Source organism: Lygodium microphyllum, chromosome 8 (genome assembly GCF_053477565.2).
Source record: "Lygodium microphyllum isolate KBCC chromosome 8, Lygodium_microphyllum_v1.1.10, whole genome shotgun sequence".
In the NCBI taxonomy this organism is placed as follows: Eukaryota; Viridiplantae; Streptophyta; class Polypodiopsida; order Schizaeales; family Lygodiaceae; genus Lygodium; species Lygodium microphyllum.
In genome coordinates this window covers 5,945,020-6,017,108 of record NC_141142.1, presented here as the reverse complement: position 1 = coordinate 6,017,108, position 72,089 = coordinate 5,945,020, and the positions used below count along the sequence as shown (strand labels likewise).

The window sequence follows — 72,089 nt, the reverse complement described above, 5'->3', positions numbered from 1 at the left end:
GGAAAAAGAAGAATTGCAGAAAGAAAAGAAGGCGTCAAAACAAGAAGCAGAAGAGAAGAAAATGAAGGAAAAAGAAGAAAAAGGGAAAAAGAAGGAAGAGCAAAGAAAAGCAGAGGAGAAAAGAAAAAGAAAGGCAGATGAGGAAGAGGAAGAGCTGCGAAGGAAGGAGGAAGAGGACCTGGCAGAAGCCACCCGCTAGTCCATCGAGCAACAGAGCCGAGCAGATGAACTAGGAAACCTGAGCCCGCATATAGAAGAAGGGCCAGGGTCTAGCACACAGGTGCCGAATTTTGTGCCACCTCCAATCCCTGAGGGCAAGGGCAAGGCCCCAATTCATCCAATTCCTACCCTCCTGGTGCCTTCCGCTGAACCCACCACCATCACCCCTAGCATCCCGACCAGTGCCGATGTGTCAAACTTCGTGGCATGGATGTAGTACTTCATCAACAAAGAGATGGGCTAGGGACAAAGCACAGAAACCACGGCCATAGGACAAAAGAGGCCAGCTACGGATGCAGAATCTAGGCAAGAGCCCAAAAGGTAGAAGGTAGAAGCCTCAACCTCGCCCATCCACACAACGATGACCCCATCGGCTAATTACGACGAATACGTCGCCAAGCTGCTCTCCCAATTGGAGAAAGCTAAGGAGGAATGCAAGATAGCCGTAGCTGAGTTGGCAGCCAAGAAGGAATCAGTGGCCGCCTTCCAACTGGATAAAACAAGAATGATAGCTATGCAGCAGAGGGAGATCGCAGATCTCAAACAAGAAATGAAGGCTAAGGATGAGAGGGAGGAGCACTGGAGACAATAGCTCGAAAATGAGACACAGGAACTAGACAAAATGCAAAGAGAGCACAAGCTCCTGATAGTGCAATATCAGGAGCTCGGTACGAAATCTGCTCAGGTGGATGCGCTTGTGGTTGAGCTAAATGCCAGGGATGAGGAGAGAAAACAAGACATAAAGGAGCAGCAAGAGGAGAACGAGCACCTGACAGATCAACTAACCTCTGGAAAAGAAGAGCAAGAGAGGCTCATTAGGGAGTTGGAAGACTATGAGCAGAAACTCATGATGCTAACCCTAAAGCAAGGAGAGAGCTTGGAAGTGATGAACAAAAGAGCAAAGGAGTGGGCTGTGCACAATGAAAAGAGGGTGAAGACGAGGGTGAAGACATTGGCGCGGCGCCTTGCTCTGGCAGAAAAGGAGAAAATCATCGCAGAGAGCAAGGCAAAAGCGGCCCAAGTGGCCTTCAACACTCAACAGAAGGCCTTCCTCGACACCATCCTGGATGCCACCCACACAGCGCAAGGAGAGTCATTGGAGGTGACGCAGAGAAAGCTCGACATGGCACGGAGAGCCTTACACGTTGGATTGCAGATGCTACCCTTACCTGCGGAGGTTAGGCTGAGCTTGGATGAGCAACAAAAATATCTATTGTTGGCCGGCCTACCCCCCCAGGAAATCGAAGCCCTCGGATTCGAGGAGGAAGCAGCACAGGGAAAACGGCAAGGGGAGGAAGCAGAACTAGAAATTGACATGAACCGATTCAGGGAGGATGTAGTCCCACAACCCCCCTCGCCGCAGTCTCAAGAGCCACCACAAGAGGACCCATCTGCCCGAAGAAAAGCCGCCTCTAGGGAAAGACGCAGGAAGCTAGTAAAGGAATCCAGGAAACAGTTGAGAGCCAAACCAACCGTGCTACCGTCCGCACCTCTCCCACCGTGCCCTGATGATCTCCTCGCGGGATTCCACGCAGAACTGGTGTTGTGGGAGATACAGGAACAAGGAAATGATCCATTCACCTTTAGTTTCCTCCTACCCAACAGTCTGCGGAGGGTCCTGCCGCTCAAGGTGATGGATGAGGTAATCATGGTCGATGGCCAGTTGGGGCAAAGATGGCTAGAAGAGCGAGAGAAGACCTCGACCTCTTGGGGCACAGAAGCGGCTGATTACTGGCAGAATAAAGTTTTTGAAGTCCCACACACTGTACAGGGCTACAAAAGCCAACCCCTGTGGAGGAGGCGAGTATGCGATATCAGCATGCTTGCCTGGATGGCGTTTTGTAACACCCTTCCATTCGAGCGGAACAACCCTACCTACATGGTATATCCTCGAAGGGTAGGGGTGGATTTTGATGCCACCCTCCACGGGCGGTATGACTTCCCTATTATTTATAACTCCACTATAGTATCCTTTGAGCATGCCCTTCTCTTTACCGCCGAAAGCCTAGATGAGTCTATGACGCTCTTTCTTGCGGATTTCTCCTCATGTCCTGACCCCACTTTTGTAACAACCTGTAATTATCTTAGGTTACTTATGCTACTCCTTAAGCAAGACCCGACTCCACAAGAGCGTGGCCTACCTCCCCTATTCTTTGACCCTAACGCTATAGACAACTGTGCCATGGCTTGTCTTATGATGAGGGCTAGTCTCCTTCCCTCTTTTTGCCTAGCCCTCCTAGAATATATGAATGACAGCCAATTCACTAGGTGCAATCACCCTTTCCTCTCCACCACTTCTCTTCATGTCTGCATGAATCTGAAAGATTACATGCAAAGTCGCTAGTTTTTTAGCAAATCTATCCGATCCCCTTCCCCTCCTCATTCCGATGAAGACAATTAGGCCTAGTTATCATTTCCAAAAAAAAAAAAAAGAGACAAGTGCACCACAGTCACTGCACCTAGGGCTTTTCCTATCCCCCTCCCCACTTCACACTTAGGGCACATCAAGGGCAGGACTTTCAGACCTGTCACCCTAAGACTTGCACCGCACCTCCAATGATGCACGAACTGGGTCCTCAAGTGTGGGACATTACCAAGGGCTTGCCCAAGGTTAGCCCAAGGTTAGACCCATCTCCCAGTTCCATTGCCACAGGCACCACACACTACACAGAGAGGCAGACACACCCCTTAGGGAGTGCACAACTTTTCTTGCAGGTTATGTTCGAGTTTCAAGAAATGGCTACTCCGTTGAAGAGGATCACCCATGGCATCCTTTAATGACCAAAACTTTTTCCTTGTGCCGGTGTCCAGCCATCTGCCTGCTGATGGCTACGATGATTGAACCAAGTCAAGATAGATCTGCCATTGGCATAGATCTTGGAACCTCATCTTCCAAAGATGCATGCCCAACACCTCAAGATCTACGGATCGCTTATTGATTCCACAAACCTGAAGAATTTCAATGCAGAGTTGAAGATCTTCAACGCAGTACTGAAGACCTTCAACTCAAAGACAAGGATCTTCAAATCAAAGACACATAGTTCCAATGTGAAGACAAAACATATCTTTGTCAAGACAGAGTTCGGGGGGGCTTCTCCAGAATAAATCCCTCCAATACCATCCTCCTAAGGGATTGCTTATTGCTTCAAGCGTTTCTGATGCTCAAGGGACGACCGGCTACATAACGGATCCCACAACTGTGTGAAAGATGCCGAGCATCTTCATGGAGCCTAAAGCATGCCGGAATCTCTCCTGGTCATCGTCACTAAACTCCATCAACTCTCATTCACACAACCACCTTGGAAGCGGTGTCATCCACCCACCAATTCTGCCTAGCAGCAGACCTAACTAGCCACTACTTCCCATCGCAGTGCCATGGGACTTGCACTTGGCTAGGAGGGGGGTAATGTTACCGTGTTTCCCGTAGCATAGAGGAGCGAAAAACGGAAAAAAGGAAATAGCAAAAAAGGCGCAGGATAAAAGCAGAAAAAGGCGCCTTGACCGGTAACTAGACCCTGAAATATTTAAATGTTCGAGCACGACTCTCAGAAAGTCTCAGGGTCACCCCGAGGCAACAAAAGAGTAAAAGGCGCACCATTAAATATGGAAGTGCTCCCAAATCCTTATAAAAGAGCACCAAGCTCGCTCCTATGCGAATTGTACGCATTATTTGGGAATAGGATGAAATTAGAGTGGTGAAAAATGAGAAAAAGGGCCTAGGCTATGGCCGACCATGTAAAAAAGGGAAAAAGGGGATGACCGTCCAAAAGGGATTTAGAGTTTTGTATATAAAGTTGAAAAGTGAATGAGAAGCTCATTCTTTTTGGTGTGTGGCAAAAAGAGTCTTCTTCTTCCTCTCTTCTTCTCTCCTTCTTGCTTGTGTGTGCTCTTGAGAGAGGGAGTGTGAGAGTGTGAGGGAGTGAGTATGTGTGGGAGCGAGGGATCAAGAGGGTGAAGCTCTTCACCATCTCCTCTTCTCTTCTTCTCTTCTCTTCTCTTGCGCGCGCCGCTATGGAGGATGGAGCTTGGAGATGGAGGAGGCTTGAGGATGCTTGAGCTAGCATCAAGAATCGTGGAGCTACCGGAGTACAAGAGAGAGGAGGGTACTTGATCAAGCATCAAGGTAAGCTCACTACACTTGTAGGATCAACGGCGCGTCGGCTAGGTGAGAGATAGCCATTAGAGCTCGCTTGGAATGCTTGAAACAATAAGCGGTCCATGGGTCTTGGCGGTTGAGTGAAAGCTCCCACATCATCATTCAGCGTGCAAGTACAACTCTAGACTTGGAAATCCAATGCTCATAACCATTCATAAACCATCAACTAAATATGTGGCATCATCTAAGCATTGATGTCCAATAACTAAAGCTTTGTTGAATGAGCTCCAAGCATTACATACAAGTTGCCTCAACTTTATGACAACACTTAGTCTGTTACATAAGGCTTCAGATCACTTTAGGAGTGCTCCACCACATGACAAGCATACTTAGTGACAATGTTCAGGGAGATCTTTCAATTTTTTGTGTTATGCTAGCTCCCAAATGAGATGCATATTGCTTCATCTAATGCTCAGATAGCATGTGTAATTTTTTGCAACCCATGCTAATCTGTCCACATGTTCTCTACTTTTTAGTTGTCAACTTGTTCTCTGCTACTTAGTTTAGTGCTACCATTTCTAGCATTGCATAATGCCCAAGAAGCAACACAAACTAAGCACTATCTCTCTTCATCAGCAATCAAGTATGAAAGCACTTATCAAAGCTCAAATATTGCCCATGCTATCATCCAAAAATTGGTGCAATTTCAGCACTATCCACGCTGGTTAGAAACACATGTGTTTGTTGTTGGTTGAAGTTCCAATATTTAACACTCAACACTACTCCATATGTAGCAGAGAAGAGCTAATGGACTCCCTCGAATGCCTCAAGCAGGCCCTAATCAGAAGACGTATCAACTACATGCCTCTACTTGAGATTGCCATTAATTGCAGTCCACATTCAGCTTCCAATTATGCTTAGGCTCAGCAAGACTATGCTCTGATACTATGTAAAGAGAATAGGAGAGAGAGATGAGGCCACATAGAGCTGACTGGTCTCATTTTCTTAATCACTATTCAAGTGCACACACTCAAACTAAGTAACCTAGCACAAGTAGGTCTAAGTGACCAAAACCATAATGATCTACTAACTACAGTTAAGTCATGGTCTGACTGACTTATTTTGAATGACACACACATGCTAGGGATAGCTAGACACATAGCTATCATGTCAGGTCAATAGCTTGAGCTTGAAGTCTCAACATGGAATAATGTTGAAAATGATTAGCAAGGAGTTACTCATGATATACCATAGCTCAACAGGAAAACATGTAGTTAGGACAGCTGGAATTGGCAGGATATCATATTGAAATTTCTAGACAACAAGCTATAAATGCAGATTTGCAAGCCCAATAGCCTGCATACCCTAAACCTTTGATTTGTAGGTCAACCTGAACTTCAAGATAGTTGGATAGGTTTATTCTTGGTGCTCAATATGCTATTGATTATGTCATGGTGATAGACTGTGGTGAACTGTCATGCTTCAAGGAAGCAATGGATAGACATAATAGCAAGAAATGGTACAAGTAGGAACATGGGATTGATTTTGATGAAATCTTCTCTCTTATAGTTACAATGACTACTTTGTGGACCATCTTGGGCTTGGTTGCATCTGAGGATATGGAACTCATACAAATGGATGTAAAGATTGCTTTCTTACATGTTGCAAAGGGGAAAGAAAAGATGGTATGTAAACTCAATAGGAGTTTGTCTGGACTTAAATAGGCACCATGAGAATGGTATCATAAGTTTGATACATTCATGCAGTCTCAAGGGTTCAACATGAGTCAAGTGGATCACTACTTATACACCAAGAAGGCAACAAATGGCAATGTTATTCTCTTGGTTTTGTATGTGGATGACATGCTAATTGTAGGTAGTGATGTTCATGCTTTGGACACCTTGAAACGAAGCCTATATAGCAATTTTGACATGAAAGAACTTGACGAGGCAAATCATATTCTTGGGATGTGTATACTTAGGGAAGATTGAAGGATCTTCTCTATTTGGTCACAGTAGGAGTATGTCTCTAAGATTTTGCACCGCTTCAATATGGAGGGGGGAAAGCAGTTGGTGTACCATTGCCTCCATATATGAAACTTAGTGTGCATAGAAAAACCCTACATCTGATAATAAAAAGGCTGAAATGGCCAAGATTTCGTATGGTTCAGTTGTTGGTAGCTTGACGTATGCTATGGTTGCTACACATCTTGACGTAACATTTGCTGTGTTAGTGGTTAGCAAGTATATGACACATCCTAGAAAAAAGCATTGGGAAGTAGTAAAGGGTATCATGAGATACCTTAAGGGCACAAAGGATTTATGCATCTGCTTTGGAAAGCAGAAACTATTTGTCATTGGCTTTAGAGATGCAGACTATGCTGGTCATTCTGACTACATGAAGTCTACTTTAGGGTATGTATTCACCTTCATAGGGGGATCAATCTCTTGGATATCTAGGCTATAAAGGTGTGCTGCATTGTCTACTACTATAGAGGAAAAGTATGTGGCTACCAACACTGAGGCATGTAAGGAGGCTTTATGGATTTCATGTCTGGTGGGAGAGCTTGGCATTACAAATATTTATATCCTCCATTGTGAAAGTGAGAGTACTATCATGCTAGCACAAAATCCTATCTTTCATGCAAAGACAAAGCACATACAAATGAAGTATCATTTTATCAAGGATGTACTTTTTGACAACAAGAGCATTGAGTTTGTCAAGGTAGTTATAGATGATAACTCTATAGACCTTCTCAAGAAGGGTCTTCCCAACAAAGCAATTTGTTCATTGTCATTAGATGTGTTAGGGGTAAAGGCGCATGTGCCTAGACACTCATGTATTAGCTACATTGATAGTACCCACATACTTGCACACTTGTACATTGTGGGTGGTGGGCGCCCATCATTGTCCCTTCATTCTTTGTTCTTTCAATGATATTTGAATAAAGGGAAGGCTGGCCACACATTGTGACTGTTGAAGTTTCCACATCTTGTGTGTATGTGTCTCTCTTTCTCTCTCTCTTGCTCTTGCTCCTTCCACCATAGCTCTTTCTTCCACTTCATGGCTCACTTTCTTCAACTGGTATTAGAGCCATTGCACTAACATTAGGAGCTCAACTTGACATTGCTTTAGCTTGTGGAGAAAAGCTTCAATTCACTATTTTAATGGCAGCCAGGGCTCAGCTTGGAGAGGTATAATTTGGTGCTCTTCTTCTTCTCGGTGATAAGAGACTTGTTGAGGCTTGCTCCAAGCCTTTCCCTGGCCCAAGCAATCATTGCCTTGGGATCCATTGGGGGCAACAATAATTATAGCAAGAGGGGCTATGAGCAACATGTTTGTGCATGTTGTCCTTACCCCTCTTCCTACCTCATCTGGTACTTCTGCCTCTCGTTTGGTCCATACTCCTTTTCAAACTCTTGGGAATTCACCCTTTGGCACCCTTACATTGGTCTTTGCTACTTGAGCACTCCACTGGAGTATTATCCTTTAGTTATTGACTGTGCATTACACTTTACAGGCTATAATAACAGGGCAATCCCCTGTCTTTAATGTCCCATAATCAATGGCATGCTCGTTTGATGCCCGAATGGCTATGTATGATGCTACCATGTTTAGGGATGATAGGCCTATGCTTTAAGCTCACTTTGGAACTAATTCAAGCACTGTTCTTGCTCAGTTTGACAGTGATCTAGTTGCTGTAATAACCAAGGTTGAAGTATATTTTCTCAATGAAAGCATATGCCTACTGCTCCCGAGTGCTTATCGATTATTGCGGGTGATATACCAATGCATATGCTTTATGTTACATGCTTGGTTATGCTTCCAAATTGCATTTGAGCTTAGATTGGAGCTTTGAATCTTGATGTTGGTTGTCATTCATTGTTATGTATGGTTATTCGATACTCTAGTAAGCACTTTGCAAGTTACTTGGATCAGATACTCTTGGATATATACTACTTAGATCTTGGATGTATGGATGCCTTCCACATGATGTTTTGAGCTTTGTTTTCTCATTTGGCATTTGACTTTTGTTCTATTATAAACTGCTACTTAATATTTGGAGATAACATTGAGCATTTGGTTACGCAGTTGAGCTTGAGGGTCTTACAGTGAGACTTGGTGACATGTACACGCTCTTATCATGATTTATCTTTGTAGTTATGCTTAGTGGGTTGATTTGACATTACTTTTGGGTCAACATCTATCTCTGTCACACAATGTTTTCAGTGATGTATATATCTTGGTTCATTATGTACTGAGCTTCCATTACATTGCTCAATCCATTGTGCATCTAGTTGGTCTCTTCTATTACTCGTGAGACCCACTCTATGTATGATGGTTATGCCTATGAGATATATCTCAACATGAGACACTAATTCTTTGACAATTATCAATGCCAGTGGCTGGTTGGAGCTATTCCTTGGCAATTGTAGTTTGTCTTATATTAGTGATTGCCCCTCTTTGGCATTGATTTCTTACTGATGTAATTCATTTTCAACATGTTGTAATTGCAGTTTACTGCACTATTTATGCAAGAAATAACCTTCATTTGACAATTCTTTGCATTGAGTTAGTGGATAGTTCATTACTTAGTCAATATCCCTTATTTTTAGCTTAATTTGGTAGTGGTTTCAGGGTTGTTTTGGGGTAATTACAATAGCATGTTTTGACCGTTTGTGCACTTGTTTAGCCTCATTATGGTTGGTGTCTCAACTAATAATGCTATCTTTAATATTAGCAAGTTGGATGGCACTAACCATAGCTACTGGAAGACCCAAATCTAGCAAGTTTCAGTGTAGAAAATGTAGGTTAGGCCCTTGAAACATAAGGGTGTCAAGCCTGAACTTATTGATGCAGACGATTTGGTTGAATTAAATGAGCTATGTAAGTCCACCATTATATTATTCCTCTCTAAGTAAGTATTCTATAATGTTGTCTCTGATGGGTAGTCTGCATGGGAATTATGAGAAAAGATTCGCAAGTGTTTATAACAAGCAAAGCCCCTCTTCTCAAATGTATTGGTTGAAGCAACTTCTATGTTAGCCTACCTAAATGATTTTCGTTCCATTATTAGTAATTTGACTTTGTTGTAGGGGATTGAATCGAAGGGCACTCTCCTTCTCTTGTTCCTCTTATTACATTGCCTAAATCGTGGGATACATTTCATACTGCTATTTGTGCCAACATCTTTGCTTCTGTTGACAGGCTATAGTTGCAGGATGTAGAGGGCGCACTCTTGACTAAAGAGGTTAACAAGAAGAATGTTGATGCTTCCTACACTTCTCATGCTTTGATAGTTAGAGGCAATAATGGTAGGGGCAATAATGATTGCCGTGGCATAGACTCTCAACAGTCTCACACTTCAATTGCGTAGACAGTCTCACAGTAAGTCCCGTGGCCATAAGTCCTCATTGACTTGTCATTACTGTGGGAAAGTAGGGCATATTTGGCCGTAGTGCCATAACATGTGCGAGGACAAGCATAAAGAAAATGACAAGGGTAAAGCACAAGACAAAAATGATGATTGTTGTATTATACCTAGTAATTCTAGTGTTAAGATTGAAGTGATTAATATTGTGTGCAAACTGATTCTGATGATGATTTCATACTTGCAACTTCTTCTCTTGATGCTTCAAAGTTGATTGATGCTTTGTCAAGGTATACTAAGCGTTGGTTGATAGATTCAGGGGCTTCTTTTCATGCGACTCTTCATAGAGAGTGGTTTCACTCCTATTGTAGTTTGACTCGATCTATCCGTTTGGGTAATGACCTAGCATTGGAGAAAGTTGGTATTGGTGATGTCTAGTTGCAGTTTGGTTCAGGTTGCATGTCTACTCTTCATGATGTACATCATGTACCAGCTCTCACAAAGTGCATTGTCTTTAGTGGCACTTTGGATGATGCAATTTATCTAGTTTCTTTTGGTGATTCCTCATGGAAGATTACCCGTGGGAATCTTGTCACTGCATGTGGTGCTAAGTCCAATATTCTCTATCCCTTTCTTGTATCTGGGTCAGTTGACCATGTTTTGGTAGTGGATACAGCTCCACATGTATCTCTCTAGCATTGTCACCTTGGGCACATATCCTTGAAATAAATAAAAATGCTTACTCACTTGCAATATCTTTAGTCTCTTGACTATAAGTGCTTTGACTCTTGTGATCATTGTTTATATGGTATGCAAACATGTACTCCGCATAAGAAGTGTGGTATGACATGCATGGGCAAACCATTGGCTCTCGTTCATTTGGATGTATGTGGTCCCATGCCTTACAAGTTCTTAGGTGGTGCAATGTATTTCGTTACTTTCATTGATGACTATATGCATAAGGTCTAGGCATACCCTATTAAGTAAAAATTAGAAGTCTTGACTACATTTCAACATTGGCTTTCTTTGGTTGAGAACTTGTTTGGCTATAGGCTGAAATGCCTAAGGTCAGATAATGGGGGTGAGTATGTTTCTAAAGCCTTTGAGCAATTTTGTGATGAGAGAGATATTAAGCGTTAGTTGATCACCTCGTACATCCCACCCTAGAATGGTATGGCAACTAAACACATGAATAGGACAATTTAGGAGCGAGTTCGTAGTATGCTTAGCCAATCAGTCTTACCATAGCATTTTTTTGGTGAGGTAGTCACTAATACCATACACTTAGTAAATCGATCTCCATGGCATTGCTCTTAACTATTAGGTTGTAGAAAAGGTATGGTCTAGAAAACCTACCTCATATGCTCATTTGCATCTTTAGTTGTGAGTCTTTCTATCATGTACCTAAGGATGAGCACAATAAGTTGGATCCTAAGTCTAGGAAATGCATCTTTCTTGGTTATGGGGATGCAGGTGAGATGGGCTATCACCTATGGGATCTACAGTAGAAGGTTATCAGCAGCCCTGATGTTGTTTTCCATGAGGAAAAAATGCATAAGCAGCCTGAGCATGTTGTTGAGGTACACAGGGTGATCTTTTAGGAGGAGGAACCTCTCATTACTATGTAGCCCACTAGATAGCCTGCAATAGCAACAAATTGGTGCCCTAGTGGCCCAAGTCCCTAATGCTCCATAGAATGTATAGGCCCCATAGCCAACTTTGTGGTGGTCTACTAAAGTTAGATGACAACTTGCGTGGTTTGAGTCCTCTATGGATTATGTTATGGTGATAGATGCAAGTGAGCCTCTTGCTTATGATGAGGCCGTGTGCAAAGGTGATAGTCACTCTTGGGAGAGGGCCATGTAGTCAAAGTATGACTCATTGCAAAAAAAGCATACATGAGATTTGGTTCCTTTGCCCCATGGCAAATGTGCTTTGCCATGCAAGTGGGTGTATAAGTTGAAAAGTATCCCTAGATGCCCCAAGCCCAAATACAAGGCTAGATTGGTTGCTAAGGGCTTCAACCAGGAACACATTGTGGTCTTTAATGAAATCTTTTCTTTTATTGTGAAGATGAATACCCTACACTTAGTACTGCCTTTGGTTGTTGAGCTTGACTTGGATCTCTATCAAATGGATGTCAAGATGGCTTTTCTTCATGGGGATTTGCATGATGAGATTTATGTGGAGCAGTCTAAGGGCTTTGCAGAACATGGTAGGAAATATCTAGTGTGCAAATTGAGGAAGAGCATTTATGACCTTAAGTAGGCACCTAGGGAATGGTACCACAAAGCTTTTATTCATTCATAGGAATATTCCCGCAGTGATATGGATCTTTTTTTATATAGAAGAAGGCTCATGATGGCATCCTTATGATTTTGATCCTCTATGTGGATGACGTGTTGATTGATGGTAGTGATGAGCTAGATACCTTGAAAGATCGGCTCAAGAAGAGCTTTGAGACGAAGGGCATAGGACATGCCTCACATATTCTTGGGATGCACATTATGCGCGATCGCTCTAAGGGGCTCCTCTACTTGCCAGAAGAAGTACATCTAGAATGTCCTTGAGCAATTTCATATGTAGGATGTTAAGCCTATTAGATATACATTACCTTCTCATGTGAAGGTTAGTTAGGATGATTGTCCATAGTTTGATGAGCAGAAGGCCGAGATGGCCAAGATTCCTTGTGCATCCATAGTGGGCAGTTTGATATATGCCACGATAACCACTCGGCTTGACATAGCATTTGTAGTAGGAGTTGTGGCATCCTATATGGCTACACCTAGCCAATGAAATTGGGATGATGTCAAAGGTATCATAAGGTACCTTGAGGGCACAATAGCTTTGTGTATCTGTTATGGTGGCCAGGATACAAGAGTCGTGGGATACATTGACTCTCATTATGCAAGACATGCAGATAGTAGGATTTCCACCTCTGACTATGTCTTCACCTTTACTGGAGGTGTTGTTTCTTGGATGTCTAGGGTGTAGAAATGCATGGCCCTATCTACTACACAGAGGCAGAATATGTTGTAGCCACTAAGGATTGTAAGGGCTCTGGTTAGGCCTTGGCATTACTAATGTGGTCCCTACATTGCATTTGGATTCTATGAGTACTATTCAATTGGCCAAGAATCTAGTCTTCAATGTGAAGATGAAGCACATTGAGATACATTACCACTTTATATGAGAGGTCATTGAGAATAAGTCCATTGAGCTTGTCATGCAGTTCTGCTCACCAAAAGTCTCTTAGCAAAGCATTTTTCCTTCCTTAGGAAGTTAATGAGTGTTGGGTGAAATTACATCTTTCCTCATCCTATTGTACTTATGTACATTTGTACTTTGTTACTTTTTTCTTAATCTCTCCTCATTAGGGACACATTTTCCTTTAAGTGGGAGATTGTTAGGAATAAAGGCAATTATGTCGAGCTGCCCGTGTATAGTCACACACCTATACACTACAGGTGGTGAGCGCCCCTCATTGTCACTTCATATTTTATTCTTTCAGTGACATTTGAATAAAGGAAAGGCCAATCACACATTGTGACTATTGGAGTTCCCACATCTTGTGTCTCTCTCTCTCTTGCTCTTACTCCTTCCACCTAGCTCTTGCTTCAGCTATGTGCTTCCACTTCAGGGCTCACTCCCTTCAAGATGATGGGAGTTGGATAGATATAGGTGTTTTCATCTTGTACATACTTAGACTTAGCTGATTCTTTCTTCTACCTTCAGGCATGTTGCCTTTAGGTGGGAGGTTATTGGGAATAAAGGACCACCGTGCATGTGCCCTACATAATTGTGAACATACCCTTTGTAGGAATTTTACTTTGTTTGATATATCTATCTAAAAAATCTAAAGAGGTGCATGTCATTGTACCCACACGTGTTGTGTTTTCTCTCTTCTCTCTCAACCTACAGCATCTCCATTGAAGCATAGAGGAAGCTCCATCTTGAATCCTTCACTTCATAGTCACCCACACTGGACACATCACTGTAGACACTATTAATTAAGCTTTTGATAGAGTGTCCATTTAATTAACATCATGCCATGTGGAACACGTAACTTATCACAATTTTTGGTAATGCCTACTCCATCCCCTATTCTTTGAATCCAACCAATGAACCCATTGTCCACCACATTACCAGATGTTGACACTTGCATAATCCTCGATACCCTTAACACCCTCACACACTGCCACAAATAAGAGTGACATAGTGCAACATTAAGAATATCCTCACATGTACCCTTTACCACATGACTGGCAATATTTGTTTGAAATCCCCTCCAAATAAAACAACATTTCCACCAAATGGCTTATGACAGCTCGTAAAGTCTCTTAAAGATCTGTCAACTGCTTCAAAGGCATATCAATGGGTCATAGGAGCCTCATCCCACAAAATAAGGTTTGATTGTCTCAACAACAAAGCAAGGTCACTTTGAGCATAACTATTCTAGGTGGATTGATTATTTAATTCTACTTGGATCTTAAATCGTGAGTAAGCTATACGACCACCCAATAGAAGCAAGGCAACAATGCCATATCGTGTTATTGCGAATGTTATATGGCCACCACGGTGCAACTTCCAACCAAACACCTATATAGAGAAGTCTTCCTAGACCCATCTAGACTATCCAAAAAGAATACATCCGCAGAATGTGTATACATATCATCCATAACTATACTAAAGGCAATTCTTTGTCCCTCGTTCAACATTGCCTCCATAGATTCAAAAACCCTACGTTGTTCGGATGTGTTGTATGCATATTCATCTTGCAAAAGGGGATTAGCATGCAATTGTAAGTTTGGTTGATACAATTTTGGCAACCCATCAAAATTAGAGAGTCTTCATTCTATATAGCACAAAATGTCTAGAAGATGTAACAAAACCATGTTAGATGCCTCTTGCTATAGAATGCCAAGGGAGACATGCATGTACTATAGTTGCAATCTGTATAGGATATCCTTCGTCATTTGTATCCAAAACCTCTCCCACAACTAGCTAGGCCAAGTAGGCTCACAAAAGACCAAAACTGCAACAAACAAAGCGTGAAGTTGAGCACCAATTTCACATGGAGGTAGCTTCTTCCAAGCACATAGCATACTCATCATCACTCTCCAACATGCCTCTTGCAATGCAAGAATCCTTAAAAGTATCATAGATCACATCCTTAATAGTACATAAATCCTCAAAATAAGTACATCCCTGGCACTCCGTTAAAAGCAATCACAAGTAGTAAAGCTCACCACATGTAGGTGCTACAAAATATATCCAATCGCATGTATTCCTATGCTTCCTCTTTGTCCACATCTTTTGTCGTGCATTCCACACCCAGTACATTAGAAAGTCTTGATATCAAAGAGTTCTAGCCTCTGGATGAATGTGATTACATACAAACCATTCAGTAAGAGTAGTTTTTTAGAGATCTTCATTTTGCACAACATTAGATATATTATATCATTATTTGCCATCTCAATGATGCTTCTACAAAGCTACTTTAACATTTGATTTTTTGTTATTCATTTCTATCATTCATTTAACTTTTCCATCTTCAAGTTTTGAGGACAAAACTTTTAGGTAGGGATGGATTGTAATAAAGCAAATGTTGTACCCTTTAGTTTAGGGAAATTAGCTAAATTGGGGTTGGAGTTTAAAATGTAAGAGTGTGCTATCGTAAGGATCTTTTAGCATATTTGTAAACTTCTCCATTTTCGTGGAGCTTGAGAGTTTTTACCTTCTCTACCAACATTGAGAGTGAACACTCAATGCCCACCATAGCAAGAGGTGGATCTCTTGCAATAGTCTCTCATTTATGATTCTCATTATACCTTTAATTCAACCTATCTATGGCTTCATTGTGCTATAGTCTTAATTCATTTTCAGCTATGGCCAGTTATTTCAATTGTTGTTTTTTTATTTTCTTGTAATTTTTAATTCAATCAATTTTGTACCCTTTAGTTTAGGAAAATTAGCTTAATTGGGGTTGGAATATAACGGGTAAGAGTGTGCCATTAATGATCTTTTAGCACATTTGTAAACTTCTCCATTTTCTTGGAGCTTGAGGGTTTTTGCCTTCCCCACCAAGATTGAGGGTGAATACTCAATGCCCACCATAGCAAAAGGTGGATTTCTTGTAGCAGTGTCTTATCTATGATTCTCATTGTACATTTGATTAAACCTAGGTATGGCTTCATTGTATTATAGTCTTAATTCATTTTTCGACTATGGCATGGCTATGGCCAATAGTTGTTTCTTAATTGTCTTGCAATTTTCAATTCAATCTAGGCATAGTTCATTTCAAAACACAATCAACATACATCATAGTCAAATCTACATCAACATATTGTTCAATTGGCTCATTATCCACATGAAGAGGCACATTCTCATAAATCAAACTATTATGATTTCCACCATTTTGGTAGTTAAATACCAAAGCATTATTAATATGTGATTCATTAATCAGATGGTTTTCCACATTCTTGGTTTTTCGGTCATTGCAATCATTGCTAATGGTAAAGTATTAGTCAAACTATCATTGAGTTGGTTCATTATTGCCTCTTGCAATCTCAACATGAAAAGACATATTCTGAACATCATTCATTCCCTAGTGACCTCTCTTAATGGATCTATAATGACCTAAAAACCCTCTCTGGGAGTTAAATGTCAAAATACTATTAACATGAGGCTCATTAATCACATGATTTTCTACATCCATGTGATCTTGGACATTTGGAATCTCCCTATGACCATTTGGAATCTCTTGATGAAAATGCATGTTCTTAACATCCCTATGAATCAATCTATCATAACCTAACATCCCTCTTTGAGCCTTGAGCCTCACAATCTATCTTTGTTCACACCTTGTGGAGCTAAGCACATCCCTATAAACATGCAACACATAGTCTCTACTAGTTGTTTGATGTGCAAACACCCCATATTGATTATATATCCACAAAAACCATTATTAATATATTTTATCAAAGGTACGGTGGTTTAATTTTTAATATTTAGATGCATGTATATTAAATGTATTATGGATATTAAAATATTAAATATTACACAATACACTAAGCATCATCATGATTGGATTGTGCCACCTTCAATGCAAAGGCTTTAATCCAAACAGGACCAAAGTATGTGAATGTACTTGTTTGATAACCCTAAAAAACCTAACCACAACTCTTGAATTGTCCTTTTCTTGGTGTAGCTATTTCCTCCTCCCTCCACTACTTATGTAGAGCAACCAAAATCAATTTAGTAAAAGTCCAAAAAAGTAAGGCAACTCTAAATATATCCCCATGGGTGACAATAACATTAACTTTTCAAACATAATATCAATTTTTAGAAGTATTTGGCATGTGCTTTAGACATTAAACTAAGATCTTGATCATGCATTATGCGTACAACACATTTGAAGCTTGGTGGATCAAAAATAATTATTAATGTATAGTAAAAGCTTCCCTTTTGTCATTTATCATAGTCTTTCTAGTGCTTTTCTCATTGATCATAGTCTATGAAGCACCTTTTCACCCCTACACAACAATGATGGTTGGATATCACTTAAGTTATTGCCAAGTTTGACCAAAGTGCTAAGTTCCCTTTTGTGGTTCAACAGTTTGGGTTTATGTATTTGTAATCTATTAATAATCAACATGAATGCTTATTCATGTTGATTATATCATATCTATACTTCATATTTTTGTTCCCTTGGTTGGCTGTGAGAGAGAGAGAGAGAGAGAGAGAGAGAGAGAGAGAGAGAGAGAGAGAGAGAGAGAGAGAGAGAGAGAGAGAGAGAGAGAGACCCTTTTGGTGAGATAGAAAATTTAATTATATATACATGCATGATTGATCTATTCTAACTAACTAACAACGAAGTAAATATGGCACCACAAAACCTATTATCAACACATTTTTATCAAAGGCTTCATTTAGTTTTCAAAATTTAGGTACATACACATTAAATGTATTGTGTAGATTTAAATATTAAATATTAAATTATTTTATACTAAGCATTAGTGGATTATCATAATATGTTCTATAGAGAAAGTTACTCTCTCTTATATATCACATAGTAGAAATTAGTAAAGTTCTCTCTCAAGATTGTAAGAGATAATAATTCTTTCTATAGATCAAAACATCAAGAATGAGACATCACATTGTATGTACCCAATACATTTTACTCAATTTAGCTTTGTTACATTAAAAGTATTGCAATTTTAGAACAATTTATGCAAAAAAGCATATATTAGCACAAAAAAGCACTAGCTCAAGCACTTAAAAATATGTGAGACAATAGGAGCTTCTGAGTCTCATCCTAAGCAAGTCTTCCTTTTTAGTTGTGACCATTCATATTAGATGATTCAATTGTTATAGTAAGACATTAAAGCTACTAACATTCATTTGTAATTGTAAGAATAGCAATCGACAACCCCTTTGGCAAATCATAGGATCATGATCACATCCAAGCCTCCAAAATGATACCCATATATCATTCACCAGTACATTTATTGACCTACTTATCTCATTAACAATTGTAGAAAGTACTCTTATTTCACCACTTAAATCAAGTGAGACATGTTGAAGAACATGTTGGGTGTGCTTTGTCTCACACACAACACCATACAAACCTTTCGCATGTTTATGTAACTCCACTGAGTACATTGCAAGTGCATGATCAACACATGTGCATAAATCCATATGCAATTCCATCAACTCATTTATCATAGTCTCAAGATATTTAAAGTTTGAATACCTTAAAGTAGTCCTTCTATTTTTTGGAAACCTTGCACTTCTTGTACATCTAGCAACATGAATTCCTTGTCCCTGTGCTACTTCTTTCATTTTCCACACATTCATTCTATTAGAGCCCACATTTTGGCTACATCAAAATATACAAATGATTATCTCCAAAAAAGTATATGCAAGCATAATTAAAACAACTATCTTATGGCTCCAAGCAAGCAAGCATCAAAGAGACGGCCTCATGGCTATTTTGTTTAATTCTACCAAATCCATTGCATTCAATGGAGTTGAAAGCACTATATCTAGAACATCTCCCATGGCTTCACTTCATTCCATGATTACATGAAACTTTCAATAGAATATAAGAGTTCCAACAAACAAATGTCAAGTGATATTCTAAGCTAATCTCTAAAGCACCTTACTTAGCTCATGTAATGAATGTTTTTGACATTGTACTAACACCAAATGATATGTTTTTGATCACTTGAAATATTTCATGATCATTAAATGATATGTTTTCATCACTCGAAACATTGTATGATTGATGTGAATATCCAACCTTGATTGTATTTTCACCATTTTGGCTTAAAGGTAAAAAATTCTAGCATAACCATCTACGCCTGAGTTGAAAGAAGGTTATTAAGCACTCGATAAAACTCATTTAGATGTATTGGAAAAAAGGAAAACCTTATTTTGAGCTTTGCTTCGTTCCATGCCATTTATTCTCTTGGTCATTTTGCTTAGTTCTAATGAATCCACTACATTCAATGGAGTTGAAAGCACTATGTCTAGAACATCTCCCATGGCTTTGCTTTGTTCCATGGCTACACGAAACTTTCAAGAGAATATAGAAGTTCCAATTAAAAAATCTCAAAGCTATTCAAGATATAAGTGATAAACGTATTTGCAATTGCAAACCCTAAATCGAAGGTGTTCTTGACTCAAAGACAAAAGAATAGCCACACATTAGCACATGTGTACATGGCCATGCATAAGCACATGCATATATGATGCTCCCCAAAGGCTAACCAAAAGGGAAAAGAATAGCCACACATGAGCACATGTGTATATGATGCTTGCTCCTAAATTTGGAGCTATCCTAAAGCATCCACTCGAAAGTAAAAGCTTAATCTAAATACTATCATCATGAGATAACTCAAGGTGAGAGGTTCCACCATCATCATCTTGTTACACTTGACGTGTTAGCTAATCTCAGTAGCAAACAGGATGCTAGCTAATCATGAAGTAACTTAAGATGAGACCTTGCATCATTCATTTTTTATGTCATTGGATTACGGTAAAATACATTATCAAGTTGTTTTTTTATCTCAATCCCTTTAAAGTTCAACTATTTTATGTATCTAATCTAAGTTATGAAAGCACTTTAGTCAAATTATATCCATCATGATTGATTTAGTGAAACACTTTATTGTTATAAGCTTCAAAGTGGGAATGTTACAAATTCATGAGTGTATCACTACCTATTTCTAAAACACCTAAAGACTTGTATTCAAACTCTTTAACCTTTGTAACATTTTATGATCCTTGCAGAAGAAATGAGCATGGGTGATACAACGATACATTATTTGAAAATGAAGTGGTAGTGTTTAAGAATATGACTTTCTTAATGATGTGTTGCAAGTCACAACAAATTCAATTGTAAACTTTGACTTCACTTTCAAGAAAGAGAGAAAAAGAGAGCATTAAAATGGTTTAAAAACAGTTTCTTAGTTTGTAAGAGATAGACAATGTATTTCAAAATGGATATTTCTATTAAGTAACTCATTTAAGAAGTCTTATAAAGATCATATGTATTAACTATGGATTAGAGGATTGTAGTGAAAGTGATGGTGAGAGAAGGAGAGAGACAATGAGACAATGAGATGGAGAATGACTCAACACTTGTATTTCATACTTGCTTACACTCTTGCATTGGAATAGGTGTGAGTACACATATATATATATACAAAGAAGGTGTGGATATGGTAGGTTCTCTTAGTGAAGTATCATCCACATGTTCTAGATCCATCTTATCTAGTTCCCTTAAATATCTAGATATTGTCTTCCTAGATATTCTCTAAGTACATGTACATATGAGTACATCCTAATATTCTAACATTCCCCCTCTCTAGAAAATGTTAACAATATCTTCTAACATTCTTTCTCCCTTCTCAAAAGAAATAGGATTTTCTTTTGTAGTACAAATCTTTCTACCAATCATTTTGTCTACAAGAGAAGTAAGATTACAATGATGACTATAGCATGAGACCTTGTCCTTGTTGTTATAGAAGATATACATCAATCTTTGCTTGCAATGATTTGAGGGATGTAAGTTGATGATGAAGATCTTTACGCTTTGGTTGATGGATACCTTGATGAAGAGCCAACCCAAGGGGTTCACTATAGATGTTGTATGGTATCACGTGAGTGTAAGAGAGGGGGGGTTTTGGAAGGGGGCACTTAAGCATATACATTAGAGGTAGACCCCTCTTAATTTCCTATATTGAACTTAAATTTAAGGAGGGGATAAAGGGAAAAAAGAAGGGGGAGGATGCATTTGATCACCTCTCTCCATAGATTGGTTTCTCCATGGCATACAAGAGACCTTGACAAGTAAGATTAAAACCCTAAACCCTCACATAGCAGGGTTATTGAACCTAAGGTTTCTAACAAAAAAAAACATTAGCAAACTGTGAGTAAGCATTGACTGTTATTTCTCCTCCCGCCGCAGCTTTGGATCATCGTCCTTTGCAGCTCCAGGTTCTTTTCCTTCGTTTTCCATCTTGAGCATGAGCACTTTAGACTTGCAAAAAGAGAATACCTCACTTCTTGTGTCACAGATCAGCAATTATTTTCACTAGTAATAAGTAGAATTCTTATGCTAGGTAATGGTCGTTCTAAGCCAAAGCGAATATTGCCTTTGTAGAGATGCGAACACAGAATTTGCGTATTAACCAAGGGAAACAAAGGAAACCTTACTTGCGACAGAATTTCAGTGTCATCAATGGAGTGCACGTCCAAAATTCCTACCCCAATCTCTCCACATAGCTCAAGGGGTGACAGCCCACCTACTATAGCATTTTGTCGTCGAGCTCCATTGTGAGGAGGTGTGAAGGGTTCGGCAACAAATTCTACTCCACTACTGATTTGCAATTTTGTGTAGTAGCAACAAAGGTACCACATTGTTCATCAACTTTATGGGCATGTAGTTACCTGCATCAACAAATTGAGGAGGAGACGAGGATCCAAAGCAAGGGCAGTTGTATTTCATCACAGTTGCCCACCATGGATAGTGTTTCCATAGATTTCTCATTTTGCAACTCTGTTGTTCCTTTCTCTCTACAAGTCTTGGTTTTGTACAACATGATCAACCTTCTCTCTTTTGGTGGATGGGTTGTAGTTTGCAAAGGTTTTTATTGGGCGGATATATGCTATGTGAGCTTCCACAAAAACAATGGCACTATTCCATTCTCCACAAACACCCTTGTCTTCATGAACAAGTATACAACTTCCCTTGACCACTCCATTCTTGTTGCGGGCTTGATTCTCCTCTCTAAATAGCATTGCTAACTATCTTCTCTTTTGCTCAAAGCTCGTGCAAGGATCCTTGCACTGGCTTTTTTTTTTTACCTACTTGTGTTGCGATTGATCTTGTTCGTAACGGTCCCAAAGATTTTTTCTTCTCTTTAGTTGGCTTCAAGCAGCCCACTATTCATTTTGAATCATCGATCAACACCATCTCCTCTCCTTGAGACATCTGCTCTTTCTCGATATCTTTGCTTTTTCCTTCTTCCTACATTTATAAAATAGTACGTAATTTGAGGCATTGTTCCATGAGCTCACAATGATAGAATCCTCTCTCTATTATCAAAGTTACCACATTTGCACTAAATATACAAAGTCGCGCCTACCTTCAGTGACTCCTTTGGAGCAACCATTCCTTTTTCAGTTCTTGATAAGAATAGCAAAAACAATATCTTTGTAGCAACACATTCTTGGCTTCATATTTGTAGTAGTGTTTCCTTTATTATTGATGCTCCTTTCCTTGAACCAGCATCCTTTAGAGCACCATCTGTTCTTTTGCAGCAACAAAATTTAGACTTTAATTCATCTTGCCTCTTTCTTGGGCATCAACCTTTGTTCATGGCAACTTCCTGTCTTTTGTAAAGATAGGCCTCATATATAGAGAGCCTCTTCATCCACTTTACACATCATGAACTTATGTGGCTAAGAGCAACTCCTGGTGAGGGATGCACCAAGTGCATGGGTAAGTGAGGGGAATTTTCATTTTCTACATGTTGATGTCCTATCAGCATCCAATATTCGATATATCCTTACACTTGACCATTGGAGTTTTAGCTATGGGATTGATCATCAAGGCTCTATGTCTCAAAATGACAATAAGAGAATGGTTTGTGAGTGTTTAGTCAACACTTGCATCACACTTCAGCCTGCCAATTTTTGCTTTCTACATTGAGATCTGCTCAACATTTGTGTGCCTTTCCCTGGTCTACGTTTTTGCAGCCTCCAGTATGACAGGTGAAGCCTCATTGTAGCATGTTCCCTCATTGTAGTTGGCACCCTTAGAGATACCCCATGGAAAAATGAGGTCATTAACTGATTAAGTCATTCTTCCTTCAAACAACTACAATTCTCAACTCATGGGTCATTAACTGATTAAGTCATTCTTCCTTCAAACAACTACAATTCTCAACTCATGGGCTGCTTGAGCTTGTATGTCAACTTTGTATGCCCCTCCATGTCTATGCAAGTGGTGGACTGCTCCATGAGGCTCATATGTACTCCTCCATCACTGGAAAAACACATGCAAGCTACTCTGCAAGTGGGTGCAATGAGGAAGGTGATGCTGGCTATTGAATAACTTACTTGAAGCTACAAGTGTGTAGGCTGATGGCTGCTAATTGAGATCTCCCAGACTGATACTAAAATTCAGAGAAGGAACCCGAGAAGCAACTGGGTGACTGATATAACATGAGAATTATTGCTGCCTAGCAGGACGATGATTGATGCAAACTGATGTGCTGTAGGCAACAACCTTTTGGTTGTATAATGCTAAGGGAATTAATCCTACTCTGCTGGAGGAAGGAGTGCTCAAGATGGGCAACTGACATCAGGCTACTACTACTATGTGATCACTACTAGAAATCCAGATCTGAAGTAGATGATGCAGAGGAGAAGAGGCTTACTACTACAACAATTTATGATGTCCAGAATCCGCGGTAGGTAGCACTTATATAGACTAAGAAGGGGTTTGAAAGTAGGTGTCTAGCTTTGGTAGCTGCCCAAGTAAACAACAACCACTTTTGGTAGGTAGGTGTCAGCTAGCTTGGCCCCTTGCTAATATAATAAAGTGGACAGCTAATTACATGTGGGTCTCTTGCACCCATTACCCATTCTAGAAGGCAAATAAATGCACACAACCATGGACTTCATCACGTGATTTCCTTTTATAGAGAGGGGATGGGACATTAATTATGTTGGGTTGGATAGAATAGCAAAGCCCACGAAGACCCAATACTTAGCATCATAGGTTGCTTGACAATTCATTGAGCATGTCTTTAAGCATCATGGTTTCCTCAGGAAGTTATATGTGGTCACTTTTGGAAAGAATTATTTACAGTAGTGGGTATTTTACTCACACTTACACTGCATACCAAACTGAGACTAATGGACAGATAGAAATTGTGAACAAATGGGTGGAGGAATATTTGAGGCACTTTTGATGTGATACTTAGAAAGAATGGTTGGCACTTGCTGAATTTTGCTACAATAGTACCAAGCATCTCTCTATTGGCATGAGCCCATGTGAGACAATGCATGGATGCAAGGTTGGAAAGCTCTCTTCACTTGGAGACATGGTTTTGAAATATCAGCAAGCATGGAATGACTTGGAGAGGATGGATGCCCTTTTGTAGTTGGTTAAAAAGAATATGAAGGATGCCCAAGTCAAGAATAAGAAATATGTGGATGAACGCAGGGGAGATGTCTTTCAAAGAGGAGATTATGTGCATTTGCCGCATAAAGGTAATACCGCCACAAAGCTTGCTCATAGGTATTAGGGTCCTTACAAGATCATTTACAAGGTTAGAGAGGTAGCGTATCAATTGGAGCTACACAATACCTTCAAGGTCCATGATGTTTTTCATGTGTCTTTGCTGAAACCACATATGGGATAGCATGTACTTGTTCTTCTTGAGTCATCGTGCATGGATGAGGAGGGTGATTGCTAAGCAACTACAATCCCCACTTTAGGGGAAAACATACCAGCTATCAGCAATCCGTATTTTAGGGGCATTAAGGCCAGCCAAAGGCACAAACATGCACCTAGAACTGGCCAAACAAGTGGCCAAAAAGGCCTAAAATGACCAATTATCGGCCAAAATCTGGCCTACAAAATGTCAGCCAAAATCTAGCTGACAAATTTTCGGCCAGAATCAAGCCGATTAGCTAGTTTGGTCGACAGCCGGCCGACCAATTGGCCGACCTCCTGGGTCAGGCCTATAAAGGCAGTGGCCCCCTGGCTACTCAATATATTGTCATCTGACAAGACCTGCAACTGCTCCTCGCCTCCTCTATCCTTCGCTGCAACCCCTCCTGCTCCAGATCTGGCTATTATGCCTGCTCCATCCTCTGCCCCTCTATTCCTCTCCTCCATATCTAGCCCTAGACCTCCAGCTGCTCCCTCAGATCTGCTCTTGAGTGGTTGTCGACGAGCTTCCACTTCTCCTGTTCATATGTTGCCATGCTCTCCTACCTCCAAGCTGCTTGCCAACAAGCTTCCACATCTCCTCATCCTTTGTTGCGCATACACCTCCAAATCTGTTGCCATACTCTCCTACCTCCAAGCTGCTTGCCAACAAGCTTCCACATCTCCTCATCCTCTGTTGCGCATACACCTCCAAATCTACAGCCAAATGAGATCCTTTTCTTCGTCATGTTGCTATTCCAAATAGCTTGAAGGTTCCTTCCTCAAAGCATGATGTTTCCCGCCATTTCGAGGGCAGCTCCAACCCTTCATTATCTTCATCATCATCAAGCTACATGGAGGATTGCGTTTTGCTCCCTCTGCTCTGCTATCTTTTCTACCATTTCTCTATGGCATCATCATCTTCGTCATCATCGAGCTACACAAAGGACTATGTTTCACTCCCTCTGCTGCTATCTTTTCTATCGTTTCTCTACATGGCATCATCTTTCTGATTCACCTCAGCCACGGTCCTTGAGACACAATGGCTTTAGGTTCTTGTATTCAGTTTTTCATATTACCGACGGGCACTATGTTTTCTGAGTTCCGTTCTTCAATTATGTTTGAGTGTCATCTATTTTGATCACTCCATTGCAAACCCTAGCGCTTCTCTACAGTGATATCCTCTATGTTCGTGAGCACATCAAGGGTTTGAGAGATTGAGTACTCCGCAATAGGGTATACATAGAGTATCTCATCAAATGGAAGAGACTTTTTGAAGATGAAAAGTCATGGTAGAGCCGGAGAGCATTATTCAGAACTATCCCTATCTTCTTCTAGACTGATCACCATTTCCAATCTTAGCACTCTTGTGCAACAACCAATATGTAATTTTGAGGGTAGAATTTTATGGGAAGGGATGGATGTAATGAAGGGGGGAAATAGGCAGGAAATGGATGGGAAAAGAAAGGAATATCGGTGGGAAATTAGTGGGATTGAGGGGGACTATATAAGTCAGTCCCTATCCTTTGATGTACTAGATTTGATTTGGCATCTATCTTGTTGCCCTCCTGTTTCCTGCATTCTTGCTCCCTACGTGCCTATCCGCACTATCCCTTTCTCTCCTCTACCCTCCTACTCTCTATTTCTCTTCCCTTGTCTCGTCCCCCTTTTTCCCATGGCCTCTCTCCTCTCTCATCTCCTTCCTTTCGCTGTTTTCATGCCTCTCATGGTCAGCCTCGGCCATTTTGGCACTGCTTACATTCTACAAACAATCTTCATTCCAAGTGGCCTGCAATATTCACAATACTAGCCCTTGACAATTTTAATGTGTGCCATTGAAGTTTCTATTTCAAAGCAAGTAAATAATGCTGGGTCAAAGGAGTTTGTTCTTTTAGATTCAAAAATCTTCACTTCCAGCTGGAAAATGTTTGAAAAGGGAAGCTTTCAGAAAGTGTGCAGCATACGATACACTATAGTAAAAAATAATGGCAAGCTTGTGATTGTGCACACGCATGCTTTCAAGGTATAGGAAGGCTAAAGGATAGGGGGAAGGAGGGGAGGAGGTAGGGAGAACCATTATTTGAAAATCATCCAAAATGTTACATGAAAAGAGCTAATGCATGAGGTTTGGTCTTCAAATTTTGCAAAGCACCCCAAGATAACCTTCTTCCAAGCTAGCAAGTGCATCCATCAATCTATGATTTTTGCTATTCTATACATCCATACTATAATAGAGCTCTTTGATAACTTCCTGTTTCTCCTCTTCCCTATCAAGAAGTGCAAGGTTCTATTTCGTGTTATCCTCCACCAAACTGGTCAGTTGCCCATGTAAATATTGTAATTGTTCTTGCTTCCAAGAAATGAATGATGTATGGCCCTCTTTACAATGCAGAGTATTTAATTCATTATTTTGGTTTATGTTCTCTTTTCTCAACTTCGATAACTCCATAGTCTACTGGTCCTCATTATCTAGTTTTGCTTAACATTCTTCCCTAAGCTCCATATTTTCCTCTACATAGCAAACCTCCTTAACTCTATAGAATCTCTAGAGTGTCACTGCAATCATTTGAGGGTTAGCTACAGTACCCACCCTTTTATTCTCCTCTATAAACTTCATGGTTTTATGTTTATAATTCCTAAACACTTTTTCTAAAATAGATTCCCCAATCTTGCCATATTGACAATTAACCATGTCAATCCTCTTCAAGTTACTGGTGCTTTCTATCCCAGTAGAATCTCCTTGAACTAAATATTTTTCTAGCATATGAGGATGTGTTTCCTTCAATTGTATACATTCTATCAAAAGCTCATATGCCTTGATGGCTTTCTCCGTTTGCAAAATTGAAAGGTCTTTATTCAGCTTGTTTACTTTGTTATGTAACAAGTTGGCTTCCTCCTCTAAGTTGCATTATCATCCTGTAGCCCATTTATTTTGATTTGCATTGTCGCATTGTGTTCCCAAACTTTGAGATTATTGCTACAAGTTTATGATTGTAGTTGTGTTGTCTACCTTAGAATCTGAAGATGATGTTGCTTCCTCATCTATAGAAAAGTGATTTTCTACTTCCTCGCATATACCAGTACCAAGATCGGGAATTGTGGCTTGCATTTGCTCCTTTGATTGGCCACCCTCTTTCAGCAAGTGCCCAAATACTTGATCACTCTTTCTCAGAGGAGAATGTCTTCCAATAGAGGTAGTTTGAGGAGATTCACATGACAAGCCATATTGAACTTGCAATGCACGGGGAATATCAATACACATACCTTTGTGTGAATGTATACTCTTGTGCACGCTTGTGTGTGACATCATATATTGATACATAGGTCTACACCCACTATTGGGCGATGATGACATTAGTGGGGATGTCATAGTAGCAACAATATTGTTCATTGTCCCAAGGCAAGACCATGTAATCCTTCCATCCGTGCAAGCTCTTGAATGAGTTCTTCAAGTTGATCAATGCATATCCCAAATAATGTTGGTGACAGGGGGCATCCTTGCAGATATTTCATATAAATGTTGAAAAATGTTAAGTATTTCATGGCCTTCTTTAGGCATCTCAAATGCGGGTGAGCCCCCAAATATCATTTTCTAATTGTGCACTAAAGTAACCAGGATGATCCATTGAAATGTCAAATCAGATATGTAATGGACTATAGAGGATTGGGCATGGTGACACCCATACCCCTAGGGTGTTCCTCGATGGGAACCATGAAGCCCAAAACAAGAAGGAATACCACGAAGGAGCAAATTGACATGGTTCTGAGAACAAGCAGAGTGCTATTGAAGTGCTAGAAACACCCATGATTCCTAGATCTATAAACAAAAGGACCCCTCTGGATAGTGCTCTTGACTTTCATTGCTTTGGTATAAGTCTAAAAGTGATTCTATTATATGATCGTGCTTGATCTGATCTAATGTTGATACTGTTGTGATTTATTGCGAGTCTTTATTACGGCAATCTGATATGGTGTGTACCTACTTCATCAACTTATTTATGATCTCCTCTCATAGAAATACACATTATAGAAATTGGTGACATTTACTTGAAGAGTTTCCTCTTCTTATAATCAGCACTATCCCAAACTTTTTTTAAAAACAAATCTCTTTACAGATCTGTTCAAACAGATCTGTAATCAGATTTGTTTGAACACATCTGTAAACAAATCTGCAAATCTGTTTAAATCTGTTTGAATAGATATCTACATATCTGTTTCAACAGATCTGTTTGAACATATCAGAAAAATAGATTTGTAGATATCTGTTCAGATAGATCTATCAAAACAGATATACAGATATGTTCAAACAAATCTATAAACATATCTGATTTGTTTTAAATAGATATGTTTACATATGTGCAGATTTAAAACAGATCTACAAATCTGTTTACAAATATGATTTTTTTTAAACAGATCTACAACATATCAGATCTGTTTGAACAGATCTGTAAACATATCTATAGATCTGTTTTGAACAGATCTGTCTGCAACAACAGATCAGATCTATCTACAATATATTCAAATAGATCTATCAAAATAGATCTTTCAAAACAGATCTACAGATCTGTCTGCAACATATCAGATCTATCTACAATCTGTTCAAATAGATTTGATCTGTTGCAGACAGATATGTAGATCTATTTTGACAGATCTGTTCAAAACAAACACATCTAATTTGTTTAAAATAGATCATGAGCAAATCTATTTTAAGCAGATCCATAAACAAATATGCAGATCTATTTTGACAGATCTGTTCAAATAAATCTATGTGCAAACAGATCTGCAAACATAACCTTTCTACTTATCTAATTTAATCATGAACCTTCATGTCTTCGTAATGATTGTTGTTTTTTAATGTTCTGTTGCAATTTTTACATCATGTGTGTACCTCGAATTCAGATTCTTTATCCAACTCATCTTTATCCAACTCATCTACTATGATAGGCCGGAATTGCATTTGTCTCTCTTGTATTTAGATCCCCCATCACTATGACTACCTTGGTCCTGAAACTCAACAATGTCCAAACAAAATGCCTCAAAGGCCTGATCGACATTTATTCCATGCCTGTAGTAAAAACGAGAGTCATGGAAGGGCAGGTCATAAGGGAAGAGCAGAATGCATAAGGGAAGGGCAGGTCGCAATGCCATAAGGGAAGGTCAGAATGCATAAGGGCATGTCATAATGCATAAGGGAATGCCATAATGCATAAGGGAAGGGCAGGTTGCAATGCCATAAGGGCAGGCCAGAATGCATAAGTGCATACCATTATGTTCCAATATTTCTAATTATCTTCTAATTATGTTCCAATCATGACAGAAGATCCAGCAAGTAGTTAAGTGTTCTAATCATTGTCTAAGTGGGTTGTTTCTACAGGTTTCTTCTCTAGTGGTTGGGCAGGGAGCTTTGGGGCTGGTGGCTCCTGAGTTTCATGTCAGACATGAGCACATGGGAGATGGGAACTCCAACAAAGACCACTAAGACGTCTACCCCATAGGTATTCACTTGTCTCCACTTTAGAAATTTGTGATTTTGAGTCATTAACCCTTTTTTTGTTGGGTAGGCATTTTCAACTTATGTGCTTATGTTTTGAGCTTATTATGGGCAGGAACAACCCCCTAGCACTGTGCCAATGTTGTACCCTAAGGGGATAGCTACTTTCTTGGTTTGTCTACATTGATTTTGTAGCATTCAAAGCGGGAATCTCTTGCTCTGTAGTTTGCTGATCTTGGATAAGTATGGCAAGAAAGGAAATATTAATTCGTCTAAATGAGGGTATAGATCAAAGCCATGTTTTGGGATTTGTATTTCTCAAAAAAGGAGGAACCTATAAAGATTTACGAGAGGAGATTGTCCTTGATAGTCTCATCTCAAATGACTTTGTCTTTTTGGGAGGTTCTAGAATGTTTCTTATTGGAGCAAAGCAAGAGGAGAGATGGACATTTCATGTAGAAGAGGTCACCACTCAATTGAGAGAGGAGAGTGAGTCACCATGCAAGCATCAAAGAGTGAATTCAGAGGGGGCTAGCAATGAGCCGGAGCCATCCATGGAAGCTAGAGCTAGTGATCTTCATGTATCTAGCAATGGGATGGAGTCGACAAGGGATGATGTGAGCGTTGTCCAAGATGTTCCAAAAAATAGACTCAAAAGTCTTCTTGCCATATCATCTGAGATAAAAAGGTGGGAGAGGGATATCAAGAACGCTAAGGAAAAGCTAAAATCCATGGTTCCGACATGATAGGTTTGAGCTTATGTCCAAGGATAAGCAAGGGAAAGCTTTGTTTCAAATTTGGTGTGAGGAGTGTGAATGCTCTTATGGTCAAGGAGGGCATGATACTCTATACAATTTCACACACTCGCATATCAAGTCATTATCTCATTTACGAGCTATTGGCTTGGATAAGAAGAGGAAGCAAAGGCATGATATGCTTGGAGTCACACCATCATTGGAGGAGATAAATAGACAAAATAAACAAAAAATAGATGAAGCAATGTTTGAGATTTCTTCTTTTGGAAGTGAGAATGATCTAGAATTTCAACTTGTTCCTAAAACTATCGGAGACTACACTACCTTGTCAAAGGTTTTCATAAGGTGTCCATTGGATGATAAGTGCCTACCATTGTTCCCAAAGACATGTTCTTTGAGATTGTGCATGATAGAGCACATGAAGTCAAAGCTTGATAGAGCACATGAAGTCAAAGCTTCATGTAAAAGCTGCTACTAAAGGAGATGGTGATGAGCTTAAGAAAGTAGGCCACCCAAGTAAAGTAATGGTCTTGGACAATAATCAAAGAAATCTTATTGGTTTTTTTTAACCAATCCAATCCATAGGTACTTAATTCAAGAAAAGGGGGTTTGTTTTTTTTTTACAATTAAATTTTTACTCTAACTAATAGTTTTCACTATGTTTGATATGTAGATGCTTCCAATGCATCAGGTTCTAAGTTGCCACAAAGACCTTCAAGTATACAGCTTTAACAAGTCTTGGTATTTTTTGGCATTATGGATTTGTTTTTGTCTTTCTTTTAATAATCATTATTCTAAGAAGAGAACAATAGAATTTATGTACTATGTAGAGGAGAGTTTGCTTGCTACTCTTTGTCGGGGATTTTGGCAAGGATCATATAAGTTTAGAAACCACATGATCAATGTAAAGTGTTTCTTGGATGATAGTAGAAGAGGTGTGCATTGGACTTGTGAACCAAGCACAAAGGTAGTGATTTTATTGGGAGCAGAGCTTGTTGAGATCAATGGCACATTTAGTCACAATGATTGCAAGCAAGTAAGTTTGGAGGGAGTTCCCTTCTCCAATCTCCAATGCTCATCATGTGCATCCATTCCCAAGGAGAGAGACTTTTGCATGTGTGTGTATCGAGACATGCACTCTAGAGGGGAAAGAGGATTAAGAGACACTAGAGGTGGTAGAAGATTGGATTACTTGATTCATTCTGAGATATTGAGAATTGCTAGGACTAAAAACATAATGTTTCGACGACGCAAAAAAGAAATATGGTTCACAAGGACAAAGGTTGCTACTTTGAGTGTAAAGGCGAGGAGTCTTCAAGAAAGTGTTTCTGAAGCCTTGGTATGAGGAGATGTAAAGAAGTTTTGCACTGATATGTGAATGCACATAAGCATGGCTTATTTGAGGGGAAGAAAGCTTTGTGCGACTTTTTCATCGACATCTCTCAAAACATAAGAAGAGTGGGTCAATGAAATCGATATTCTGATACAACAAAAAATCTCTTTGAAGTTGTCAAGATTTGGGGAGGTACAAGATTGCATAACTTTCTCTCCATGAATCTTCAAGGTCCACATCTTTCAACTGCATCTAGGGCTATGAGAAAAGCTCTTTGTTATAGGACTGGATTAAGAGAGGATGTATTCAAGTATGTGGCAGAAACATATAAGCATCATATGTTGAAAAATGGGCTTTGCATGGGAAGTATACCTATCATTGTTGGTGAAGATGAGACTATGATCAAGAGGATGGTGAGGTGGATAGCAAGAGATGACCAACTTGTTGGTTTTTGTGGAAAGAAGATAGATCACACATGCATTTCAAATTTCATAGTACTCGTTGGAGATGGTGAAAATGGTTATCATAGAATTGTTGATGCATTTGAGCATAATGTGATTGCCCACTATGCAAGAGTATTGATTGCAAATCCTCTTCTTGAATGCTTGCCAAAGTTAGTTCTTCTTATACAACTAGCTTGCAATAGGTTTGACTCTATGTCCATCAAGGAGCAATGGAAAGAAGTCAGTTTGCATTGGAATATGTATGTGAAGGATGTGATTGGACCAATACTTGGTCATGCTTCTGATGGAGATTCAAGGCGAAGAAAGCTTATGGTTGAAGATTATAGCTCTCTTATAGGTGTTCGATACTCAATTCCTTGGAAAAGTTGGCCATTCACAGTATCTATGGAAGATTATGGAAGCATCATTGGATTACATGACCAAGATTATATACATAATGGAAAGAAGATGATCAATCCTCTAGATAATGCATCTAAAAGATTAGTGCTTGATAATGATCTTGTCACCTTGAATCATGTAGCCTTGGTATATCAAAGTTTCAAGGTTGATTATCATGGTTTGCAAGAAGGAGATATAGAGAGAAAAGATAGACAAAATTGGAGATCAGTACAGAGGATAGCCGGATGTAAAGTTCAAAATTGTTTAGAGCTCTTGTAGATGGGATCCAATCATCGTCAAGAGAGAAGTCTTGGTACAAAGGTGTATCTCTCAATTGTGGCAACATACATTGATATTTTCCTATCTCCTACGCTCTACTTATATGAGCATGTGAAAGCTACTGGAATGATATCCTTCTTTTTTAGGTACAGAATTCATGTTATCTATTGAATATATATAAATAATTAACTAATATTGTATGCTCATGTTGTTGCTATGGTAGCACCATTATGTCTTATTAATTTGTTGACTTATGATGTTTTATTCGGATTTGGTGCATGTGGATCACCAAGCACAATGTATATACGCTCAAGCAAAACTTCACTAGTAGAGAAACTTTCATGGACATCCAATTGTCATGTCACTTTGTGGTTCTTCTCATAAAGATCTTCAGAGATAGATATAGTCACTTGATAGTTCCTTTATCTTCTACAGGATTTGATGCTTGTGAAAATTTCTTTAGTAAAGTAGGTGGAATGGTTAGCAATGAGAGGTGTTATGATGGTTGTGACTTGTTGAGTAGTGCAGGAGCATTGAATAGAATTTCGAAGTTTCAAGCAAGTTCAAATCTAAGTTTTCCGGCAGCTCACTCAAAGCAAGAAAACATATGGGTTCGTATGAATCATATGTCTGGCATTCCTTTGGCAAATTTAAATGACTACACGGTTGTGAGTACCGATGAGCAAATTGTATATGCATTAAAGGAGGGTTTAGCAGAAGCAAAGGTCATGTGTCGCGAGCTTGGTATGGAAGGTGAAGCTTCGTGGGGTGCCTCATGGAAAGAAAAAGAATATCTTAGAGCATCTTGAAAACAATGCACATGACAATCTTGAAGAAGAAGAAGAAGTTTCATTGGATGATTTTGTTGGAGATGTAATCATGGATACAATATTGGATGTTGATGAAGAGGATACAATTGCACAAAGTGAGCTTTGCCATGTCATGGATTCTATAGTTGACAATGAGGAGAATGTGGTGAGCCAAATATCACCTTTTGTGGAAGTTGATGGGAAGACTTTGTGTAAGAGCACACTTATGAGCCAATTGAATGGAAATCCAACATTATCAAAGGATAGATTAACAAGGGTAAAAAGTGGAGTATATTTCTCATTTGAGATGAAGTCAAAACCTCAAACCAGTACTTGCCTTGGAATAGGATACGATTGTGTGGTTCTATTTGAAGATATTATACTTAGAGATAATACAAAGCTCAAAAGAAAAGGCAAGGTTGCAAATACTAGTCAAGGGGTCAAGAAAGGCATATGGCACCTCAAAAGAGTAATGAGTATGAGAATGAAGCTAGGAAATGGTATGAAAGAGACAAGGAGTCCTTTTGATCTTCTAGATCGTCCTCCAAATGTGGAGATTCATCTAGCATGGTATCATGGAGAGAGGAGACAAGATGAGATAAGGATGATAATAATGATAAAGAGGACAAATATATTTCTCTCTCTTAAGGAGAGGTGATAATGAAGAAGATAAGAGTAGGTGAAGATGATATATATATATATATATATATATACAAAGAAGGTGTGGATATGGTAGGTTCTCTTAGTGAAGTATCATCCACATGTTCTAGATCCATCTTATCTAGTTCCCCTAAATATCTAGATATCGTCTTCCTAGATATTCTCTAAGTATAAGTTCATATGAGTACATCGTAATATTTAAACTTTCAAAGAAGTAAGTTAACTACACATCAAGGGAATGTTTGTTTTGGTGTGAGAGGATGAGCCTACGCATAGATTCATTTAGGTTAACATTGTCGAAAACCTATTAAGATAAACTTTCAAAGAAGCAAGTTGCACATCAAGAGCAATATTTTCCAATGTAACTAAGCTCTCATTCTTGTGAGCAATTAACTTGCATACTCTATTCTCTATACAACCTGTACTATTAATAAGGTCTTTCAGCTTCTTTTCATGATTATCTAAGGATTCAACACATGGCCTATTTCTAGATGTATTCATATATGTCTCTTATATAACCCTTGATTTCTTCTAACTTGCCTTGTATTATTACTCCATCAATAAGGTTCCCTTCATATTTCTCTTCCAATATTCTCTCGATCCTTTGTAGATGGTCACCAATGTTCTCATTAATAGAAATCAAAGCCTTTTGATATAGAACTAATGTCTTTACTTGCTTTTCAATCCCATCCAAGCAATGAATGGTCCTCAAGAAATCAATAGAACTATCATACCTTCCAACATACTTGAGCACATGATGAACAACCTTCTTCCTTGTTATCTATTTCATTTTGCATATATTCATTTGCATATTAAGAGTGCAGTGCACAACATTGTTTCTAGTGATCAAAAACATATCATTTGATGTTAATACAATGTTAAAAGCATTCATTATATGAGCTAAGTAAGGTACTTGTATGATCATCAAATGATATGTGTTTGATCACCCGAAATATTGTATGAATGATGTGAATATCCAACATTGATTGGATTTCCACCATTTTGGCTCAGAGGTGAAAGAGTTCTAGCATAACCATCTATACCTATTGAGCTAAAAGAAGGTTATTAGGCACTCAATAAAAGTCATTTTAGATGTATTGAAAAAAACGTGACCTTAATTTGAGCTCTAACCTTATAGAATTAATTCATAAAGTTCAAATGATCAAGCAATATGTTTCTTTTGACTCTTCCTTGCATTAGGTAGAAAATGGAGGATTTGGTGGCATCCAATGCAAGTATAGTTGGGTATGAAAATAAGAAGGATTTCAATTATGACACAAACATCTATGACATAACTTAGATCATCAACCATGAGAGAACCAATAAGAGCTCTATGGTTCTATCTGTCATGATTGACTTAATGAAACTCTTTATTATTATAAATATTCAATTGGGAATGTTACAAACTCTCTAGTGTATCATTACCTATTTCTAGAATACTATTGTTTAGTTTCCTTAGCTAAAAGGAACAATAGAGTTTTTAATGTGCCACTTTTTTATGTAATGTAAGTGGAAGTGGATAGAAGTTTGCTTTTTGCAATGTAAAGTAAAGTGATTATGTCTATCGAGAATAAATAGACAAAGTTTTAGCTCTAAACATAACAAACAACCCAAATCCCAAACTCCAAGGCAATGACTTTAGTAGACCTCTCCTAGGTTTAAAGGTGAAAGAGTTCAAGCATACCACACCTACTAAGGTTAAAGAAGGCTATCAAGCACATGATAAAAGTCCTTTTGGTGAGACATTAACAATTTATTTACACGAGTGTTTTGTTCACAAATTTAGTACCACAAATACAAAAGATATTTTCAACTTATATTAATGGCCTACTTAGACATGGATGTTTGCTTATTCACATGCGTACATGACACTCACCAAATACCAAGCAAATATTGTCTAGCATGCTAGGCATTGTCTAAGATCATACCATACCTCTCTTCATTGTCCTAAACTCATCTTCATTATCAATGGAAACATGGAACTAGTAAAGCATCATCTTCTAGCCAGGTCTACAGTTTGGATGAGAGGATCAATAAGCATTGCCTACTCTCTTTTTCTTTAAATAATGAAAAAAAATCTTAATTAAAAAATTCAACAAATCTTTTTAGATGCATTGGCAAAAAATGTGTTCTTAATTTGAGCTTTAAGCTTCTAGAATCAATGCATAAATTCCAAAAGATCAAGCAATACATTTATTTTGACTCTTCCTTGAGTTAGGTGCAAAATGGAGGATTTGGTGGCATCAAAGTGAGCATAGTGGAGTATGAAAATACTAAGGGTTATGACACAATCATCTATTACATTCACATGCATACATGGCACTCACTAAATACCAAGCAAATATTGTCTAACATGCCAAGCATTGTCTAAGATGATACCATACATATCTTCATTATCTAGTAGAAACATGGAACCACTAAAGCTTCATCTTCTAGCTTGATCAAAAGTCTAGATGAGAGGATCAATAAGTATTACCTACTCTCTTCTTATTTAAGTAAGAGGAAATGTTACTAACATTAGATACACATTTAGTGCCCTAAGGATAAAAAATAATACATATGGATGTTTCCTTTTTTACAATATCAAACTTTGAAAATCTTTTCATCTTACATTGTTTCAAGGGGAAGGGAGAGAGAAAAAGAGAACTCAACATTCCCATTTTCCTAATATTGAAATATTAAATGAAATCTTAAAAGTAGGTATAGTTGGGTATAATGATAGTAAGGATCTCAATTATGAGACAATCATTTATGATATAACTCCGATAATCAATCATGAGAGAACCAATGAAGGTTCTAAGGTTCTATCCATCAAGATTGACTTAATGAAACAATATTGTTTAGGTTCCTTAGTTAAAGGAACAACAAAGTATTTAATTTGCCACTTTTTGATGTATTAATATGTGGAAGTGGATAGAAGTTTACTTTTCCCATGGAATGCTTATCACAGTGTAAAGTAAAACAATCATGTCTATCAAGAATAAATTGATAAATTTTTAGCTATAAACATAGCAAACTACCCAAATCCTAAATGTCTCTAATATTTACATGAAAATACCAAACTAAATGTCTTTAACATAAGATACCAATTTAGTTACATAAATTGCCCACATTATGCTAATGGGAATGTTGAGTTGTCTCTTTTTTTCTCTCTCTCCCCACATCACACTACATCACATAACATTGAACATTACCATCCCTCCCTCCCTTGCGCCGCGCCCCCCCCCCAACAAACATGACATCACATCACACATCAAATTATAAACAACCCAACAAATTGATAACTAACTAATAAGATAGTCACTTAAACATCAATGTAAACACAAATCTAAGTTAAACAAAAAACTAAATCAAACCAAATTAACTTAAAAGAAAACTCACTAATAAACTAATATATATATATATATATATCTCTCTCTCTCTCTCTCTCTCTCTCTCTCTCTCTCTCTCTCTCTCTCTCTCTCTCTCTCTCTCTCTCTCTCTCATAACTAAAAAACATAACTATCCCCATTGGATTAGTGTATTAAGCCAAACATAACTAAATAAAAAAGTAAACAAGACTAAACTAACTTTTAAAAAACTAACCAACTAATCAATTAAACCAAACTAACTAATACTAACTAAAGTAGCCTAAAATAATAAAGTAAACCAAATGTCAATATAAGCATAAATAAAACTTAAGTGGACTAAACTAACTTTTTAAAAAAAACTAACAAATAAGTTAATAGAATACTAAAAATAATTAATCAATTAATCTTATTGTTACTATAAATAAATAAATGAATAACACTTAAACAAATATAAAGATTAAAAAGAGGTAATCCAACCAACTTAAAGACAAACACTCTATCTACCCTATTTGCTCAAAAGCATGAATGCTCTCTCTTTTTCAGCTATATAAAAAATAAAAGAAACAATTAAAAATAATAATTAATAATAATTATCTCTCTCCTCCCTCTCTTCTTTTTAGATATATTAAAATAATAATTAATCTAAACTCTCTCTCTCACATACATTCTCTTCCAAACTCTCTCTCCTCCAAACTCTTTCACTACCAATATAATAATAATAATAATTCTCTCTCCTTCCTCTTCTCTTTTTATACATTAAAATAATAATTAAATCTAATCTCTCTCTCTCTCTCTCTTTCTCTCTCCCCAAACTCTCTCTATGATTAAAAATTAATACTAGTAACAATAATAATAAATCACTCTCTCTTTTGCCACACACACTCTCTTACCCCAAACTCTCTCTCCTAATTTAAAATAATAATTAATAACAATAAATCACACATACTCTCTCAATCACACTCTCTCTCTCTCTCCCAAACACACACACACACACTCACTCACTCACACACGCACACACACACACACACACACTCTCTCTCTCTCTCTCTCTCTCTCTCTCTCTCTCTCTCTCTCTCTCTGTGCGTTTTTGACATGGTAGTCACGCTTCCCTCTCACACGCTTAATGCCCTACACTCATCTTCACCTTCTCCCACCCTTGTGTGTGTGTGTGTGTGTGTCTCTCTCTCTCTCTCTCTCTCTCTCTCTCTCCCCCCCCCTGCAACTCCACTCCTTTTTCTCCTCCTCTCTCACCCCCTTCTTCTTCTTCTTCTCCTTCTCGTTCTCTCTCTCACCCCGCTTCTTGTCTGTCCTTCTTGTCTATCCTTCTCTCCCCCTGCAACTCCACTCCTTTTTCTCCTCCTCTCTCACCCCATTCCTCCTCACCCCCTTCTTCTTCCTCTTCTTCTTCTTCTTCTCCTTCTCCTTCTCTCTCTCACCCCACTTCTTGTCTATCCCTTCTTCTTCCTTTCACCCTGCTCACAACCGCCCATCTTGTTCTTCTTCTCTCTCATCCTACTCCTCGTCCATCCCTTCTTCTTCCTCTCACCTAGTGCACAAATGTTGGCTTCGACTTCTTATCCGTCTCCTTCTCTCTCACATGGCTCCTCCCCTTATCATTTCCTTCTTCTGCCTCTCATTTCGGCAACCCATAGCAAGCCTTCCTTCTTCTGCCTCTCGGCCTTCTAGCCACCCACAATGGATACACTTGCCTCCATCATCACTTCAGGCTACTCACATTGCTACCTATGACAACCATGGCATGTTAGATAGCGAGGAAGGATCTGTGCCATAGGAAGAGAAGGGAGGAGAAGGCCCATGGCCACTCACCACCATGCTGGAGAGAGAGAGAGAGAGAGAGAGAGAGAGAGAGAGAGAGAGGCACAGCAAGTGTTCTCTCTCTCTTTCTCTTTTTCTCTGTGTCCAAAGACCAAGTGCCATCCTCCTCCCCCTAGCTTGCACCACACATTGCACTCAGAGAGAGAGAGAGAGAGAGAGAGGCACATCAAGTGTTCTCTCTCTCTCTCTCTTTCTCTCTATGTCTATGTGCAAAGACCGACCCGCCCATTAGACCATGCTACATAGAGAAAGAGAGAGAGAGAGAGAGAGAGAGAGAGAGAGAGAGAGAGAGCGGCACAATAAGCATTCTCTCTTTCTTTTTCTCAGTCTCTATGTGCAAAGACCAACCTAGCATCAGACCATGCTGTACACACACACACACACACACACACACACACACACAGAGAGGGAGGGAGGGAGGGAGGGAGGGAGAGGAAGAGGTAAAGAACAAACCTCTAGCAAACTTGAGCAAAGACAACATACATGAGCAATGAGCAGGAAGATTAGCACCTAAACCTACTTCACCTAAAGCAAAGAGGTAGGAAGAGTGGGTCATTAGTTTCACCCTAATCATGATGATGAGATGAGCCTAAAATTAATCACTTCTAAATTTTGAATTCCAAAAAATATTGTAGAAAATCTCCCAAAAAGGTGTGATAGGAGGCTTGGAATCCCCCCCTTGCTTGGGATGAATTTGGAGGTTTGGTGTTTCAGGGAACCTCTAACCAAAATAATACATTAGTATAGATTTAGCACCTCGAAGCATAACTATAATATGGAACACATAACATGAGTATATTGAGCACATGGGAATATTAAAATAATGGAGATGATGTCTCATACATCATCACACAATAGTACCAATTATAGATTTTTAGAGCGTCAATGAGGCTAAAAACATAGTGCAAGATATATGTTGTAATGCCATCTCAATACCATGACAAACATATCCATGCCATTAGAGTAATCTATGTTTCATCGTGAAGGAAACCTGCATGATTATTTTCTTTTACATTTCTTTACACCTTATTGCTACACTCCTTTTTGGATAAATTTTACAAGTGATTATTCTTCTATTAATATCATTAGCCTTGTGATTGGATCACTTCAATTGTTCATGTACAATATTAAATTCTTTTGGTGGTTGTCCTAGTTCACCAAGCCTACTTCAACACCAAGATGAAGATGATGTGATGAAGATGGACAACTATGTTGGTTCGATTAAGAAAAGCACCTATGATGCCCACGTTACCTTGTGGGTTATGGCTCATCAATTGTAGACAAGAAGCACCTATATTGCCCACTCTCTCTTGCAAGTTATGGCTTCCAATTTGCAAAATATCAATCTTGCCGAGAGGAAAGACTTTTGATGCTTTGTCCTAAAAGAGTTTGCAAAGCCACTCTATGCACCACATATTATGAATATGCTACAAGTGGCATATTCAATTTTTCCTAGGGCACTTCCCTTACAAATCCAAACTCACGAGATGATTGCATTTTCAAGTGACATCATCTAGCCTTTATCTAATATGATAAATCCTTGAGAAGGGTTTCTTCCAAGTCTTGATTAGCTATCAAATGGAGAGGGATTGGATACTTTTAGTGTTCGGTTAAAGCATACGCCTATTACTACCTTCCTTGGTCATTAGCTTTTCCATGAGGATGCACTCTTGGCAAATGCCTCATATGAATTAGATTCTTGGATTCTTGAGCAAACACACTATCCTAGAAACCAAAGTCAAGGCTAATGTTGAGTTGCATGAAGATCCTAGATGTATATTAAGAATTCAGTTCTCTGATTGCATATGCATACTTGGAACTTGGGAAATACAATCATAAAAGCTTCCTATCATCTGTTTTGGTGCCTATTCTTGATGGGGATGTTTATAGATGTACAATGTGACTTTCAAGGGACCAAACTTTCTCTAATCTTGCTCTCTACACCTAGCACAAGTTTCAAGACAGTGATAATGGAGAAAAGAAATTTTGATCCAAGTATTAATACATTTCTTTTTGGAGATTAGAATATGGTGATATCATCAAGTGATTGCTCTTATGCATATGAATTTGGATATCATGATGAAATTGAAGCATGAGAGATGATCTTGAATTATTATGAGCATCTAAATGTTGCTAAGGTTGATGGAATTTAGTGCATCAAGTAGATTAGCTGGAGAAAAGAACACTAACCTCTCATGGAGAGGCATCACCATAATTCTATTTCTCTTTTAAAATAAAAAGGTCATTTGACATCATCGCAATTTTGTAAGTTAAGGTGAATGAGAGCAACTATGTTGGGATAGGCTTTATTACAGCCATGTTGGTTGGTGGATTCATTAGGCTTCCAAATATGGTATGATTTATGATCATCCAATTTCTGTTCATTTTCTTGTATTTCATGTACTGGTGAAAGAATGAGGTGACAGGTTCCTCCCCATTTTAAATTTGATACTTCTTTCTTACATCATAGTAGATTGAAACAATTGATTGATGATGTGCTGACTACAAACTATGGCCCCCTTAGACATTGTAGTTAGTTGGGATAAAAACATTGAGGCAATGATAAAACTAGCATGAAAGATAGCATGCAAGTGAGAAAAAAAAAAACTTGAAGTTATTACTTTTTGTACTAGTAAGACTTTGTTTGATACTATGGTTCATCATCCTCATGATAGAAAATATTGCTATGAACCAATAAACATTAATTTTCTTTTGCAAAAACAAGAGAGATACAAGGTGCACAATTCTCAAAGTGTAATCTAAAACACATTAGATGCATTTAGGAGATTTCCCTCTATTTACATTTCAAAATCTATTATAAGAAGGAAGAGGTGCCAAGACAATATCGTAGAAGCAACTACTAAAATGGGGGTAAGTAGCAGTTAAGATGAAATAGCTAAAGTCCTATGTAGTTACATGGTTGGGACTGTTGGGGTTGCACCCGTAGTTTATATGCATGTTTCAAATGGGTGGTAGGTTTCCTTGAAAGTATATCAATAGAAAAAGGGAGAAAAGTGAAGTTGTTTACTAAACCCTTCTCTGAGCATGAGATCAAGAATGCAATGGAAAAAGTGTGGCTCTAGTATATACAAATTGTGGAATGGTCTAAGAAATTGGAGCTGCTTATCTCCTTCAATCAATACTAGAATTCTTAAGCTTATCCCTAGAAACCCCCAAAAGTAGGTTTGCTTGGATTACACTCCACTATCTCATACAATGTTCCACAAAACCTTTGGCTAATGAGAAGTGGCAAGAGGGTAAAGCAGGAATGCAAGTAGTGATGGAGGAGCATTGAAGGTGAAAAAGGAATCTTACAAAGAAAAAGATACACAACCCTAAAATGGATTACAGTCAGATGTGTTCAAGCCCAAGGCAAAAAACCTTGCAAAAAGGGAAGAAACCCAAGTGGTCATAGGTGTGTTTGTACACTCACTACCATAAGCTACAAATCCCCCTTGGGATTGATAACATGGATAAATACATGGACATGGTGGATCGTTGCAAGAAGTAAGACATTCAAACCTTTGTGGAAAGATTCAAAAATCTCATGAGTATGCAAATATATAATGTGTCAAGTTAGTCTCACTAGTTGAGTGTTACTCCCATACACGATAATAATGCACCTCAATGTGCTTTATGATAGCATAGAAGACAAGATTGTTCACAAGTGCAAAGACACTCTTACTCTCAGGATAGATAATGTAGGGGATGACTTATCAACACCCAAGTCAACAACCATTCATTTGAGCTACACACACTCAACTAAAGCTATGAAGGTTTCCTTGCACTCAACATCATAGATAGATGTGACCATTGTAGGTTTCTTTTTGCTAAGCCATGACGTGCTTGAAGCATCGAGATGAAAGCAAAACCCTTAGTGGATACTTTAAAGTCATACCAACTTGCATATTCAAAATCACAAAAAGCATGCAAGTATGGATCGCCACCACATCAGTGGAATACAACATAATCATGTGTATCCTTCAAGTACAAAATGATTCTCTTCATGCCTTGTCGATTCTTTAAAACTACGCAATGGATAAACCTACTCACATGCAATACTACAAATGGCACATCCATCTTAGTGTGGTAGACATAATGTAGACACTAAGAAGCCTATAATATAAGAACCAATCAATTGAATCATTGGGATCTTGAAGACTAAGATGTAAGCCATGTTTTATAGGATTAACAATACACTTACATGCATTAAAGCCAAATCTAATCAATAAATCTTAGATAGAATTTGATTATTACATAGCAATGCTATCGTCTTGATGAGTAGTGTCATGATCCTATGTTCAACATCTCAATGCCATATTGCAATTTAGGTTTGAGACTAAAACTTTTAACTCATCTAGATAAGAGGGAAATGACTCATTGATGTGCAAACTGATGACCAAAAGAGATCCTTTACCTTTTCACATAGAGTGTACTCTTAGTTGTGCAATTGCAAACCACAAGTGAACAAGTATGCATGATTAAGACCACAAGCTAAAGGTGCCTCCTTAAGACCATAAAGAGCTTTTCTCAACCCATGTATGGTTTTCTCATGTCCTTTAAAAATAAAACCAAAAGGATGCAAGACATATACCTCCTCATGCAAGCCAATATTAAGAAAAGTAGTCTTAAAATTTGTCTACTATACATTCCATTCATAGTGTGTAGTTAATGTAATAACATATTGAAGAGTAATTGTACATGAAGTAGTTAAAAACAGTCTCAACATTATCAATTCCCTTTTTATGAACATAACCCTTTGCAACAAGCTAAGCCATATAGTGATCAATGCTACCATTTTTTTCCCTCTTCAACTTATAGGCCCATATAGTAACGATGGCCTTTTTGACCTCAAGAATTTCAACCAAATCATGTGTGATTGTGGAGTATTGAATAGTCATCCTACATGCCATGCATTCAATCAACGCTCTCTTTACTTCCTCAAATGAGATTGGTTCCTTTCCATCCTAGATAGAATCAATATGAGCATGGTCATAAACAAATGAAGTATGAAAAGAAGAATTTTGTGTTGCGGATATGCAAATAATCTCCGCAACATCAACCATATGATTAGTGGCATTCTGATTATTCAACTAGTAAATAGTCCTAAAAGCATCATGGGAACGGGTACAATCCAAAGGGACCAATGAAATGCGAACATCTACTACTTGACGGGGCCCTCTTACAAATGATTTCCCATGGATTGATAGGCGCAGCTCGATTTTTTCTGTAGCACATGTCTTGCTAGGCATGCATGCATGGCATTGGTATCAAAGTATTGAGTACATATGTGGCATGCTTATTGGCATGCATCCACTCCATGCCACAAAGCAAAGGCTATGGCAATCATGTGTGAAGGCAATTCATGTATGTGTGCATGACACTAGCATTAGAGTGGGTTGAGCACGTGCACGATAAGCTTGCGAGATTAACTAGCACCCACTCTATACCATCCAAGACGACCTACAACTTACAAACAAGTCAATACAACCAAGGCATACACCTTGGTATACTTGGCAAGGAGGCTACAAATGCCTCATTGGCATCATTGGCTACCCGTGGGGCACAACTGTTCTCTTAAACAAAAATCTCTTGGGAGATCACCCATGCTAGTACTATCATCACCCAAGTGCACTTAACTGCAAGGTATCCAAATTAAGGCTTATGGTTACTCCATATCACAAAATTTTAAAAAGCTAGATTTTGAAGTGGTAAAGAGAATTTAAGCATTCTTGTATATGGGTTGACATATGACATCTTTGACTCTAGAGTTCTACCACATCACCTCTAGAGTTTTATGAAATTTTTATTGTAAAGACATTGCAAGTAAGCTGTAATTTCTCTCTCTCAATTTCAAGCATCACATCATGTCCTCACTATCGTGTGAATTTGCATTAAGGACACTTTGGGGTTGGGGGATCTGAGTCCTATTTATAGGACTTAAGGCCCTATTGTGCACATTCATTGTGTGATCACCACTCTTGGACTCTTGGTCGGTTGGTCGACACATCCGTACACCAAGATGGTGTGGGGTGGTGGTATGGGATGCCAACCCTTGGGATGTGGTTGTGACTCAGAATGCTACTAGCTCCTAGGCTCAAGAATGAGAATGTTTGGCTATATGGCTAGGACGAGAGTCTGATGTCTAGTCCCTTTTATTCTGAGTTTGTTGGCTTGCATCGCATCGAGTCTCGTCCTAGGGGGCCATTTCATTGGTATCAATGCATCAATTTGCAATTGGATGCAAGATCTAATGACGTGCACAAAATCACTTTTGTCTCACGAAATCGTGATGGTCCATGCCTAACGGGTACACCTTTATTTCGTTAAGGGTAGTATGGGATACTTTTGGTAGGAGGGCCATGCATGGGGGTATGTGTTGCAGGTGGTGGGTATGAAAGTATGGTATGTTTCTTGCTTTGTACTTGTGCTTGGATTTTGTGTTGGGTCGATGCTTATGTGTAAGGATTTTTGACGATTCTAACGATTGCAATTTGGGGAGCTACCACTCCACAACTATGGTAGATTGACGTCGAAAGTTGAAACCTTGTGGCCTATGTAAGCATCACAATTTTGGTTGCTAATAAAATCTACCGATTTGATATTTAATGTTGATGTTATTATTAATTTTAATGCTAATGCGACACTAATTGTTATTGCCATCCTAACACTTAATGTTTACATGTTCAGCAAAAGTGGCATTTTTCACTTATCTTTTTTCTCATTTTCCTTTTTTCAATGTTGGGCATAAATCTACATTGGCATTCAACTTTTCATCATTTTTAGCTTTTCATAACTTTCAGATTTTAGATTTACTACGAAGCTTTTTTACGGGATGCTAAGGACAATAAAGTAATAGTAAATAAATAAGAGAGATAGACCTGACGAAGCAAGAGACATAAGAGAGAGATTCTGCAATCGAGACATTGAAGGTACGCTCCTAAATATGTTTGTTTGTTCTCTTGCATATTATTCTCCTTCTTAATCTTCCTATGCTTCTTCTTCTTCTTCTTCTACCTTCTCCTAGAATTGGTTGCTTCTGCATGTGCCACTCATAATGGAACCTAGAAAGAAGAGAGAGAGAGAGAGAGAGCTTTGTTACCCACTCCACCTTTGCCTCTACCTTAGGCCAGATTATATTTATTAATTAGCTATAATTAATTAGATTGCCCAGCTTTGCCTCCACCTTATGCTATATTATGTTTATTAATTAGCTATAATTAGATTTTTTAACTGCTTATTGATTGGTAGTTACGATATTTTATTGATTACGTTTATTAATGATATCAATCGTATTTGCAATAGTCAATAGTTAATTAATAGTGAAACGAAAGAAAAAGAAAACGATCTTTTGAATGTATGGAAAAAACAAAAGTGTAACGATCTTTCAAACGTACCTAGAAAAAATAAAATGTATTTTTTAAACAAATGGCATATTTTGAATGGACAGGGAAATGGCACCTTCTCCCATAATTATTTAAATACGAAGAGACCTATGCTAACTCTTCGACATTCTATATAGCATGTTTTTTCATTTCATTTTGTTTTTTAAGTATTGATAATGAGTAACAAAATGTAAAAGCATCATTGGAACACTAACAATGTGTGCATCCTGTGGTATAGTCACAATGCAAAACATCATGTTGTCATCTCACAAAAGAGTGATGCATCTATAGAAGAAATACAAGTAACAACAACTTTTTCAAGCACTATTCTCATCCTTGCATGCCAACAATACAAAATCAACATGATGATAACGAAATGCCAACCATGCCTTGCGAACAAAGACAGGAACAAATACATGGTCTCACTATTACTAGACTACACAAAACAAATTCTCAATGCAAAGTTGTTATAGTTTCAACTCTTGAGCATCATTGGTACATCCATCTTGGTCTCTAAAACGACAATAGCGATCGCAAATGGAAATGTGGACGGTCGATCAATTCTCAACAATCCTCTAATCTCTTGGAATGATGCATCGTTTTCGCAGCCATCTACTAGAATTGACTTGAATACATATCTGATATTGTGGATGTGTTCACTTTCAAAATGCTACATAATCCATTGATCCAGAAGTACATGGCTATAGTAAAACATCCACATCCAAGGATAGGGCTTTGCATCCTCAGCAGGCAATCTATCAAAAGGATTCCAAAGCTCCATTATGAAAGCTCTCCATTTGACCCAATGCTCCAAGCAGAACACAATAATGAATGAGGTTATAGTTTGCTCAACAATATAATCAAGCCAAGTTGACATGATAGATATTCCAAGGAGTCGATCAACATGAGTTTGTATGCATCATATTATGGAATAATAATTGTCTCATAGAAAGAACAACAAAATTTAGGACGTGGACAACTTGCCTGCAAGAAGCTCGCCTTGTCTAGATATCACCTTGGAAAATGTAGTGCTTTCGTTCCTATTCCCAACTTGGCCATGGTGCCTATGATGGCAACATCTATCTTAGAGAAAACATCAAGATGCAGGCATCAATCATGTTCTCTGTGTACACCTTGCACAAGCCTTACATCATCTTGATTCTATACCAGCTAAAACAGGCTATCTTGATTGCGAACAACACAAGCACAACTTGCCAAAGGGACATTGACAACTATAGTAGGCACGCAAACAATAATAATTCCGATGAGGAGGTCATCAGGCATATCCTCTACTGCTATAGCGTTCCCGCTTCAATATCGGGATCCCCATCTTGGCACCATCATAACTTGAAGGACCTTATCACAATGATCAACGTATGGGGCATGCCTCATTTCTTCCTTACGTTCTCTGTAGCAGTAGATGAGATTACCAATACGAAGGTGGCCAAGATCAACAAGTTGGAATGCATTGCAAATGAGTTCAATCTTGAATTCTCATGGAAAGATTGCCCTGTCGAGTGCACCATCCTCTTCCACACCAAGTTCCACCTTTTCTTCAACAAATACATTCTTGGCAGAGCTGCTTGCATTGGACACATCCAGCACCATGTCATTAGGTATGAGATCCAATATAGAGGCTCCTTACATGCACATATGATCATATGGTTACATAAGGCAGGCGTTGCAAATACGATGAATGAGATATGTGTGCACATTCCATCCAATGATGATCGGTGCAGTTTGACAAGAAAACTAAGAACCCTCATCATGAGAAAGCGAATTCATATGTGGCATCGTGCCTATTATATAAGCAGAAGTAACAGCCATGATAAATGTAGTATGGATTTTCATATGCCTCACATGATGATTCAGAACCAACAATAGACCCTGAAACTCAATGATACATCTACTACCATCTTGGAGATGAGCACTGAAATGTTGTGCCATATCACTCAATGTTATTACTCGGAGCGCACATGAATATTCAATGAGTAACAAACCCTTCCATCTCTTAGTATCTACTCAAGTACACAATGAAGGCGGAGCCAATCGAAAAGTTAAACATCAAGATAAAAGATGCCAAGAGACTGGGACTGCAAGACTTGGACTCAAACAAGCAAAAAGTAATTATTGCCACAATGTTGTGCAAGCCAATGTTACCCGTCAAAGCGGCATTAAATTGCATGCAAATCATGACAGCCACGTGAAGCGAGTCTGTCAAGTACATCGACAACGCCCCTGCACAAATACAACATGGGAGGCTCACAAGGATAGGGAATATCATCACGCACCCTATAGACCTTTACTATGCAAGAAGCTCATGATACTATTTGGCAATCTTGTACAGTTATTGCCTCTGCAACCATCTAATCGAGTTCTACGAACAATGTCACATTACCTCCTCATTGTACTGGGCACATGGAAAGCAACACACTCCCAAACCTCAGTTTGACATGCGCATGACCTACCATTCAGACAATTTATACAAGTGATCAAGCATTATTGTCCAACAAAGCGAGAGACACATGAATGCTTACATTAGTGAATGATCGACAAGAAGGACATGTGCCATAAAATACATGTGGTATATTAGCCACGTAGCCAAAACATGGTCAATAGACTCAGATACAAGTAAGGGATAAATGCTGCTAGCCTTGGCACCTTGAGAAAATACAAGCATAACATATATATAGTAGGAAGTTCATCTCTACGTATGTCTTTACCTATGCTGGAGGTGCTGTCTCTTGGATATCTAGGGTATAGAAATGCACGATCTTGTCTACTACATCGAGGTTGAGTACATTGTAGCCTTTAAGGCTTACAAGGAGGCCCTATGGTTGGTTGTGCCATTTGGTTGCAAATATTGGTATGCCTATGATCCTTATGCTACATTCGAATTCTATAAGGGGGACCATTCAGTTAATTTGGTCTTCCATGCAAAGACTAAGCACATTGAGGTGTACTATCACTTCATCTAAGAGGTGGTAAAGGACAAGTTTGTTGAGCTTGTCAAGATCTTGACAGATGAGAATCCTATAGATGTGCTCCCTAAGAGTCTCTCGACGGAATGTTTTGCTTTCCTTAAGAGGTTGATGGGCATGAGATGAGATTATGTCTTTTCTCATATTGTTGTACTTTATGTACATATTGTACTTTTCTCTTTTCTTTTACTCCTCACCAAGGCACATTCATCTTTAAGTTGGAGGTTGTTGGGGATAAAGGTGCATGTGCCTAGCCATCCATATTTATTCATTATACACTGTACTTACACACATGTACACTGTAGGTAGCAGGCACCCATCATTGTCACTTTATTCTTTATTCTTTCAGTGACTATTTAATAAAGAAAGGCCGGTCACACATTGTGACTAATAGAGTTTCCACATACAATGTTTCTCTCTCTTGCTCTCTTGCTCCATCCACCATAGCTCTTGCTTTGCTCTTGATTCTACTCATTTAAGTAAAAGACACATGGAGTCACTACACCATCTTTTTTGTGAATGCTAAGAGGTTGAAGGCTTTTGGACTAGCTCATGAAAGGGTAGATATGATTGGTTTTTATCATAAAGTTGATGTCAAGTGCTCAATCTTTGGTGACTATGGAAAACATTAATCGCTTTATGCTAGAAGTTTAAGATGTAATCAAGGTTGCGAAAATCAAAAGCATCTGGAAGCATAAGGGTGCTAAACTTTTTGGGAGAACTGCAGCCTGTGGGCCTCACTCGATGGGTTGAAATGTAAAGGGGTAATCTTTGTGGTTTTGAAAGAGCCGGACAAAAAGGCTTCAAGTTTTTGGAGAGATGTGAGAGTCCTTGGCTTGACTCGTCTCCACAATCGTTTGTATGATGTGAATATTTCAAAGCAATATAATTTGTTACTTAGGGCGTTGTATTTATTACCTTGGAATATAATATTATCGCTTCATATATAGACATTGAATATATTCGTCTGATACTGAGACATTGAGTAATGAGAGCATGATTTATAATTTCGGGCGAACGATTTGGGCCGACCTTTGATTTAGCCAAGCCAGGCTAAATCGACGGTCCATAAATCGCAAACCATATTCGCTGTTTAAACTAGGGTTCTCTCTCTCTCTCTCTCTCTCTTTGGCTGCGCCTGCGAGGCTCGAGCGTGCGTGTGCTTGTGCGTTGGTCTGTCTGCGGGCCTGTCTCTGCTTGCTCGCTCAAGCTATGGCTGTCGGGTAGTTGCATTCTCGTATTATTTTGGTTGTTATGATATTCTTGGTGTCTTTGCTAGGTCTGGATTTGCGCCTGTAGCTCTGTTGATGACCTTGGCTCTATTTTCCTCGCAGGAAGAATAAACGCATATCCAAAGGGAAGAAGGGAGGCAAGAAGAAAGTGTGAGTGACTTGAATTAAACATTTGGACTAGCAAAATGCTAGTGATTGCCATGGTGTCCGTCTGATTTTGTGTGAATTTGATGCTATCAGAGTGGACCCTTTTTCGAAGAAAGACTGGTATGACGTGAAGGCCCCCTCAACGTTCACGCAGCGGACAATTGGCAAGACGTTGGTGACGAGGACACAAGGAACCAAAGTAGGCACTTCTTTGATAATTGCTCGAATTTAACTGTTTTGCCAGTGGTGTACTGCGAGTGTTAATGCCATAGCCTATGGTATGAGGAATAGAGAAAGCTAGGAGATATTAATTGCTTGGAAGTGATAATTACTTGAATTTTACTGTTTTGCCAGTGATGGAACTCGAGTGTTAATGATGTAAGGATTAAACAGAGTTAGGAAATAATAATAATATTCAGAAACGTTGCTCTTGATTCAATAGCATTTCGCGTCGGTGCTGTAATGGCCTTCGAATGGTCACAATTGTCAGTAAATTCTGTAGCAGGGGGAAGCTCGTTTAACTTGTATGACCAGCATTTTTCTTTATGATTGCCTAACCAATCTCCAGGGATTTGGGGATTTATATAAGTGACCTATGTTCAGCCAGCATTATGCACTTCCTAGGATTGAGAGTAATCACATACTTCATTCGTAATTGCACGATGGCATGGATGTCATTTAGAGCATCAGAAAATCTCCTGTAGGATTTTGGACTGGCACAATTTAGAAGTGTTTTAGTCTCTGAAGGAACCGTTTCCATCTGGGCTTTCATGTGTATGAGTATGGACTTACAAGGCATGCTCTCATTTTAGCTTCTTTGGGGCTTGTTGAACAGATTGCTGCTGATGGGCTGAAAGGTCGTGTCTTTGAATGCTCTCTTGCTGATTTACAGCAAGATGAAGATCAATCCTACAGAAAGATAAAATTAAGGGCAGAGGATGTTCAAGGAAAGAATGTATTGACAAATTTTTGGGTAAGTTTTGAGTGTTCATGTCACAGAGTAAGTAAGCTCTGTTCCAGCAAGCTTGTTGAGAGAAGATTCATGCTGAGTTCTCTGTGCAGGGGATGGACTTTACAACTGATAAGCTGAGAAGCCTAGTCAGAAAGTGGCAGTCTTTGATTGAGGCGCATGTGGATGTTAAGACCACGGACAACTACACCTTAAGGATGTTCTGCATTGCCTTCACAAAGAAGCGGCCAAATCAGATAAAGAAAACATGTTATGCACAGTCAAGCCAAATCAGACGGGTTAGTTCTAAAAGCCCAAAGGACTTATTGTATGCCTTGGTGGTTGAATTTTTTTGATGACTGTGTGTTGGTGGGATGTTATAACAGATTCGCAGGAAGATGAGAGAGATTATGGTGCGAGAAGCTCAATCTTGCGACCTTAAAGAACTTGTTGCTAAATTTATTCCTGAAGTGATTGGGAAGGAAATTGAGAAGGCCACAGCTGGGATCTACCCACTCCAGAACACATTTGTTCGCAAAGTCAAAATTTTGAAAGCCCCCAAGTTTGACCTTGGAAAGTTGATGGAGGTAGTCTGCTACCACCATAGTAGATTGTCAGATGCTGGTTTTTTCTGATGGTCACTCACGCATCTACTTAATTTTGTAGGTCCATGGCGACTACAGTGAGGACGTAGGTGTCAAGATTGACAGGCCAGTTGGTGATGATGCAGCAGAACCTGAAGCCGAAAAGGAGGTAGTGGGGTCTTGAGAAAGGGTTATTGATGACAGTTTCAAGGTTCAGTTGACGCCTGCTAGAATGCACTTACTAATTTTGGTCCCTTTTAGTGAGCCTGTAAAACCTTTGATGTGCCGGCTATCTTTACCTCATTTGAGTGAGGTGCAAAAATAGTTTTTTTAACCTTGCAATGATGATAATTGTCGAGACGCTTTGAAGCGAATCCCAATTGCCACCTGATCCCAGAAGTTTTCGGGGAGAGTGTCAAACCTTTGGAGCATAAAGAGCTTTGAAAGTCTTTGCATGCTACTTTTTGTTTTGCAAATTCTGCAGGAGTTAAAATAGTTTTCAAAAGTTGTGGATGTGCCAATGTACGCCTGGCTCTAATTGAGTTTTACTTGGATTTGAAATGTGGAAGGAGAAGATGCGAGTTAGGTATTAAGTAATACCCGTAAATCGTTTCCAGGTATTTGTCTGGTCCCTTGGGTGGCTTAACTGGCTTGCACTTTTTCAATGATGTGACACAGTAGCATTAAATTAGTACTTTCATGTATGAACGGAGCAGCCAATACAATGGGCAGTGGTAGACCAGTATTGTGCTCTGCTTGGATCAACGAGATTGACAAATCGGCACTTTAAACCTTTTAAAAGGTTAGATGGTGCTTTTGCGGAGGGGCACTTCAGATTAAAAAATTTTAAGAGGGTTGTCCTCAACCTGTGTGTGGGGAAAAACTGAAAGTCCCTTTTGAATCTTTGTGGAATAGAATATTTTGGTGTCCCTTTTGCATTGTCATTTGGCCCTTAAGACAAGGGTGCAGAAATTCTACACAAGGTGGTGAATGTCAGTTATCCTTGCATGTATACCAAAGCATTTGTCCATCCTCCCTTGTGAACCAAAAAGCTCACGGTGGCTCCAAAGTGCGCAAGATATTGGTAGGTCGATAGCTACAACAATTTGGGTAGATGTGCCAATAGAAGGGTGCCCAATCACATTAGATTTCTTTTATGCTGAGAGTAGATTATTGTTGCACATGATATGTTTCAGCTTCTGGTACTATTGGTCGATAGAACATAATGCTTGCTTTTGATTTGCAAATCTAAGTGTTCATCTTCTTCCCCACTACCAATATTCTATTAGTAAATAGTGATTGATGGACTCAAAGATTGTTTGGTAAATTTAATTGCTTGAAGCCTCACTATGAGCAGGGGAAAAGAAATGTGCAATGACTTGCACTAAGCTGATCAACTAGTGTGTTGGTGTCCACATGCAAGTCATAGTTTGATGGCCTTGGTTGTGGAGTGTCTTTGGTATTGAACCAAGATTTGATTGCCATGAATGTATAGCCCAAGCAAGAAGGCTACTTTTGAGGCTGTCCAACTATCTTTACAAATTCCTTGATGATTGGAGTTTAAAGTCTAGGGATATAGTTCTTAGTTCATGATTCTCATCATAGCAAGGACTTGCATTAGGAGGCCTTGTGTTTTTGCCCTTAATTTGAGTATGTGGGTTTCCCATTGTCACTTTAATATTTCTTATTGAGATACCATTATTAGAATCTACACTAGAACCTTGTCTTGTGGGGTCATTATATCTCCATGTTGTTGCCATAGCTAGCCAATGGATCGATTATACTTTGGAGCTAGCTTGTTGGCGAAGGTGAGTGCATCATATAACAATTCTATCATTGCAATTTCAAGCCACCTTCTTAAACTTTAAGAAGACAAGTGCAATTAGTGGTAATTGACTCTTATCAAGTGCAACTTCAAGGGAAGGCAACTAACTAGCCATTTCATAACTAGGAGTGCATCAAGTGGTATTGAGTCTTATCACATGGGCTACCTATTTGACTTGTCAAACTTGAGGACAATGATGTGACATGGAACTTTTGTGTCAGATGTGTGTTGGCTATTGGCACCGTGTGACTAAGGTTATGCTAGTAGATTGCCACTTATCCACCATGACCTCTTCCTCTTGAAGCTATGCCTTTTATTTGCCTTTATGATATTGCAATGCCTTTTCTCCATCTTGTTCCTCTTTTGTCGTGTTAAAAGTTAACAACTTTCCCTCATCATTGTCATCTTTGTTTTAGTCGTTATAAATTGCCACTAACAAGACACCTTTGGCTACTTGAGATGGACAAGGCCTTGCATCTTAAAATTCCATTGAAAGACCTAGTTTGACATCTCTTGCATGTTTTGCCTATGCAAACAAAAGCCTTCTTCGATCTCTCATACTGTCATACAAAATTTTCACGCCCTTCATGAAGTATTTTATGAATTGGTTTAGATCTTAATTGTATTTTAAACAATGATGTTTTCATGCCCTTTGTGGCATGAATGGATGGTTTTAATCTTGATTGTAGTTTCAAACAATGGTGTAGAACTTGATGGATGCTTCCACAAGCATGCATGCATGCATGTATGCATGTGTATGGGAAAATGGTGCTTGACCCCTAAATGTGTTAGGGCTTGAATGTTAGCACCAAGGATTAATAGAGACATTGAGAAAGCAGAAATGGTAGGCAAAAACATGTTCATCATTTTTAGTTATCATGGGGGAAAGAAAGCTAAAAAAGGGCTATCATCTCTCTCTCTCTCTCTCTCTCTCTCAATGTAGTTATGTTTTGCTTAGTGACGAAATGTGTGTCTTTGATGAAATGCAATGACGTTTTGCCCAGTGACAAGTGTCTTTGATGAAATGCAATGACGTTTTGCCCAGTGACAACATGCTCTAATGAAATGTAGTGGCGAAATGCTCTATGAGGAAATGAAGTTTGTGGTGTCAAATCTAATGCTTTGGGTTGACTATGGTGACACTTGACGAGCTAATGTGAAGCTTGGTTGCACAATGTATCTGAGCTTGAGCAATGATTGAGTAGGAATAATTAGGCCTTATTTGCAACACCAGAGAATGGAAACCCGAAAGCATCCTTGGGCTTTGCTTTGCACCTAGTTTTGGCGAATAGAATTAATTTCGTTATGATTGAATGCTCAAGCATAATTGAATGCACATGCATATCTAAATGCTCAGGCTTGAATGTTCCATGTGTGATTGAATACTCAAGTGCGATTGGAATGCTCAGGCAAAATTGAATAGAATTAATTTTGTTAATGATTGAATGCTCAAGCATAACTGAATGCACATGCATGTCTAAATGCTCAGGCTTGAATGTTTTATGTGTGACTAAATACTCGAGTGTGAATGCTCAAGTCACGATTAAATGATTAGGTAGAATTGAATACTCGGATTGTGATGCTATGAATGCTGGCATGATAGAAAACTTGTCATGATTGAATGTTCATGTGACCATCAATTAGTAATCAATAATTAGTTGTGATATGAACATTAATTATTTAGTACTTAAAAAGTATTTAGTAATTAGTAATATAGTTGTGATATAAACATTAAGCTTATGTCTCGCATAGCAACAGTGTGACACACGCAACAACTTAAATTGTAATACATAGATACACTAGTAAACAATTTGATCATTCAAGGAATATATACTGCAAGTTTAACTTGGGCTTAATCTGGATTGTTGAAATATAGTGACTGGCACTTATGGATGCAAAATCGAAAATTGTACCAAATATTCCAAACGAGCTAGACAATGTAACCACTCCCATTATGGTCAATGCATACATGGGGGATGCCTCTGAGGATGAGATAACACACCTAGCAATGGAAGTTGTATTTCAAACATTTCCCAATAGCACAAGGTATAAAACCTATGTCCACAAAACCTGTGCATCGATAATCTCCCTTGAATCAAACATGCTTGGGAAGATACAAAGGATCATTAATGAATCCATGCACATAGAGATGCAAATCATGATTTGTGTGGAATTGTGAATCGTGAGGCAAGAAATGGAGAAAGAAATTTGCGGAAAGGTTTGGGAAATTGCAAGAAGAGATGACAAGAATGCATGAAGAAATAAAAGTAGATATGGAAAAAGAAATACAAATGCAAGCATCATCAAAATTGAACACAATGAGAATTGAAATGCAAAAAACTATATATGCTTGTAGGATAGAAATTTTGCAATTCAAAGAGCTAAATGCACATAAGGAACAAGCAATGAAAGTACAAGGGAAATTGCTAGCCATGCTTGAGCTAAAAATAGAGATAGAGGGATTGAAAAAGGATATTCATACATGGGTAGGTATGGTAGCAAAAGCAAAGAAAAACATGTAAAATGCCATGAAGGAAAATGCTCCATGGATATCCATACACACTTGAGGAAGTGACAAAAAGAAAGATATGTCCCCTCTGAGTACGAGTGGTAGGATGGCTAAGAAAGGCACTCCCCACCACAAGGATGCAAAGCCAATGAGGAGTAAAGTGGGGGCATTAAAAGTGCCCATCATTGATGCATGACATGCAACTAAAGATGGGGACAGTCAAGGAAAGATTCTAGTCCTAAAGTTTGCAGGTATGTGACACATAGGAAAGCACTTAAAGGGAAAAAAGCATTCATTGATGAGGATCTTACTCGGGCCCAAGTAGCACACATGAGAGAGCACATGTCACACATCCTTGAGGCAAGGTAAGAAGGAAAGTGTGTTGTATATTGTGATGGACAAGTGATTATTATGGAGCATCAGGGTTTGCATGACAATCCACAGCCTATGAGACCCTGCGTATGACACTTTGGAATTGTAATGGGGCTTTAAGACTTGATGCAGGTACTTTGAAGATACTTTCAAGAACTCGAACATTTCTATGTCCATAGAGACACACGAGTGTATGGGTATTAGGTTACATGATGTATGTGGATATGTATGGGAAAGTACATATTGACTCAACCTAGGAGACTTAAAGGGACGAGGGGGTTAGGTGGTGTAGCCATTTTGTTTAGAGAAGGGCTGTAAGATATGATCCACATTATGCATAGAGAAGCAGAAGCAAGATATGTGTGGATTAGAGTGCACACATATATGGGATTAAAGATAATCCTTTAGGAGAGGAAGCTGAGCCCTATAGTCTAATCAAGGATGTGAGTTCACAAGGACTAAGACTCGCATGGCCACAACTATTACATCTATCACCACAAGTGCGATGACAATGGAACTGTATGATGGTGAGTACAAGAAGAGTAGTAAAGAAGGCGGGCTTAATTAAAGCCCAAGGCATTGGCGATGTGTTACCAATAGTAGAGGCTTATATCAAAGGACAAAAGGTATCCAAGGTATATGTTGATGGAGGCGCACAAACGTGTATAATGAGTGATAAGCTAATACCCTCTACTTTTAAAGCAAAAATGGCAAAACATGTTCCTGTCAACTGTGTTGGTGTGAAGTATGTTAGATAGTATGTATTCTTGGGTGCCACTTTCAAAGGGCCACAAGTTTCTTGGAGAGAGACATGGGAGGCTCGACTAGCATGAGCATATGCAACATTGGGTGTAATGGAGAGACATTGCGCACACATATAGTTCCATGAACCATGCACCAAATTGTGGCTCTTTGATACATTAGTTACACTGATACTCCTCTATGGGGCAACCATTTGTGGCCTAAGCCTCTATCATGCAAGAAGACAACCATTGATAGACAAAGATGGACCATAGAGGTAGTTTTGTGATGGATGGGAGCATATGGAGCGACCATTAGCCATGATGATATCACGTATGATATGAGCCACATGAGATCATCATACTGGAGATGGGGGCAACACCTATGTTAGCTTGCCTATGTTAGTCACGTCAATCTGTCATTCCTTGGTTGTGACCTCTTGTCAGATTTTGACGGAGACATAAGAGCTCTAGCAATTTAGGTGCATTTTCTTCAGATGTCGACTTCCTGAGTGCATTCCTAGGCCAGTTTCTGCTTTCCACAATTTGCCAACACCTATACGACATTGTCATTAACATTTGGAATTTTCCCAAGACCTCCCCTATTTTTTTTTGCATTTTTCTTCAGTGGACATAACATTTATTACTAGTAGTCTAGTATTTATGGCACCTATTGGTTGGCCAGATTTTTACAATGTTGGCTATTTATAGCCTCACCGCTTACTTGGCAGATACGCACACTCTTTAGTCTTCAATCTTTCGTTTGTAGGTGCACATTCCGATACTTCGTGCTTAGTGCAGCCATTGTCATTAGCTTGATTTAGTTCCCTCAGTGATGCTTTGGGTTGTGTGCAAGGACCAACCAATCTATCCCCATTGTATCAACATTCTTCTTCAGTCAGTGCAATATTCTTCCTTCATTGTCTTCTCTCTCTCTCTCTCTCTCTCTCTCTCTCTCTCTCTCTCTCTCTCTCTCTCTCTCTCTCTCTCTCTCTCTCTTTGTGAGCTTCTCTCTATGTTCATGTTTCTCTTTCGTTGCGCACTCTCACATGGTATCATCACCTAAGTGAGGACACAATATGGAGATTTATTGCAGAGGAGCAGGTGTTCATTGTAGAGGAGTAAACTAGATCTTTCAAATATAGAATTTCAACCTATGTTTGCTGCATTCACAGCCCATGCATGTTGTCTAGTGCCCAATTGACCCTTGTGGAGACCATGCAACATTGTCTAGGGCAAGGTGATCCTATCCAGGCATCAGGCGGCTCCTAATTTCTATGTTTTGCAGCAAACACAAATTTGCATTTTGTAGGCGATAGCTTCCTAGCATAGGTGATAGGTTCCTAGTACAAGCAATCCCCTTTTGGTGGCAGGCGATAGCTTTCTTTTGACACACAACACATCTACAATTCATGTGGTTGACTGCCTTTTTTTTTTTGTGTTGTCTTTGTCTCTTTGTAGGTTTTTGGGTGATTGTAGAATCGTTCTATCCTTGTGCATGTTCTAAGTTGAAGATTGTGGTAGAGGTGTGGAAGAAGCTTTGTCTTTATATCAGCACAAGACGTTTGCCCACAAGATTTCCCTTGAGAAGAAGTTGTGGATGCTCAGTCTTGATGAGTCCTCCCCTATGAAGGAGCACATCATGAAGATGGAGGACATGAGGGGTGAGCTTGCCTCTCTTGGTCACATGATTTCCTTTGAAGACATGACTATGATCCTTTTGACTCAGCTGCCATCTCCTCGGTTTGATGTCTTCTACACCAGCCTTATCACATGGAGAACCGGTGAGACAATCTTATGGGAGGAGCTTTCACTGCTTGTCTTGGAGCATGACGAGGAACTCAAAGAAGTTGGGGCTAATGGTCTTGGCTCCACCAAGGCATTTACTGTAGGTATAGGTGGAGGGAAGAAGAAGAAGACATAGGCCAAGAGTAAGAAGCATGAGGACAAGAAGGATGAGAGGTTGGAGAAGAAGCCCACAAGTACCCACACTATAGGAATGGCACTTACCCCGAAGAGAAGCATTGGCAAAAGTATTCACCATTTGAAGCTAAAAGGAGAAGGATTCAAGAATACGAAAGCCACTCCTGCTACGACAGAGTCTTTTTTTGTGTATGTATTTGCTCAGGAGGATACAACTCTTGCTTCTTCTACTCAGGAGAAACCTTGGCTCATGGACAATGGTGCTTGGCTCATGACCCCAACCTATACTTCAAGGTTGAGGGTGACGTGTGTGTTTTGCTCATCTTATATGTGGATGATCTTATTATTACAATGAGCTATACTCAAAAGGTTGATCATACTCAGGAGATTTTGAGATAGGAGTTTGACACGATAGATCTAGAGATCCTACACTTATTTCTTGGATTAGAGATTTATCAGATGGCACATGGCATCTTTATTTCCCAGCATAGGTACATTACCAAGCTTCTCTCAAAGTTTGATATGGCTGATTGTCATGTCCTGTGGACCTAGACTCCAAGCTTTTGGTAGCCAGAGGTCCCCTTATAGATACCACCCATTACATGTATCTTGTTGGCTCTCTCATCTGGCTTATTCACACTTGACCGAATATTTCTTTTGTTGTGGCATTTTTGTCTTCTTTTATGAAGACCCACTTAGGAGCATTGGAGAGCGGCCTTGCATATTCTTCGTTATTTATTATAAGGGTCCTACTAGATCATGTATAGAGAGGGGGTTACTCTCTTTGGTTGGAGTGACTTTGACTAGGTAGGTAAAGTGGATTTGAGGCAGTCCACTATAAATTATGTATTCTCCCTTGGATCAAGAACTATCTTTTGGGGGAGTGAGAAGCAATCTACTATGGCCCTTTCTTCTACAAAGGCAGAGTATTATGCATCATGTTCTACAGCTATGGATGTAGTTTGGCTTTGCTACATGTTGGCAGAGATTGGCTTTCCCTAGCCTAGATCTATGGAGCTGCGTGTGGATAACCAAAGTGCTCTAGCTCTAGCAAAGAACACTGTGTTTTATGCTCGCACAAAGCACATAGAGGTTTAATATCACTATGTTTGAGAGCAGATCATGGATTCCAAGTTAGCAGTGGTCTACTATCCCCGTGGTGAATAACACATCAAATCTCTTCATGAAGCCCTTGCCCAAGGCTTCTATGCTTCATCACATGAGGTTATTGGATATTTAGACACTCCCAAGATCTAAGAAGGGGTATTAACTTGCCTATGTTAGTCATGTCAGTCTATCATCTCTTGGTTGTGAGCTCCTATCAAAGTCTAATGGAGACATAGGAGCTCTGGCAGTTTAGGTGCATTTTCTTCAATTGTTGGCTTCTTATGTGCATTCCTAGGCCACTGTTTGCTTTCCACACTCTGCTTACACCTACTTGACATTGTCATTGACATATGGGATTTTTTCAATGTCTCCCTTATTTCTCTAGCATTTTCTTTTTTGGACCACCATTTATTGCTGGTTGGCTAGCATTTATGGCATCTACTAGTGCTAGTTGGCCAAAATTTGGCAATTTTGGCTCTTTATAACCTCACCCCCTACTTGGTAGACACACACTCTCTTCAGTCTTTTGTTTGTAGGTGCACACTCCAACACTCCGTGCTTAGTGCTACCATCATTATCAACATGATATGGTGCCCTCACTAACGCTTTGGGCTGCATGCAATGACTAATCATTCCATCCACATTGTATTAGTATTCTTCTTCAGCTAGTCTAGTATTCTACCTTCATCTTATGCTTCCTCTCTTTCTCTCTCACTTTGCTTCTCTCCATGATCATTTTTCTCTTCCATTGTGCACTCTCACACTATGGTGCTTGAGGTCCTACTCTAAGTAGTGACTTTGTTACCTTGATGATGGGAGCTACCTCATAATAGATACCCATCACTAGTACTAGCTTCATTTAGATAGTTAGCAGTGAAGGGTTATAGACATTGTTGGTATGCTTAGATGGGTATATGGATGAGTTTGCATGGCTTGCAGATTGAGGGATTACCACCCCCCCCCCCCCCCAATGATTATTTTTTGGATTGCCTTACACTTGACCTTAGCCAATTAGAGCTAAACCATGTGATTAGCATAGACATATTGAAATAGTAAACATATCTTAGATTGAGCTAGCTCATCTAGTTCCAACCAAGCATGTGCATCCATAGTTTCAAGCTTTATTCCTTTAATATATTAATCAACTTTATTTTCTTCTTCTGAACCAATCCACTCTTTCCCATAGCCAAAATTTGACCCATTAAGCTTCTCAATGTTAAATAGTACATTCTTTAATGACTAAGCTATCATCTTGCTAAAGAACTAAAGCAAACATATGGTATACACAAACAACCCAATGCAAGAGAAATGGCTAGATAACACATAGCAAAATGCCAATAGGATTTTAATAATATTTCAACATATGAACGTGAGTAAAAACCACCATAATATGAGTAAGAATGCCATGTCCAATATCAGACCACTATCATTGAATCAAGGAATCGGCATAATGCATAGAATACATAAGAACCTATAGCTCAATGCATCAAATGTCTTCAAGAGAATGACATGGACAAAACACTATCATCTAAACACAATAGCTATGTGTTAGCAATATGCAACCTACTCTATAACATAGACCAAATTTGCTCATAGTTCAACACTTCAACTATTTGTAAGTAATATACAATTCAAAAAAAAAAACTGCATATATGTAAGTAATATGCAGTTTAAAAAATTGTGAGCAAAATGGAAGCTCTCACCACTATCAAATTATTGCTCCCCATATACCAATGTGTCTTCTCTCTTTGACAACATGCTCATTTCAAATGCACAACTTCATGCAAATCAATGTCTTGTTGATATCAAGTATATAGAAAAGAAATAGTCTAACCCAAACTAAAGAGAAGCTAGCCAACTTGCTCTTATTGCTTCTCCTCTTGCTGTGTCAATCAGCTTTTTGATCAACACTTTTGTGTCTAAATGTGTAACAACAGAAGCTAGGACATACTATCTTGAATACATGGTGCTTGAAACTTTTGAGACCTACGTAACTTGAACTTAGTGATTTGCCAATGATTTAGTCCAATCAATATGTTGAAATCAATGAAATCCATATAGCCATTGTGATCAAAATAACCACAATTTCATCTCAAGAGGTTCATGGCACTACCATATAACACATAACTTACATTCTCTAGACAAACTACAATGAACAAGCTTTGATGTCAACAATAGATACACAAAAGAAGCACTGGAAAATTGAGTGCAATGGAAAATCAAAGTTGCCACACCCACTCTCTCTCTATTGGAGGTATATCTAAAGTGGGAGCTACATTTGTGGTCCTCTCACTAGCTACAAGATTCATTACATGAGCTCAAAAGGAACCCTGAGACTTAAGCCCTGCTACTCTTGTGTGAACCCTTCATTTATAATTAAGCTTACTTGATAAAAATATCTAAATACCCCAAAAAAAATTATTTGAGTACTAAATAGTGTCTATAAGTTAGCTATTCAAATTTTATTAAGTAACTCACTTGAAAAGAAAAGGCTATTAGATGACACCCTATTGGCCCTTCTACCCTACCCTTCATAAGTGAAGAACTAAGTGGGTAAAAAGAGATCCTAGGTACCTACTATGTGGCGGTTAACTCCTAGTTCAATTGGGCTCTCTTGGATTACCACAAGGAGATCTTGTCTTGAACTGTAGGATGTTGTCATGAAGGAAAAATACAACATTAATATTTGCACCTTGGATTAATTCCAACCTTTGTAAATTTAGCCCTAGCCCATGTGTACATGTGGAACAGCCCTTAAGTTTGGAAGAGGGTTAGAATAAAAGGGACTAGAGGCCAAAGGCAAGACATCTTTTGATCATTCAATAATCTTGGCTTTACCATTTTCTTGGAGTTAGCTTCTTCTTAGCCTATGAAGCACTCAGCCATGGCCGCCATGTATTCTTGAATCCCCAACCATTAATACATGATGAGGATGTCTTGGTGCAATAGTTTTGTTAATTCTTTGTTGTAGCTTAGTTAATTTTCAATTTCAGTTAGATTTCATTCCATGGTTGATTGCTTTCATTACATTGGTATCAGAGCTGTAGCTTAGATCCTTGCAGAAGTCATTTTCAAGTACTAGATTCAGTTTCCTAGGCTAGAGAGAGCAAACCATAGTTAGGAATTTGAGTGACAGGACTTGACAGGACATGAAGGCTTCAAACCGGAGTTACATGTGAAAGTCTGCTACAAACAGGGATGAAGATGGTGATTCTTGGCATTAATAATGGAAGAAATGGAGGGCTCCAGCCAAAATAGCAGGACGTGATCAAGATTTGAGCCAAAAATTGGGGTAAGTGGACAAACTAATGGTTACAGGACACTTTAACTGTGGTTACTTTTGAGAAGGAAGGGTTTCTTCTTCTCTTTCCTCATTCCTTCAAGCTGCCATACAAACTGCCATGGACATTTCTTCTCAGATCTTCTTCCCATGACCTCTAGTGCTCAAATGGCTTATGTAAGAATGTAGTATGGGTCTTAAGCTACCTATTGAGTATCTACATGCTTCATATCCACCACGTTTTCATCACATGCTGTAAGAGGATGTCCTGCAGCAGTTTGCGTTGTTTTTAACAGCCCCCCCCCTTCTTGATCAGCAAACGTGAGGCAATCAGAGGTTATACTCTTCATAGGATGATCAAATGGAGTGCAACTATGAGTATACATCATCTTCTACTTGATCTTTCACTCCTTTTGGAAGATGGGAGCTTTCTCAAACCCTAGGTATGGAGTTTTATAACAGTTTTGGACAGCACTAAAATTTCTCAAATTTCTTCATCAAGATCAAAGGGCTTTTGCTCTATTATACTCCCTGAGGCTTCTACATACATCCTAGTACCAACATTGATTGATCTTGAAGCTTGAAGCTTTGATGGAGCATGGATATGGAGATTGCAAACTCTATGTATAACAGTTTGGGACAGCATTAAAGATTCCTGAAATTTTTAAAGCAAATCATGGGGCTTTTGTGGGCAAAGCATCTCTGAAGCTTCCTCAACCATTTCCCCTCAAGAATCCATCAACATTGGACCGACATTGAAGGAGATTGAAGCCAATGGAGGTCTAGGTGTTCAATGGACAGCATGAAGCTTTTATGCCATTAAATCTTGGCATTCCCTCTCAAATTTCGGGATCTCTTGGACAGATTGAAGCCCTCTCTATTACCTATTGCAACCTACTTCAAGTAGAGAAGGTAATCGGTCTTCATCAACCCTCATTTGGAGCATTCATGGAGTCATGGAGCTTTCATGGGATTAATGAAGCTGAAGCTTATCAAGGAAGGGATTATTCTTGAAGATTGAAGATCTCTTGGACTAATTTTAGAAGGATTATCAAGCTCAACTCACCTATGTCAAGCATTATGGATTGAAGGTCATTCCATCAACAATGCTATTCTCCAATCAATTAAATGAGGTACTCTAATCACTCTTAATTTCTCTTTACATCCAATTGCTGATCTCATTTCCAATTGTTGAAGAGAAATAAGAGGATTAATGAAGCTTTCATTCATAGCCTAATGCATTACTTGAAGCCTATAGGTTATGTCAGTCATTGTCTTTACTAAACCTCTTCAATTTACTGAAATGGCCATCTCTAAATGTCTCAAACTCTTCCATAATGAATGAGCATTACCCATCTACTTTCATTCATTGAAATTAGTAATTTCTTGAGCTTCATTACTCAATCTTTATTGCCTAACCCTGACATGAAATTGATTGCCTATTTTGCCTCTTGATCATAAGAAAATCATTACCCAATTGGTAAGTGAGAAAAGCTTTGTAAGCAGTGAGTCACTACTGAGGTAAATACCTCTCTGTTTCTCATTTACATTTCAGCCTTTTCAATTCCAATCTTGCATATCATGAAAAGGCAAATGAAAGGCAATTGTATTTCCTTCCTATTCCATGCATATCATACTGATTTTTAGAGCTAGAATTCACTTGCCATATACTTGCCCACGAGGAAAAGTGGATGTCGGGCGAGTCGGTAGGACAAAAGAGAGGTGACCCTCCCCTACCGACGAGGACCATGAAGGAGAGCGCAACCCGGCCCGAGAGGGAACTTTGCAAACCCCTCGGGTCTCGGATCCCACGTATTTTCAAGTTTAGGTGCAGGTACAAATCTCAAAGGCACTTGAAATCAGCCTACAGCATGAGTTATGGGCAGTGAGTTCTTGAGATATTGGCAAATGTATGGTACTCATGAATGTATGGCAAATGTATGAAGACATATGGCTACAGTAAAATGTATGCATCCTATGGTAAAGACACTATGGTTCAGCATTAAAGTTTGGAACAGAGTATGCATACATACCCTCATTAAAGATTGCAGTCTACATTGAATTAGACAGCCATTTTACTGGTTACAGAGGTCATTTTCAGTATGGGCAGACATATGAGACTCTCCTACAGTGTTATGAAGTTGGTACATGCTTGGTATTGATGGTACAAGCCATTAATTGACTAGAACAGGGTATTCACTGCCTGCAGGAATTTGCAGGAAATTCAGGACAGAAATCAACCCATGGCTAGGAATAAGAAGAGAGACCCTGTTTTGGATACTATTAATGAAGAATTGAAGGAATATCAACAGGAAAGGGATGAACATCAACAGGAAAGGGGTGAACATGACACTTCTCAAGATGCCATTTACCGAATGCATTATGAGAACGATGAGATCGATGCAAGTTCCACCCACTCCCCTACCAATCAACCCATAGAGACGTCTCATATCTCAATGAATTCAAACAGTTTTCAACAATTGTCAAATGACATAAAGGATATGAAATCAGGTTTCGAGGGTATGAGGTTGGGTATTGACAAGCTTGTAGCACTTCTTGGTGAGAAAATGTTGACTACAGCTGGTCTTAATATCCCACATCCTCATAGGGCTGAAGAACCACCTAAACCACCTACTCCTAAGGTGGTAGGTCAATTTGAAGTTGGAGAGTCATCTAAAGCTAAGGATTTTGTTCATCCCACTTCACTTCAGCCACAATTCCATCAACAAAAGGGTCACTTTCAGCCACATGGGCAGGATCTTCAAGAAAGAGTGCAAACAAACTCAAAGCATGATGAAGACATCCATGGGTGCAACTCTTTCTACAAGCAATTTTACCCTCAAGCAAATGTTGGTGGCTATGAGCAAGGGCATGTTAATTCAGCCCCAAACTCGTATGGGCAGCCACATGGACATGTGAATTCAGCTCCAAATGCTTTTGGACAGCCACAACATAATTTCTCTACTCAAGTGCAGCCCAATAGGCCAAGTCCCATGTTAAATCATGGTTGGAATCAGCAAAATAATGGGCAGCAACCACCTTTCAACTCACTAATGCATGGACAACCTCCCAATGTGAGCAACACATACTTTCAGCCTCAAGGACATTGTTTCCAGCCACAAAGTCATGGTATGCATTATGGACAGCAAACTCCTTATGCACAAGGGCATGGAAATAATGAATATCCTAGGCAAGGACTTTTTGGCAATTCTTTTGGGCCACAACACCATAGTGGGCAGCAGCACCCTAATGGGCAACCTCCTCAATACGAGAGAGAGTACAAGGAGAAAATAATTATCTCAAACTTTAAGGGAGAGAACCCTTCACCCACGGAGTTGGAGGAGTGGTTTGACAAGTTAGAGATGTATTTTTCCCTTTACCCAAGGCCCGAGAATGCCAAAGTAAAATTTGCAGCCCTTCATCTAGAAGGCTATGCTCACACTTGGTGGAGATATATGGCAAGGATGGGACATGACTTCTTGTCTTGGGATGCATTGAAAAATGCTATGATTGAAGTCTTTGTTTCCCCTATTGAAAAAGAGCGGTTAGAGAAAAAGTGGTATGCACTTGAGCAACGTGGTCTCTCGGTTAGAGAGTACTCAAATCAGTTTTTGAACCTCTCGATGTATGTTCATGGGGTCTCCGATAGTGCCAAGTTGAATAAATACATATTTGGTTTGGAACCTATTCTTTCTTCTGAAGTTGGAGCCATGAATCCTATATCCCTACAAGCTGCCATTCAATTGGCTGAACGTTATGGGCAGAAATACATGGGTTTTCAGCCAAAAACAGGGCATTCTTTTCAGCCTACGCAGTTCCCAAGGACATCAAGCCATTATGGGCATGCTAAAACTGATTTTTAGCATATTGGGAAGCCATCAAATACTTTCAGCAATACCTACAGCAAGATACCCACTTTTCCTACTGTTTTTGGGTCAAGACAAAGCAGTAATTTCAGACCTAATGCTGAAAATAGATTTGATGGAAAGAGAACTGATATAAGTGCCAAAACTTCAGCCCCAACTCAAGGCAAACATGTATCGAATGACAAGCTCAAAGATAATGTATGCTAAAGGACTATGCTACAAATGTGGAGAGAAATGGTCACCCGATCATAAGACCAAATGCAAGGCCAAAAATATGAAGATTAGCATGATCATCGAGGATGATTCCGATGTTGAATCTATTGAAGGAAGCTTGGCTCAGCTTGATGTCACAACAACTCAAGAAGAGGCGCATGAAAATGAAGAGAATGGCCATGATGAGTTTTGTGATCCGATGGATGGGTTTCCTTTCGACTCGGGTGGTCATTATTTGGATGATTCATGGACTGATTTACATCCATCGCTATGTACCATATCAAGTGATGCATGGAGTGGTTCAAGAGGGGATAATACCCTACGCCTTAAAGGTCAAATCAAGGGAAGGACCGCTCATATACTCATAGATACGGGAAGTACACATAGCTTCATTAATACTAAGTCACTCAATGGGCTGAAATTGAATACGCATGAAATGCCTACATCACTCAAAATCCAAGTGGCAAATGGAAATTTTGAGAAGAGCAATCAATGCTGTCCAAATGTACCTATCACCCTTTCCCCATTGTGCACTACATCAGTGAGCCTAATTGCATTAGAAATGGGTCCCATTGATATAATACTTGGCTGCAACTGGCTGAAATCTTTGGGCAGATTTACCATGGATCTCAACAACATGGAAATGGAGTTTAAATGGTGTGGACAACAAGTAACACTACATGGAGCTGAAAAGAAAATAATGGAGATGATCAGCCCCAAGAAGGTTAAGAAAGAGATAAATGCAAAGGCATGTATGTTCACCATTCTTCTTTCCAAGATTGAAGAGGATCAGCCCTCTTCTCCTACCAACAATATGGACCCATGTCTTTGTAAATTGCTGAAAGAATATGATGATATTTTTCAGCCACCTACCTCTCTTCCTCCCAAAAGAGAAGTGGATCATCCCATTGACTTGCTGCCCAATACAAAGCCCATCAACAAACCACCATATCGCCTCTCCAAAGTGGAAAGAGAAGAGGTAGAACTCCAAGTCAAAGAGCTTTTGGAAATGGGTCTCATTAAGGCAAGCCAATCACCTTTTGCTTCTCTAGTCCTTCTTGTGAAGAAGAAAGATGGCTCCTTTCGAATGTGCATTGATTACCTCGATCTCAACAAGGTCACTATTAAGAATAGGTATCCAATACCTAGAATAGATGATCTCTTAGATGAATTGAAGGTTGCCAAGGTGTTCTCCAAAATTGACTTGAGATCGGGATATCATCAAATACGCATGAAGGAAGGGGATGAATTCAAAACAGCCTTCAGGACAGAGAGGGGTCTTTATCAGTTTATGGTTATGCCTTTTGGGTTATCAAATGCTCCAGCCACATTCTAGTCTCTCATGAATAAGATACTTCAACCATTGCTCTTTAAAACAGTTTTGGTATTCTTTGATGACATTTTGATCTATAGCAAGAATAAAGAAGACCATTTGTAGCATGTAAAAGAGGTCTTTGACATATTGAGGATACACAAACTGTTTGCCAAGGCCACTAAATGCTCTTTTATGACAAAGGAAGTTGAGTACTTGGGTCATATAGTGGGAGAAGATGGAATCAAAGTGGATCCTAAGAAGGTTCAGTGCATCAAAGAATGGCCTACACCAACCAATGCCACTTCATTAAGAGGTTTCCTTGGTTTGTCATCTTTTTACCGACGGTTTATGAAGAACTATGCTCATGTTGCAGATCCTCTTACCGATCGGCTGAAAAAAGAGGCCTTCTTTTGGGATGAGATCGCTGACAAGAGCTTTAATGAGCTGAAGCAACTGCTTGTTTCAGCACCCATACTAGTTTGCCCTGACTTCTCCAAGACTTTTACCATTTATGCAGATGCCAGTGGTAGAGGTTTAGGAGCAGTTTTGGCACAGGAGCATGGTGTCATTGCATTTGAGAGCAGAAAATTTGATGACAAAGAGAGAGAGAGATGCATGTTTATGAGTAGGAGATGCTTGCTATTTTACATGCAATCAAGAAATGGCACCACTACCTCTATGGGACACACTTCAAAGTCAAAAGCGATCATAGGGTCTTGAGATATTTTCTCTCGCAGCCCAATCTTTCTCCCAAGCAAAAGAGATGGTTGGCCACTTTGCAATCATATGATTTTGAAATATCATACATGGCTGGCAAGGATAATGTGGTGGCTGATGCGTTATCAAGAATGTGGGCATGCAATCTATCTACTGTGTCTACCATCTATAAGGATTGGATTGAAGACATTCAAGAGGAATATGTGCTTGATGAGCATGCTGCCCATATTTTACAGAAATTACAGCAAGGGTGTGATACTGAATTTCCTAATTTTAAAGTGCATAATGGCCTCTTATGGTTTAAGGGTAAAGTGTACTTGATTCCCAGCAGTAAATTCAAGCTGAAGGTGCTTCAAGAGATGCATTCATCGCCAATGGTGGCTGGTCACTTGGGCCTTTTCAAGACGTTTTATAGAGTTCATCAAAGCTTTTATTGGAAAGGTCTATGGAAAGATGTTAAAGAGTATGTATCTCAGTGTTTGGAGTGTCAGCAAAATAAGGATTCTACTCTATTACCAGCCGGCTTACTTCAGCCTTTACCCATACCTACGGGCAAATGGACAGATATTTCCATGGATTTCATAACGGGATTGCCTACTACCAGTCATGGATGGAACAATATCTATGTGGTAGTTGATAGATTGACCAAATCAGCCCACTTTATCCCAACTAAAGTCCAATATTCAGCAAGGCAAGTCGCCGAGCAATTTATGGAAGGTGTGTTCAAACTACATGGTATGCCTATGAGAATAGTATCAGACCGTGATTCGAAGTTTATGGGCAACTTTTGGAAAAGTCTATTCTCCTCTATGGGTACTTTCCTCACTCCTAGCACGGCCTATCACCCTCAGACTGATGGGCAAACGGAGAGAGTCAATCATTGGGTGGAAGTGTACCTTAGGCATTATTGTCATGACGCACAAGCTTCATGGGATCGTTGGATCCACCTT

General features: G+C 39.1%; 1 protein-coding gene, 1 long non-coding RNA gene and 1 pseudogene across 3 annotated transcripts; all 3 read left to right on the top strand.

Annotated features, from left to right (window-relative positions):
* Positions 1-28,307: 28,307 nt before the first annotated feature.
* LOC148031933 (uncharacterized) lies at positions 28,308-36,739 on the top strand. 2 transcript variants are annotated; one of them, XR_015691539.1, is made up of 3 exons: positions 28,308-28,610; positions 30,014-30,134; positions 36,009-36,739. It is a non-coding gene; the product is annotated as an uncharacterized LOC148031933 (long non-coding RNA). The 2 variants fall into 2 exon arrangements; XR_015691540.1 differs by lacking the exon at positions 28,308-28,610 and adding an exon at positions 28,636-29,795 and having other exon boundaries at positions 36,009-36,738.
* Positions 31,360-36,002, top strand: LOC148031934 (uncharacterized; annotated as a pseudogene).
* A 14,686-nt stretch (positions 36,740-51,425) lies between the features above and the next one.
* On the top strand, positions 51,426-53,732 carry LOC148031932 (small ribosomal subunit protein eS1-like). The gene is made up of 7 exons (XM_087682522.1): positions 51,426-51,583; positions 51,695-51,742; positions 51,833-51,938; positions 52,575-52,712; positions 52,802-52,987; positions 53,075-53,275; positions 53,355-53,732. Exons 1-7 carry the CDS (start codon positions 51,573-51,575, stop codon positions 53,454-53,456), a joined length of 792 nt encoding a protein of 263 aa, XP_087538648.1. The 5' UTR covers positions 51,426-51,572; the 3' UTR covers positions 53,457-53,732.
* Positions 53,733-72,089: the final 18,357 nt, after the last annotated feature.

Excerpts from the sequence above, each read along its gene's own strand:
- LOC148031932 (XM_087682522.1), top strand. Across the intron at positions 51,939-52,574 it reads CGAGGACACAAGGAACCAAA|ATTGCTGCTGATGGGCTGAA; the intron begins GTAGGCACTTCT and ends CTTGTTGAACAG. Across the intron at positions 53,276-53,354 it reads ACCTTGGAAAGTTGATGGAG|GTCCATGGCGACTACAGTGA; the intron begins GTAGTCTGCTAC and ends TTAATTTTGTAG.